The following is a 72,089-nucleotide window of genomic DNA, read 5'->3' as shown; positions in this document are numbered from 1 at the left end:
TCTCTCTGCAGTTCTCTGTAAATGAGTGTGACTCATTTCACGTTTACACTGGCTCGGCATCTTAAAGAACAGATGTGTATGCGTGTTCACGTGAACAGAATGACTCTTTTCTTAAATATTTGGCCTTCATCATCTTTAGGTTGGAGAATTGATGGGAACTGTGGGAATTACCTATGGCATTACAGATAATTAGAGATGTTTTTTTCTGACACACACATATATATATATATATATATATATATTATGTTATATTATATATTTTATGTTTAAGAGTTCATAGTTTTGATTAGAATACATCAAATCTGGTCAGATGGTCACATACGATTTAGTCGCAGAAGTTCAAATATTTCAAAGCATCTGTTATTGTTGTATTGTATTAGTATTATTAAAATAATTTTGATCTCAAAAACATTTTTTTTTTTAAAAATAACGGCATAAATAACCATTTTATACAACCAGTGCACACTTGGCCTTCAATGTAATAAATAAATATTATTTTACTTTGTGATTTAAATAAAATAAAGGTGCGCTGACAGTGATCTCTTTCTGGTGTACAGGAGTTGAACAAATCTTGAGTGTGTGTGTGTGTGTGTGTGTGTGTGTGTGTGTGAGGTTGCTGGCTCAAGCATTTTTGAACTGAAGCTCTCAGGGTAATGACCGTGAGTGTAGAGGCGTCATGTGTAAATGTCATGCGTAAATTAGGAGTGCAATGAAGTGTGTGTGATGAGACCACATACTTAAATGCACGGCTAAGCTCACCTTGACAGTGTGTGAGTGTGTTTGTTGTGTACATTGAGACGTCTATCATGATATAAGTGCGCATGTAACAGATCAAATTTATATTAAATAAAATCAGCATGGGCCATGTTAGAATAGCAACAAAAAAAATGCTGTGATGCAGCGGACAGGTTTTTGAATATATAACGAATAAAATGTATAGCAAAAATCCCCAAATGTGATTTGTAAATAAAATTTTATTTTATTTAATTTAGAATATATAGCAGAAATATACAGAGTACTAGTACATTACAATTTAAAATGACGTGTCCGTCAACCGAACAAACTTTGTAAAGGGTGCTTAAAGCAAATACTATTAATTTTAATGGTCGTGATCTAGTGATCTCATATTTAGTTTTTTTGTGACACAAAGGAATTAAATACACTCTACTCTATGTGAACACAGACGCTTGTAGCTACGCATATTAATTTTCCCACGTCAATAGCTGTTTCCAACACCCTGTTTTTATGTGCATTTTAAAGTATTGCAGTGATGAAAAGGCACATTTTTTAATTCGCAAAAAAGTTTTTACGTTAGCTTGAGGTGGTTTTTGACTTGCGAAAAAGAGTTAATGCGTATAATGGGAGATGGAAACGCATTTGACGTAGCGAACATTAAAACCACATGACTAATTGGCTGTTTCCGCTGATGGTGTTTTATTTACTGTTGGTTACTAGGTTACCAATACCACTGTCATCCGCTCAAACAACTTGATAAAAAACAAATGCGAATTAGGTGCTTTTCTGTGTTTTTGGTGCAGTTCCCGCCTCCTTCCCATAACAACGAATCGTGTTACACTATGTTATAAAATGTGTCAGAGCGCAATTTATGTAATCTCGGTATTGACACGGGGGCACTATAATGGACATTTGTGTAGATAAAGTTTTTGAAAATATTTGTAACTAGCTACCCAAATAATAACAAATCTATCTGGCATGAATTTTTAAGTAACTTTATAGCTGCCTTTCCACTATATCCGACACTCGCATTTTGATTGTCGCATTTCGCCCCCCTAGTGGCAGTCACACCGAACTTGAAATGTATTTTTATATCCACACAAAACAAACCTTAAATATGCCTGAAAGGAAAACTTGGTTAACCTAGGGATTAACAATGTAATTACTTAAATAAAATAATTATTTATTAAATAATTATCCATAAACAACATTTTACAGAAATAGCATTTAAAGAATAACATTTAAGTGAAAAAATACTGTAATTCTCGCCTCACGCTCATAGTTTTGATTAGAATACACCACATCCGGTCGGGCGGACGCATACAGTATAGCCGGAGAAGTACAAATATTTTAACGCATCCAAAGATCTAATCGAATCCTACATTTCCGCATATGCATATGGTCGGAACTCCATGCAGCTCCAATAGTACTCTACATAGAAAATGAGTGACGTACAGTCTGCAGCTTGTCATTTGTCAGAGATATCGCCCCTTCAGTACTGCCAGAGAGGCGCAAGAAGTCACAAGCACGCACCTCAACATACTTGGATGAAGTATGTCAGCTGTAACTGACACAAACTCCAGTAGAAGATTTCTGCACAGGCTAGTGTGCTACAGGTTTAAGGGCTTGCTGTCACACACACACACACACACACACACACACACACACACACACACACACACACACACACACACACTCATGCAGTCTCTAAGTGGCTGCCAGTCTGACGGCAGCTGTGAGGGCCGCCTGGTTGTCAAGGTGTCTGCTGCCACTGTGGCAACCACTACATCACATAAAAAAACAGCCGCGCATGTGTGTGCGCAGCGGCGCAGGGGAACAAGGCAAGGTGAAGCGCCTGTGGCTCGCTCGTCTTTCCTCGTCTAACCTCGCTCTCCCCGGGTTTTTAATATTAGACATTAGAGTCTGAATAGATAATGGGAGTTGACAGCCCACCTCCACTGTCTGTTTGGCTGAACTCCCATCCCCAGCCTTTTAACCTTCTCCCTTCTTGCCTCCATCCTCGTCCAGGAGCTCTGATGTCCTTGAGATTATCCCTCCATCTTTCTCCCCGCTCTCATTTGTCCAAAGCTGCTCCACCGTTGTCACATCCGTGACGGATGACCTTGTGAACGTCTTCCACCGCCTGCCTGCAGCGTGGTCTCAGTGCTTCATCTATTCTCAGTGAAGGAGAGCAGGCCGTGAGCAGAGCAGGTGCGATTCGGGTCCGTCGTTCAGATGTCTCGGCCAGATGACACGTCAGGTGGTGGCATCCTCCTCTTAACGTCAAGACCTCTACAAAGAGGGAAGATTATCTGAGTGACTGAACATTTTTGGGCATTTCTGTGTTATATACCCTTACACTCGTTTTCTCGATGCATCAATAATCGATTTAAAATGCTAAGAATCGGATTAATTGCGATTCGATAGCGATTCAGTGCTTTAAAATATATAAACATTAAATGACTACATGCACGAATTAAATCATTCCCGCCCTCACAGCTCTCCTTCCCAGATAGGCGCTGCACTCTTTACGTCTTTCACTGGATAGCGCTCGTGCTCGGTCCCTATAGCTCTCATCTACACAGTCTTGAGCAGTCCATGTTTGAGCTCTCCTCAGGACAGCCACTGCTGTTCACATGAGCAGATGACAGCTCTCTATCGAGACGGCAATAGTGCTGCGTCAAACTGCTCAAGCCATTGAAAAAGCTGCCAAGTCATTGCGTGGGCACTATGAAATAAAACCACGCTTTCATTGCGTGGTGACGTCACCTTTATTTTCTTTAAGATAAAATACTGAAGTTTTACGGAAATGGGTCATACCATTGACATTACCCGTCCTAAGTAAAACCCCACTTATTCAAGGGTGCGCATTTATTGCATGGAAAGAGCAAACACATAATAGGTGTCTAAAATGCATACGCACAGTTCCGATGAACCATAAATGAGAAATGAAATTAAACTTAATGTGGTTAAACTGAATGTACGATCTTAACTGCTGAAATAACTACAACATTAATAACACTGAAATGAGAGCGCAAGGTTTATCTATCAATCAGATGCACATTGAAGTTGCGTTTGTTACTAGGCCTATAGCAAAAGTAGACCCGGCGCGTTTTCTTTCAGAATCATAAGGAAAATCTTCCGTATAAAGAGAACAAAGAGGGCTTTTCTTACAATTCCATGAGGAAAAGATAGTTTAGGTTTAGTTGGGAAAGTGCATGATATTTTTAGCTAGTCTCTCCATGGAAGCATGTTTAATGTACTTTAATAAGGTTGTGTATACATTAACAACAAAACTTTTAAAGCCTTTTTAAATCTTGGCTTATGTAAATTTCTACAAATGCCAATTTATAGGCTATTAAAATAAAGTTAATCGAATCGAATTATTCGAATCGCATAGAATTTTAATGTGAATCGTCTTGAATCGAATCGTTCTGAATTTGCAAAAAATCGTTCTTGAATCGAATAGAAAACCTATGAATCGTGAATCGAATCGATTCACTGTCTACCCAAAGATTCACAGCCCTAACCTTTACATATGGTAATTTTTGGATATGCATTATAGTAATACCATTTTTTTTTTTGCACATGTGCTATTGTAATCCAGTAGCTCTTTGGAATTCAATTGTACCATGTTACTACCATGTTAATACCAATTTTGTGGAAATGTACCATGGTAAAACCATGTTTTTGGATAATTCCCACATTATTACCATGTGTTCTGGTTTATAAGCATTAAACCATGATATTTTGAGATATACCATGGTTCTGTATGATTACTGTGTATATACCATGGTATTTACAAAATATTATAAATTTACCTCCAATAAAGCACCATGGTATAAAAAAAAACATGCACTTACAAAAAAATAACCACTTTTTGGGACATCTACCATGGTAGTGCTATAGTATTCTTGCAAGTACAGTACTTTTTTGTAATGGATGTAATATGATGTCTTTTGGTAAGGCACTGTGGTAATCCCATGTTGTTTTTTTTTTTTTAAATGTACTGTATAAATACCATGTTTTTTTTGTAAATTCTACTATGGTATTTACATGGTACACAACAATACTCAATAAGGTACTATCATGTTACATTCCAAGTCCTCTGTAGTCATACGATCGCTTTGCATGAACAGGCCCAAATTTAAGTTACTATTATGTCATTTTCATGAAGTCAGTGATGTCATCACGTACCTTGTGACCGATGTGTTTGAATATAATGTTGCGATGACACCCGAGAGCGATTCCTTTAAAATTCCTCAACCCTGAGGCATTTCAAAAACTTACACAGTTATTGGAAGGTCTAATTGTGTTGAAATAGGTGGAGGTCAGAGGTCGCTGACCTTTAGAGACACGTCTGACGTAGGCCGTCGTGTTTCAAAGCACCGGACCATAATGAGTTCTTCCTCCCTGTCAATCAAGAGTGTAACACTAGTACACGGCACGCATCATTACACACACACACACGGGCTGCTTGTGTGTTTCAGCGTGAGCGTGCAGGGGACGTTTTTCACGCAGTTATAAGGAGCGTCTCTCGTGTGCGGAATAATCGAATCGCGCTGTCATACGGAAAGAATTATTCCCCTCGTATCGCCGTGCGGGCAGTAATTGGATACAATTTAACATTTGCAGCTGCTTGCCTGTCTGTTCCCCCTCACACACACACACACACACAGTGTCGTGCGTGGAGCATCGCGCAGGGAAAAGGAGAGGAATAATTTTTCAGCTCTCAGGAAGCACGCTCACCGTGACAAACGGATTAACGCGAGCGCTCCGTGTTTGTGTGTGTGAGTGTGGCAGATAGATAGAGAGCTATATAAATTATTACTTCTATAAATGTTGAAAAATGTCACCAGAATTTAGCTAAATGTGAAAAGCTCATTTTAGGGGACATCCTCAAAAGAAAAAAAATGGTTTTAATTAGATTTTTGTATTAATATAATATATATTTATAATAATATGTATTTTAATAAAGTTAACATTAATCAATATATATATATATATATATATATATATATATATATATATGTATATATATATAAAATTATAAAAAGTAATATTTTATTTTATGGTTTGGATTTGCAATAGTCTTATCAGGGTTTTCATTGTCATAAAAAACAATGTAAACATCAGGTGAATTTGAATTTAAAATACATTTTCGCAAATGTAAATTTCATGAAAAATAAAAAAATGTTGGTACTTTGATATACTATGGTACTTTCATATCCCATAAAAATACTGTGGTGGTAAAATCAGGGTACTTTGAAATATATATTATGGAACATGTCTGAAATACCAGGGTAGTAGCCTATATGGTAGACTAGCAGGGTAATACCATGAGATACAGTATAGATAACATTAGCAGGATGGATTGGCTACATTGAATTTCTTTGATACGTCATAAATTTTAATTTCTTTCTTTGACGTAGTTTGAAATAAATAACATGGTACTATGAATTTGAAACCATTCTGAAACATCGTAGGTCTATATCAAAGTTTAAAAAGTACCACATTATCACCATGAATTAAAGACCATTTTTCATATTTTTGGACATTAGCACTTTTGTGCTACTCAAGTAGATGTGTCACAGGTATCTGTGGTGTACGTGCTGTATTCTCATCTCAGGTTTGAAAACATTTGGTCGCCAAAGGCAGCGGCGAGTTAAAGCGCTGAAGAAAGAAGAGAGAGCGTGAGGGGGAAATTGAAAGCAGCAGCTGGCGGTGGGAGTGAGATCAGCCCGGGCAGGAAGCATTAAATCTGAGTCTTTAGGGGTTCTGCAGTCTGTGTGCCGCTCGCGTATATGCGTGTGAGTGGGACGATAAAGGAGCCTCGTAAACCGGCGCTTTAACGACACGTTGCGCTCGTTAAACCCCACAGCAAACCAGAGCGACAAACTGCAATCAGCTCATGTGCGCGCTCTAGACTAGAATCAAACTAGAACCCGTTCTACAACTCTGTTTTTTTTATATATATTTTTTTTACTTTAAAACCACGATAGTCTGAGCTACTTTGTTTACCCGTTTTTGAACGTACCACAGCATTAACATGTTTTGGGGCTGTGGGTGACCACAGTTTTCCTTACAAACATTGATATATAATGGTATGGTACTCCAGGTTATGGATGCCCCGTTAGCTGCTATTTCTATGGGTCGCTGTAGGGGAGCCATATTTGAACGGTCATTAACAACAACAACAACAAAAAACACTCGCAAATTGACTGCGTCTGCAATCCTAGGTAGCCTATATACGGACGTATGGATATCTATATTTGCAATAGACTTCAGCAGATGAAAGACAAGACGAAGTCGTTAGCTAACTCTACACTTAGTCACCATAGTAAAAATTTTTTAAATAATAATTATTGTGAGTTACGACAGCATCTGAAATGCTGACCTTTCCAAGATGGCGGACGAGTCGACGATTCTTGTGTAGGCCTACATATCTAGCTCCAAGATAGGCTACTCTAAGAATACAACAACAACAAAACAAAAAATACTACGTAGCATACTAATACTTTTTGGTATGCGTTAACACCATGGTATTTATACATTTATTTATTACAATAACTAGAAAAATATCTTTTATTTTTCAAATGTTTTTGAAAGAAGTCTCTTATGCTCATCAAGGCTGCATGTATTTCATAAAAGAAAGCCGTAATATTGTGAAATATTATTGCCATTTAAAATCATTGTTTTATGGTTTTGTTTGTTTAAATGTTGTTTTTTTTGTATTTTCACATGATCCATAAATGTCATGATCCTTCAGAAAAACAGTTGTGCTGCTTAATATTTTTGATACATTTTTTCAAGATTCTCCAATGAATAGAAATTTCAAAGGAACAGCATTTATTTGAAATATAAATAATTCACTGTAAATGTATACTGTAACTTTTGAACAAATGTAATGTGTCCTTTCCATGTGGAATAAAAGTTGTTGTTTTTTTAACTGACCTCAAACATTTGATCAGAAGTGTATGTATAAATACAAATAGACATATTAGACATATTCTTTGACATTCACTATGGTAACTATGATATTCTTTAGCTCACTGTGGAGTACCATAGTATATAAAGTACCATGGGTTTTCTATCTGATACTATAACTGTATCATAGTAAAATCTCTTTTTTTTTTTTTGTAAAAGGTAGACTTTAGAAAAGGTTAGATCTTAGGTCTCATTAGAGGTCAGAAAGACACAAGCGCAGTCAAGTAGAGTCTTATTGTTTATGGGTTTTGAGAAACGTGCAGATTTTTAGAGGCGCAGAAGATGCATGTGTGTGTGTGTGTGTGTGTGTGTGTGTGTGTGTGCAATAACACAGAGAGGCCTCTAATGCCGTCACAGGGGAGTTTCCAGAGGGGCCGGCCCCTCACAAAATTCATGTCAGTGCTCGAATTTACTGCCAAGCACGCGGACCGCCCCTCCTCCTCCTCCTCTTCATCCCCCTGAGCGCTTTTCTTCTTCTCTTTGCTCTCGCCGCTCAAGTAGCCTGTAACGCAAACATGCTGTGGACAAGAGGCGTCAGGGCTTTCGAAACGGTTGGGAAAAGCCCTGGTACCAGTTTTGTGCACACAATGTCAAGGCAATTAACAATTAATGGGCCTCGGTTATGAACCAGGTGTCACTGGATACAGAACACTGGCTGCCCTGTGAAATATTGTGGTGACAGGTTCTAATGACATGCCATTAACAAACACTTTATCAATCTGAACCCATCAGTACTTGATATACATTCAAATATAAATATCTATGAATCAAAGTGTTGTGATATTTCGGACTAGTTGAATAAAACATTAATATTGGCTTCTGATTGGTCAATACTGCATTTCAGTAATGTGAAACTACAATTTACATTGTGTCCGAAATCACATGCATTTTTGCAGACCTTATGGCCATTTTACACTGAACGTGTTGTTGGATTTCATTGCATGGCTTTAAAAAGAAAAAAGAAAAAAACTATGTTAAAAGGGACTAGGCTAACTTCTCTGAACATTGCACCACGTTTTGCTGCTTTTTAAAGCTGCAGTCCGTAGCTTTTCCTCTTTGTCGCCATCTCTCTGTTCGAAATCTGTAACTGCAGTTATTCGCGGAATTATCATCTTTACGTGGGTTGTAAATCGGCATGAAACAGCGCGGAAGAACACAGTGCTTTGAGGCGAGTGGTGCTGTCAGTCACCGCGCTGTGTGGATACTGTCATACAGAATCACAGATTGACTTTTGGAAAGTTTGACCAACATAAGAATTTTCATTAGAAAATGTCTTCTGAACAAGTAAGTAACATCCATTTTTGTTCTGACCAACTAAGGGGGAAAAAGCATTCGACATGATAAGCTTCGTTAGATTTAATCAAGGCGATTTACAGCAACCGTGCAAATTATAGCCTACTTTGTTCTCAAATTGTTCATGTTAACAACATCAGCATTGCGTGACTAATGTTAAATTTAATGTTTTATGGTTACCTGTGTAGCTCAGAATTCAGAATTCGAGAAAGGCACAACAAAGGAAACTCCATAACTGTGTGAATTAAGAAAACGTACTGTTACACGATTGAACTATTGAAATGTCTTACTTGTTCAGCAGAAAAAAGTGTGTACGGGTGTGACGTCATGACGCAAAGACATGCTCGAATTTCCCGCGGAAACCCACCAGTACCACTGGAATTAAAATCATTATTACAAGCTAACCGTTTTGAATCTAGCTATGGCAAGCAGATAGTTTTGACCACTGGCAGTATAAGTTTTTTTTAATATAATTATTTTGGATTATTTTTAACTTAAAAAAGTTACGGACTGGAGCTTTAAGCATTTTGTGCATGAACGCTGCATTTTTGGTTCGTTTGGTCCGCACCCAAAAACCCCAAAAACATTTAGTCCTGGTCCGCTTAGTGTTCACATTCGCATTTTAACACCGAATCTAAAGATGCCGAACCTTAAGGCATAGGGATGTGTTTACAACCTGATTGGTCGGCTTTTAATTAAGTTTTATGTAACAAAGTTCGGGAGGAGCACGTTCAGGTAATCAACCAATCAGCACAAGAGGAAGCCGGTATAAAAATAGCCTTCCCTCACCTCTGTCCCATGATAGTTTCACAGCATCCCTCCACCACCCCATCACCTCACTCTCGGCTGGTTTCTATCCCAGTAAAAGGGGGGAGTACTCTGGGTTCGGGCCAAATTTCGAGCTCGGAGCCCTCTCCTGGACAGCACGCCAAATACGCATAAATTACTACATCCGATTTCATGTACGTGTGAATTCGTGAATTACGTATATTTCACGACGGACCTTACCGAACATCCAAAACAATGCTGTGTGCTGGGCTAAATGTGCTCGTATGTGCGTAGCCTACATGTTTTGTATACCTATATCTACTAGTGTTGTCAAAAGTACCGACTTCGGTAGTCACAGACATATCCGATGAGCGCGTGAACACAATGGCCAATCAGAGGTGTTTACGATTCCGCTCAACAGCGCTCAGAGCGTAACATTTTTTAAATTTTAGCACCGACTTGGTACCGAATTCTGTACTTTTGACAACACTAATATACGTATTTTGACCAACTGAGAAGTTGTGAAGAGCTTATAAAATGTGTAAAGGAGTCAAAACAGTGGCAGGAATCCCTGCATCACACACACAAATGAAGATCTGCTGCGAGGAGACCCAGTTCCGAACTGTGATGGGCAACATCGCGACTATGACTAGAAAAACCAGGTATGCTTGAGCATTCTGTCCTTTTTAGGGTCATCTTGTGAAATCATTTCACATTTTTTTGTTCGTTTACCTGTCTTTGGTCCAGAGTTCGTTTGGAAGCGGACAGAGACCCATCTTTTCAGCGGTCTCGATCCGCTTGTTTGATGTGCACCAGGGTTCAGATGGCAGTGTTCACACTTATTCAAATGAACCGCACTAACAGAGCAATCGCACCAGGGTTCATTTTAATCCAACCAACCATGCCAAGTGTGAACACAATAACTCAAGAATAAAGGTTTTGCCATAGAAGAATCATTTTTGGTTCCTCAAAGAAGCTTTTAGTGTACAGTTCTTTAAAAGAACCATTTTCTTAGTCTGAATAACATTTTAATAATCCAGAGAACCTTTCTTCACTATAAAGAACCTTTTGTGCAATGGAAAGGTTCTATGGATGATAAAGGTTCCTCATAGAACCATCAATAAAGATCCTTTATTTTTAAGAGTGTAGGTATGTCATGTAGAGATATTTTTTATTAACGAAAGACATTTTAATGCGTTACCAATATTTTATCTCTTAATTCAAATCAAATCAGACCAGCACATTTGCTGCACATCTGCACACCTGCATGGTTTGAATACACGCTTGGTAACCATCCCTCATTGAAAAACCTGAACTCCACATTGAGGCACACACACAGCAGGGAGAAACCTTGTGCTGTTGACTCTGCAGCCGCAGAACGGTGTGTTTGCCTGCTGGGGTAGGGGTGGAGTGATGAATGTGTGTGCGCACAGGGCCCCAGTCAGGCTGCACTGCTCGGGCAAGACCAAGAAAAATAGTCTCCTGGGAGCACAGAGTGAGAGAGAGAAACGCAGGAAAGCAGAAAAATGGTCTATGAATCGAGGGAATCTTTCTAACAGCTGGACCTATAACATCGGCCACGTGTTTTGAAGCTCCGGATGACCCACAAACGCCCCGGGTTCTGTGTTTTTGAAGCTTCAAACGATAATGCATCAGGTCCGCCTATAATCCTGCGTAAACCTCTGGAAAAGCACTGGAGGTGGTTGAAACATCTTTCCAGAAATGGCCCTCTAAGGTTGATGATGCGGATAAAGAGTTTGGAACAATGGACCTGGGCCTAAAAAGTTTAAATGTAAAGAAAAAGTGTTATTTCAAATGTCATTCAGGTTTTAAATCCCTCCTTAGAGTAAGGGAACACCCCGCGGAGAGCTAAACACGATGGAGCTTTTTGGAACCCGGAGGCCCTGACAGGTCAGAGTGTCAGCCTGCGTTCAGCATTTAAACAAAGAGAGCTTTTATTCATCCTTTCTCGTGGATAGCAGCCCTGCGGCTGTTGGGTTAAAGCTGGGATTAGGGTGTTGGGGATGATAGTGTTCAGAATGTTTAAAAGCACTGCAATGACTATTAAGCATGATGAACAGTCCAGTGCTCTTAAAAAATAAAAGTTCTTAAATGGTTCTTTGGAGCAATTGAACGTTTTTACTCTAAAGGCTAAAATAACTTCTAGACCACCAGATCAAAGATCGGCCTTGCCCCCGTAATGCCATGAGCAATATCTCCCTGGATCTCAAAACGCACACCGGCAAGTCTGCAAGTTGCATAGTTTCTTTCTAGGGCATTAGTAGGTGGTTTTGGGTGGTTTCTAGAATGTTGCCAAGTGGTTGTTATGATGTTCTGAATGGTTTATGGGGCATTGCTGTGTGGTTCCTAATGTGTTTTGGGTGGTTTCTTTTGATAGGCGTATGAAAAAGTGTTTCTAGGGCATTGTGTCTAGGGTGGTTGTTAGGGTGTTTTGAGTGGTTTCTAGAATGTTGCTAAGTGCTTGTGTCAACCTCCAAATCTCTATGATATTCTGGTCTCTACAGTGTTCATGGAATATCATAGAGATTTGGAGGGTGACACTTTTGACTTGGACCAGTAAGCAAAAGTGTCAACTAGAGCTGCCACTAATGACAAATTTTCGAACGACTAATCTTTCGACTAATTTTTCGATTAGTCGACTTATCTAAACGACTAATTAAAACAAAACAAAACATTATTCGTCATTTCGTTGCGTCCATTTTATTTTGAACTCAACTGAAGGGCCAAAATATAAAATGTCACCTGTTGAAAAACATCATCTATTAACTATCTAAGCATAAGTATCTGCATTTCCATTAGGCTATACCATATTAGTCAGAGTCCTAATCTAATCCTCTATTAACAAACATGTACCGGTATGTATTCATTACTTAAATTAGCTCTTTGTTCTGCCTTAAATTAATACATTAGCAGCGTACTGTACATTTTTATATGTACATTTCTGAAATGCATAACTGATAACATCACTCTAAATTGTAGGCTAAAGGTAAAGCTACTTTGAAATAATATGTATTGTGAAAAGCGCTATAAATTGGAATTGAATTGAAAGAGTCTGGACCAGCCTACTACGCTTAGCTCTGCCTTAAAATGAATCGTGCTGAAAGCAGGCAGGCACGCAGCTATGTAGCTCGCTTGTGGGCATGGCGGGCCCGTGCCGCGGTTCACGTGAATGTGAAAGCAACACGGACTCGGGTGCGCACTTGTTAAGGAAGTAAAGTGACCTGCGCATGCGTTTTAGCTGATTATGATGTATTTAGTTAAACAAAACACATGTAAGGGATGATGGTGTTGATGATTTACCTTGGATACGAGCGAGAGTGAGTCTGCAGTGTATTCGCGCTTAGCGCGTGGAATCAGGGCAGCAAATTTGGAAATCCACACTGTCTCCTCAAAAGAGAATTTTTTTTTATATCAAAGCAGTGAAGGCGGGGGAGGGGGAAGGAAGAGGATAGCAGATTAACCAGCAGGGTGCGCACAGACTGGTGTGTGGAGGTGAATTACAGTGAGCCGTTTGAGACGGGAGACCAAAAATAAATAGGCGGTCAATAGTAAAACGACACGTCGACTAAAAAAATTGCCGTTGACTAATTTGCATGGTCAATGATATTCTGGTCTCTATAGTGTTCATGGAATTTCTTCACCCGTTTTAGAAAGGTAAGAAAAGTAAGTGATACTGCCTTAGCAAACACCACTTTTGTATTTAATATTTAATTTGATTTAATATACGTATATATTCTGAATAGCTTTATGTTGGATGTTGTGCATGGGCTGTTGTTGCAGAGAAGCATGGTTTGAACACAACAACTTTGAGTTCAAAGTTCTTCTTAAACTCTAACGTGACAATACAAGGCGAGCCAGGCCGGAGAGATGAGAGGTTGTTGTGATAGCAAGAGGACGACGGAATATACATCTGCTACCTCTCCCCCTCCTTCTGGCTTGTATTCATCTGAGAGCAGCTGAGATTGCGCCAGTGGCTTCTTCAGGCGGCCCACATGACCGTGTTTATAGACGCGGTCTCAAGGTTGCTGCCCCTGACGCACATTCACACACATACTAATCGTAAACGCGCCTGTGCACACACACACCGCTCGGGGAGCGAGAAAAAAACTACATGGGCAAAAACAGAAACGAGATTTTCTCTCCCTCGTGGGATGAATGTAAGGACGACACAAATCTTTTTAAACCGACGCAGCCCGGAGAGGTCGGGTAACATTCCAGTGGAGTAATTAGATGGCGTGTGCGTGCGCAAGAGCATGAAATTGGAGCGTGTGCTCAGATTTGTCGATAGCCAAATGTGCTTGGACTGTGCGGTTCAAAAAACATTTGACTGGAATCAGTCACCTTTTATAAAGTTTAAAGTTTATTAAACTTTAAAAAAAAATCTACACATTTATAATTTATAGTCTTCCACTTCCTGGAAAATTAGGAAAAAATATTGATGACATCATCCTGCACTACACAGATTTTCATCCAATCAAGCGCTCTCTTGAATGAGAATGTCCGTCCCCAAATTACATATTTATATATAATAAAATAACTCATGCTTCATGGCTGTGATGTAACTTATGTCTACTCTTTATATTCAAAGGAAATAGTCATGAGCCTTTCAATGTGCCCCGCCCAAACTTCCTGTTTCAACAGGAAGTACATCAATACAGGACATAAAACTGTATTGATATCCAAGCATTTTCATGCGTCCTCTATTTAAGAGGTCATATTAACGCAGTGAATGTCTCTATCCACATGTGTAAGATAATTGTTGAGTGATCTATAATGACGTACAGGTGGATCTTGCAGTGTGCGTGTGTTTGTGGCTAGGCCTGATTTATAACTGCTGCTGGAGGCGTCGCAGCGCTCAGAGAGTTTCCTGCAACCTGAGACTCGAATAGCGTGTGTTCTCTTTCTCTCTGCTCCTCTCTCTCTCTCTCTCTTTGGCCGTGTGCCCGCGTCCTTGTTCCAGCTCGCCACTGCTCACGCCTTCAAGCCACGGCTGCTGCCAGCGTCTGACTGCACAGACAGATGGCAAGATCACAGTAACCTACCGGAGAGCGCAACTCCTACACGATCGAAAATTTCATTGACATGCAACTGACCAGCCTGACACAACAACAGATGAACCAATGGCGTGAGTTTAGGCCAGGACTATCATTGTTTATCAGTCAAAATTTGTACAATTCAGCTGTTTTTTTATAATCTAATGGCACAAAAATTACACACTTCATCTTTAAATACACATATCGTTTTGGTTTCGAGTTTGACAAGTGATAGGATTCTTGAATCCTAAAAAAAAAAAGGGTCATAAGAGTCGTTTGTTGGTAAATCGGGAATCACTGGTCGCGCAGTGAGGATAATGCAATAGTAAGGTGCATTGTCCATTTATTGTCTTTCTCTTATCAAACTCAATTGAAACTGAGAGCTAAAACATTTTATTTGCCTTTGCGCTGTGGATAACCGCTGGGAAAAAACGTAGGCGTTCAAGAGCCGTTAACAGAAACGAATGCCATGAAAATCATTCGTTTCCAGTATATTTTCTCCAATTCCGATTCCCAGCCCTTCTCACACTACAAACCACATCCAAAAATGTCAACCGTATCTCATTCTTTGCGTATTCTCTTATCCTCATATGCGTATCCTTTGTGTATTCCCTAAAAATATCGCCATACACACTCACCAGCCCCCACTTGCTGGCACGCACACACACTCGAGGGCAGCAATATCCTAGCAGAGATCGCACTGAGCTATTAGAGCGCGCCGCCGAGGCCCCGAGAGACCGGCGCTCTCTGATTTCCTTTCGCAGCGCAGAATAATGCAATCCTTTCAGCCTGCCTCCCTCGCTCGCTCGCACGCTCCCTCTCTCTCTCTCTCTGAGAGCTGCATGCGGCGCTCTGAAAGGCCCTTCGCAGAATTAATTAGTGTAGAGGTTACCTAATCCGCCAGAGAGCGTTTTTCCTGCCTGCCCTCAAACCAGAAATGTGCGTGTCCACGCCAAACCCCTCTCAGAGATGGGCACAGCATTGACCCTTGGAACACACACACACACACAAAACCTTTCTGACAGCTGCAATAAAGTGGATGCCCAGTCTGCCCCTGGATTTAAACACACCCTTCCCAGCTCTCTGCTTGAGGCTGACAGACATCGTTTACAATGCACTGAATATGCCTACTTCTTTACGGTATAGTACACATATAGTTATATTAATGAGTTGTTGTACGTAGCCTTTATAAAACAACAGGTGAACATACCCAGATGACTTCAGTTGAGATTCTGAAGTGTGCATTCCAGTGGACTCTTGAGTCTTAACTATATCATATGAGCCCATGCATGGGAGATGAGCCATCATGTTCATAAATGGCAGGGAACAGCGGCACGGATGTAGTTTGTCTGGACCATACCAGACCAGTGGTTCTCATCCAGGGGGTCGGGGCCTCAAGATGACTTAAAATTATTTAAAATATGCCAAAGCATTAAAATAGGATAAAACAACTAAAAATCAATCATTATTTTTATGATGGATACAACTTTCTAGTTTTGCCAAGCTCTAAGATATTTAATCAGGTAGAAATTGTGGGATGGATGGATGGGGGGATGGGGGGGTGGGGGGGGTCTTAAAGTCAAAAAGGTTGAGATCCACTGCATAGACTCATCATGCATAGAAGCAATAATAGCAATGGGTAACCAAGTATGGGTGATTTTGGACACCTAAACAACATTTTAATTGAGTTCACAATTTTCCCCAAAAAACGAGTGTTGAAAATGTGACAAATTTGCCGAGCACATAACTGCAATTGAGAATATAATAAGCATGTCAGCTTGAAGCTAGACTTCAGCAAAAGTAAAATGAAAACCAAAAAGTGTAATGTAGCCTACTTCATTTTCATTAGAAATCCACTGGTGTAGGCTACAATTTTACAAAGAATAAAACATTTCTTATATAATTGATGTCTGAATTGTAAATTAATTTTTCTCATGTTTTATGATTAAAACCCGATGGATTACATGCTATGGTTACGTCAAAACGCAAGTACACACTACGTTTCCACAAGAGGCGCTATAACCGGCAACAGTGTAAACTACGGTCAGTTTTCTCTTTCAAGTTTACTAGTATCATGGCAGATTAACATTTTGAAGAATCTTGTTGAGCCATATAAAATAAAGTTAAATAGTCGATATTTGTAATATATCCTATTTTATATTAACTATCTGAGGTTTGTTGTCACCACAAGAACGCACAATTCAAATTCAGACTAAATATATCAAATAAAATATATTAAAAACCTAATACAACTAAATGTATAACATAATTGCTATTAAACTCATAACAATTCAAACACAATATTTGTGAATAAAATAATTTTATATCAGAAAATAAGAAATAAGCAAGTATCTCGTCAGTCGTCGTCAGTGTTCATGAGGTGTGTGAGTGAGGAGGACGCATCTGTCTCTCTCCGCGCGCTCTGATAGTCGAGTTCCGTCAATGTCACAGCTCTGACTAATAGATAAAGAGCGGATTAACCGTCGTAACACGGAACCCGGGGAAGGGGGAGGGTGTAATTACCAAGCCTAATGTAATTTAATTGTTTTTTAATTAGATGGCCACATTTCTTTCCTGCGGTCCAGCTTCCACAGCGCTCGGCCGTATGTGGCTCTGTCCGCAGTCCTCAAACACGTACATTTGACACCTCAGAGAGCTATAGAAATGGCCAATAAGTCACTGACATGTTCAGTCATTTCTATATTTTAGTGTTTATTTACAAGCACAACGTTAAATATATAAAAAAAAGAGTCTATTAGTCCAGCGCCAACCAGTTGTGTTTTTTTTTTTGTGTGATGATGATCCTATATTAGGTTTTATTGTTTTTAATAGACTACGTAAATATTACTGTTTGTCACTATATCCCATTAAAGTACTGCACATTGCATTGGCTTAGTGTGTTAGCCTATCCAGCTCTTAACCACAACAAAAAAAACAGGTCCGGTGTAAACATGTTGACCATGTTATTAATCGCTTCATCAGATTGTGTAAAAAATGACCGTGACCACTTAGAAACGCGGAAAGTAAAAATAAAGTCCTCTGTGTGTAATTACTGGAGTAATTAACACCTCTCAAATTCAACCAGTTGAACAATCACATTCGAAAATAGACCGACCATCCCATTACCATCCTCTGCCTCACAACAACAATTCACCCAAACAAGAAAAAAAAAGAAAGAAAAAAAATTAACTTGTTTTTGGAAAACAAAATATTTTTTTAAATTAGGTTATCTAGCGAGATTTTCCTGACAATGACAGTTCATAGTCACCATTTTGAAGTTGATTTATAACCATATTAGTTTGTGAATATGGCGGAAATTACTGAAACATTTGTCAAAAAAATATGTTGTGGCCCACAGAAGAAACAGCATTTTGGTTTAAGAGCTACAAGGGAGTAAATGACAGCATTATACATTTTGGCTATAGAGGCTGAATGTATATTGATCCAATAAGCAACCCAACATGATTGATTTTTTTTATATATATATTTGTCGATAATTATAACGGATGGTAACGTTTAACGTTACCCCTGACATTTTAGAATAATCTTGATAATCTCGACTCTCAGGTCACCAACACAACACACAATTCAAACCAACGGAACAAATTGCGCACATCATGTAGCCTAGCCTACTATGACCATGATATATAAATGTACACTTAGCCCCATTCCACCTAACATCTACCTACCTCAGCGAAGACGATGCTTCATTAATTTGGATTTCATCTAACAATATTGTCTACTCTTCTATTTTCTTCACCTGCTGTCCAAAAGCACACTTGATGACGTACTGAAAGCTGATTGGCTTGATTTGGTTATACGCGGGAAAAGGACAATTTCATGTAATCGTCTTCAGCCAAGTCCCAAATGGTAGGCCTACACTTCCAATGCCCGTCTTGTTGACTTGCAATGGCCGCCGCTTTTGCGTGTTTGGGAAGTCAACGAGACCATAATTGTAGTTTTAGGTTTCAGAAAGGTGCTCGCAAGATATGCGCATAGACCTATTTTTTTTACAGTCTATGGCGTAGTTATCGTATATGATCGCGAGGGCTTAGGGCTCAAAGTCATTTGAATATCCATTTTGGATTGGTCAGTTTAGTAGGCTACTGAGCAGTGACTTTGTGCCATCATGAAAAAGTAGCCTACATGTAGGCTATATTATTCACAAGCATATGTTGTACTAATCATTTGACTAGTTTGAGCCTCGCTTAATGCCTCCTCTTCTTTTGGAAAACCATTCCTTTAAAAACAAGCAGGAGATTCAAGTCTACAGGGGTTAGTAAAAAAAAGAAAAAGAAAAGAAAGTGTGACAAGTGCATTAAAATTAAGGAACGTTAACCAACCACATAATGTCTGTATTGCCATCAGAACAACAAAAGCCTCCCTCACTCCTGCCTGAGGCCTCTAATTTCCGGCGACTCTTGATTTCCTGTTTTGTCCAGCAGCTCAGGATGTGGCCGTCTCTCTCCCAGTTGTACGGGGCTGATCTGATGGCAGAAACGTTGCTATGGAATGTAGGCCTTAATCCCTGATTATAGTGATAAACATGGAGGTTTAATAATCTGTTTGGGCATGAATTAATCGGAGCAGCCCTATAATCTCATGCTCAATTCAGTCTAACAACATGAAACGGCATTCCCAACCCATTTTTACTTCTGTAATGTGACATTTTTCAGAATAAAACTAAATTAACATTTTAGTTAACATTTAGTTTTATACATGATTTTTGAAATAATGCGCACTAATAAATCAGGCACAATAAGACCAGAAAGTAAATATGGCCGATTTTTGTCATATTAACTAAAAATATAAGAAAACCACAAGATGTACACAATCTTTTATTGCCATTTATTTAAAGGAACTTTTTTTGGTAAAATATAAATACAAATGATAGCGTATGTAATTACAAAGTCCGATCACTTCTCCAAAAAAACAAAAAAACAAAACAACAACACTTGAGAAACAAGTTACTGAAATAGTCAACCCATTATTTACAAGTTCAAGCATGTATCTGCCTAACAAAGCGTCAGATTAGTATTTTACATTTACTTTAATATTTTACATTTACTTTAATATTTTACAAAGAAAAGCCACATTAAAATATCTTAATTTCTACTCATAAATAAGTGACTTAGTCAAAGCAACAGCTTGCGTACAGGGTACGAAACAGCTTTGTAGATTAGAGTTTAACACGGGAGACCAAAAAAATCCCACACTGGTTACTGGTCAACACTATAAAAACGTCTACTCCAGTCAAGAAAAATCGCTGACGAAGTGTGCTAATGAACTCTTGACGAACCGAAGGGGCTTCCGGCCTCTGTAGATCCTCTAACGTTGACATCACGATTAAAACCCCGATCCAAGCAGATTAAGTATTTACAACATCGTAACTCCAATTATAAAATAAAGACCTGACTAAACAAGACAAAAAAGGCAGCGCATATATATATATATATATTTATTTATATTTATATATATATTTATATCTATATATAATACACACAAATAAAATACAGTGACTGTATATATACTTATATTCCTATTTAGAAAACATCTCTTTTAAACGAAAGAGATCCTCGTTGCGAGAATGGCTTCCTATCTCATAGTTAGCCAGAGATAGTAGTCCAAATCTCAGGTCTGTTCTCTTTCGATTTCTGCAGAATGTACACTATGTACAGGTTTGCATCGTCACCAGGAGAATTAGTATGCGAGCAGGGCGTAAGAGATGTCGAGAAGATCCAAAACCTTCTCGTAGCCAAACAGAAAGATCAGCTGCACAGGGACCGAATTTCGCCTTTGGCTACCAGTCCAGAAGTTCCTTGAAATGTCAAGAACCGCATTCAAATATCCTTTTCCTCTGCTTCTAGTTCTCCCTGGCTCTCTAAGGGTCTGTCCGAGAGTCCAGAGCATGTGCAGAGGCTCACGAGCGAAGTCTGGATGCTGGCTCCCAGCGGTTGTCCAGGCATTCGAGCGATGACCCCAGCAGCGCCACCAGTTCGGCACTGATTTCCACCAGATCCAACAGTTCCTTGCTGTCTGGCAAGAATCCCTCGAGCTCTTCGGGACAGGAGAACAGCTGACTCAGAGACGCCTGCTTGTAGAATTCCGCCTCGGCTATCGTCACTACCTCGATGTGTGTGAATGTGGCACGAAACGTTCTGGCAGACATCTTTAGGCGCTTGAGGACGTCCGAGAGCAGCAACCAGTTTCTAGGTCTGAGAAAAGGAATGAGAGAAAGAGATTAATTAGCTAGAAAAAAAGAGCAGGAGCAAGAGCACTACTTCAGAGAAAGGACAAATAGGTTTTTCTTTGATATTTTGGCTTTTTTTTATTTATAGCATACTAAAAATCGATGAAATGATGCACAAAGTAGGCGCAAACTCGCATTGTCAAGGTTTTCACCCTAACATTGTGGCGGCAAGTTTGTGCCACTTTAGAGAATGGAAAAAAATCTGATTTTATTTGTATGTTTTGACCTTTTTTATTGAAAGCATGCTAGGAAGAAGAGATTAAATGATGCGCTAAGTCTGAACTTCCAGCGTCAAGGTTTTAATGCAAGCATCGTGTCGGCTATTTTGGCGCCACTTCAGTGAAAAAAAAAAAAAAAAAAATTATTTTATGTTTTAGCCTTTTTTATTTATAGGATATTACAAACAGATGAAATGGTGTGCAAAGTATGTGCGAACTTGTAATGTCAAGATTTTCACAGTAGCATTACGATATGATATACGACAACGATATGCTTAAAACAGATATCTTTTTCCTTTTAGTTTTCCGTGTACAGAAGACACCATTTTCAAAACGATCCCCATTCGCACGGATCCGCGAAAACGACTAAAGCGCTGTCTTCTGCTGTCAGGCCATTAGATGGCAATGAAACACTATAGACTGAACAAACAATACACATGTGCACGACGTCATCATCTTCAGAGATTCCATTTTTTGTTGTTTACATGGAGACCGTTTTCAAAATCTTGCACTTTGAAACCTGTTTTCAAAATTTTACGTTTTTAGGCGCCCAAAACACCGTTATCGTGTAAACGAACGGCCAATAAACGCATGAAAAGTTTTACGTTTTTTTTTCAGGTATTATTTTATGTTTTAGACTTTATCAAAAGCATACAAAAAAGAAGAGTTTACATAATGTTCAAAGTAGGCGCGAACTTGCAGTGTCCACGTGAGCGCCAAGGCTGAATGTGTCAGAACACATGCACAAAGTTAGAAACACCAAACGGAAGACACAAAAAAGTATGCGCACATACAACTTGTCAAGCACTCGCCCCTGCGCAGACACGCATTCAGATAATTAGACAAAATTACACAAAGATTCTCAAGGCCTTCGCTCGCCTAGAAACACAATGGGCTACACACACACACACAAAGACCATAGGCCGTGCCTGTCAGACGCGCACACACATACACAGCGGGGAAAGCAGTAACAGGCAGCGCTCAATCGATGGCACTTGAGGCGGTCTGTGGCTCTTGCGGAGCGCTGAATGGAGTGGGAGAGGGAAAAGAGAGAGAGGGAGAGAGGGCAAGCGAGAGGGGGGAGGAAATGTGAGGAGAGCAGAAAGCCATTAATACTGCATCAGCCAGCCGCGCCGAGCGAAAGAGCGAGCGAACGAGGGCGAATGAGAATGGGGGAGGGGAAGGCCAGAGACAAGCGCAGACTGAAGATTATACACAACAGTGAGCGCGGCAGCTGAGCCTGGGAGCGAGACAGCGAGCGGGCGAGCGAGGGAGGGGTGATGAGAGAGAGAGCGGAGCGCAGTAACGGCAGAGCGAGAGCCTGTGTGGGAGGTAATTAGCTGTGTCTGTTTAGCAGCGTGTCACTAGACTGTCTCTCTCTCTCTCGTGCGTGCTTTTGCTGTCCTCGCTCTGTTTAAGTGCGACGGGCCTCACGTCTCCACTAACGCTAGACTAACGTCGTCACTGGCTGTCAGTCTCCGCGCTCCGAAGTGGTGCGCTTTTAAGTGAAACACCTGTCATCTAGGTCAAAGCTAACTCAACTATTACGCAACCAATAATCGTCTAGTCACGATCAGATTTTGACGAAACATCTCTATTGATGAATCCCAAGGCAGCAACAGTGTCGGCCCAGCTTAGGCTCACATCTGGTACGCGTTGAATCCACATGTACCAGATGTGGCCCGGATCTGGGTCGACACTATGTTGCTGTCTGGGATGGCTTTGCACATTCAATGATCATCTAATGCAATGTTTCCCAACCTATTCCTGGGATAAGAATCTCTATAACAGAATTCCACATTTCCAATATTTGGCCATTCTCAGGATTCTAACCTGATCAATGATGTACACTTTCCCACTATCTCTTACATTTAAAAGAACTGTTTTTGTGCTAAATAAAAGTAGTTGTGGACAAATATCAGTCAAGACAGAGACAGCTCTTACCCCTGTGAGAGAGACACCTGGATGTTATAGCACGGCAACAGCGGTCGATCGGAGAACTCGAATTCGAAAACTTCTCTCTGTTCGTCCTCATCTTCGCCGGGTCCAGGGGGGTTGGCCAAGATATCGTAACCAGACGAGTCGTCAGCAGCCTCTGTAAGTAAGAGAGACAAGGTGTGAATTATGGAACGACACACTCTTGCGAGTGTTTATGAGAGCTACCAATGGATTACACTCTCATGATATCCCTTAAAAATTCCCTTCCCGCCCTCCCTCCCTCTCCCTGTCGGATTCACGCCGGGACATGCTTTTGTGGCGTCGCTCTCTGAACGCGCTCTCCTATTTGCTCTCTCTTCCATTAAGCGGCACTGCGGGAAGAGCCGCGTGTGTAGCCACTTCACTCATTTGTGCGCGCTAGTGGCACAGCGTACGGCTCGGAGCGAAACAGGCGCCTCTACCTCTTTCTGTTACGCTTTGGGTTTTTCCGAGGCGGCGCAGAGCTCCCAAAAATAGCCGTGCAGCTCCCTTCCACACCTCCCCTTCTCTCCCGGCTTTGTTATTCCAGGAATCCAAGGGAAAATGTGCAGTAGCAGTGGGTTTGTTTTTGGCCAGCTGGAGATGGGCCCGCTCACACACACACACACACAGCGCGATCTGCTGATATATGGCAGCCAGGGGAACTCTCACTACGCAGCTAGAATTCATTTAAAAAAAGAGCAATAAAAAAATGCTGCCATCTATTTTTGCCCCCATGGTGCCGACCCCACCACCCAGCGCATGGGGATTTTTATATAAATTCTTTCAAGCGAACATCAGAGAGGGAGAAGCACACATGGCGGCTGTTTTTTCAATTTTAGATCAATGACTGTCTACAAACATTGATGATTCACACAGAGATTTACCTTCAGGTGTTTACCAGTCTCTGTCTGTCTGTCTGTCTGTCTGCATGATTATTTTCTTTTTTCCATTGTTTCTTGCATCTGTTAGTGTGGGAGTGTGCGAATGTGTGTGTTCGAGTGTGAAAGTGGTACTCACCACACACTGCGCTGCCGTAAAACTCCCAGTACACACCGGGGTCATCGTCCACTCTGCCCTGCAGGTCGGCAAAGTAATCTAGAGTGAGAAAGAGAGAGCGAAATGAGACCATTAGTGATGTAAACAGGAAGCAGCTAATACAGAAATCTTGGCAGATACTGACAGCTGATTTTTTTTCCCCACCGCATAATAGACAAAAACCATTATGGTTTCAGATATGCCAAGTAGTATAGATTTATAATATTAGCAATCTAAAATTCAAGCTAATATTAGCATAAGCGGATGCCAGGGCTTGACATGAACCTTTTTGCTCAGCAGCCATTGTGGCTACTGGTTTTCCAAAGTTACTAGCCACTCAGCATTTTCACTGGCCACAATTTTGATATTGATACCATATGAAAAAACTGCCATATAGCTCATTTTAATATGATAGAGATTAATATTAGGCTGCTGTCACTTTAAGACCTGAAGCACAGATCCATTATACTGTTACACATGTGTTTTTTCTCAACTGTTTATGTTCACTTAAACATACATGAATGTGTTTCATGAATACTCGCCAAGACCGGCATTTTGACATTATTTTGAGTGTATTTGACTATTTAAGCGCAATAAGCAGCGAAAAAGAACTCAATATAGTAGCCTACTGAGAGGCAGCTTTATGAGATACTGCTTCAAATGTAGAATCCATGCTAAACAGCCTACAAATAAAAATATTAAATATATATATATATATATGATTAAAATAAATTGAAATTAATTGAAAAATACAATTGTCAAATGATAAATATTGTTTAAATATTGTAAAACGAAAATAATTAAATAAACCTAAATCAAATATCATTAAATAAACTACACTTACCAAACAACGAAACAAATACCAGTAGATAAAAGTACTACTATTCGGCAGATACGATATGATAACTCCATGTAAATGCTAAACTGACCACATTGACCAAGCAACGATATGACAATTTCCTCCTATAGAATGCAGAGACTTTGAGCGTGCAACCACATAACGTTTGCAGAATGTCAGATTCCACTTGGCACAGCGAAGCACAGCCAGCGGTGACGGGAGCCGCGTTTGCCAGCGCAGCCATTAACAATTCCACCCAGAGAAAGAGCGAGAGAGGGCGGTTGATTAGAAGGCTCCCACAGAGGGAAAACAAATTTGGGGAGGGTCTTTAAATCAGTGCCGCAGACAGCAGAACGGGACAAGCCTGCTGATTTACACACACACACACACACACAATATTCTGCCCTGCGCTTCCAGGCCGAGTTCTTTCCTGCCTCACGAACTCATGCATAATCAAACACACACGCAGCCAGTCAGTGTGAACCTCCGCCATGTGACTGAGCTGCCCTTTAACTGGCAGCCCTGAAGCTAATCCACACACACACACGTACATATTAAGACGGCTTTGGAGGTGAACTTGCGACTGCCGTCAAGAACAAATGGCGGCTGTGTACAAATTGCTTCGCAATGCCCTCTAGTTCAGCTTGAAACTTTCAGACCATTAATCAAGCCATGCCTCAAAAACCCTGACCACTGTCACTGAAAGAGAGAGAGACCGTCACAGTGCAGCTGTGCTCAGGCGAGAGGGGTCAGTGTTAACACAAACACAGGAAAGGCCGTCTCGCTAAATGCCACGTCTCCTGCGATGCCATCTTCACATGCACCCGGAGCACAGCTTGTCTCTTTCCATGTGAACGTCTAACCTTGAGCATTAAAACTTTACCTCCCTGCACAACGGGCAACGAAAAGCGCAATGACAAGGTCAACGCTCCACTAACAATAAAATCTGATGGTATAAACAACTCTTAAAAGAATAGTTATTCTCAACTTTAAAAGTGAAAGTAACATGTTTAGCCTATAGCATTAAATTCGAAACATTTAATATGGAATTTCTACACCAAACAGAAATGCAATTTCTTTGATTGTTCGAGTGGCTTGACATAGGAACAATGTTCCAACCAATGGCAAGCTGGGGGCGGGATTTGTCCGACCAATGGCAGGAGTGATTGCTATAATGACTGTTTTAAAACAAGTTTCAATTCTGTTTGGTTCTGCAAGTAGTGCAGAAATGACACATTGTAGCTTTAAATATAATTTATGCAAGATCAAGTTTTCTAAAACTTTAATTTCTTTAAACCTTTAAAGCCATATCATCACATACCGCACTTTCCCCCAAAAGTCGCAGATACACAAATGAAGTCTCCCATCAAGCTTCCAGGTGTTTTCTTGAAACGAAGAATGTACTTTGATTGGATTAAAAAAGCTCTTAAACTTCCAGCAACCACCAGTGGGAAAAACAACACGTCAAGCCGGTTAAAATCAAGGGGTAAAAATGATGTCAAAAGCTTTTTTTGTTCTAAAACCATAAAAATTATACTCCTTTTTAATCTTAGATGGCTGTATGGATCCAGATTAGGGCCAGATTATGGTTCCAAATATTGTTGCGCGAGACAAGCCCCGTACACCCTTCACAAGACACACAAGACCGAATAAAGACACGCACACGGACAAACACACATAATCTCCTTTCAGGGAAAGCTGATTTGCAGGAGCTAAAGGCTTCTCCTCCGCTCCAGCTGTTGCTTAGTAACCAGATAGCCAAGCGGAGCTGAACCCTCCGCTCCTACAGGAGGGAAATTCTGGGAATAGAGGTGGAAGAGAGGAACAGCGCTCTCTTACCAGACAAAAAACACTCCATTATGTCGCTGTGGGTCATCTTTAGCAAACCGCGGCCCGAGTAGGTGGCTAAAGTCGGATCGGCGCCATATGACAGCAACAGTCGGACCACATCTAGATGATCGTTTTCCACAGCATCATGGAGAGGTCTGTTGGAAGAGAGACCAGATCATTTACTTCACAAACAAACAACAACCACAACAATACATTTATTATGCAATTAATCTAATTTATCCATCGGAATTTGATGGGATCATGAAAAGTAGACTATGACATTACTTATTTTATAAAGTTCACCGCTAACTTTCACAATGCAACAAGATTACCTTAATTTAGGAGAAAGCTAGTGTAATTTTGAATTTAAATATGTATGCATATATGCATGTGTGTGTATATATATATATATATATATATATATATATATGTGTGTGTGTGTGTGTATTATTCAAGATTTTCTTAATCAAATTGTGAATAATTAATTATAAATAAATACATACAAATTATTATTATTTGAAATAATAATAATAAACACAATCCACCTGCTGATGGTTTTACATTCCAAAAATATTTAACCAAACTTCATTTTTCTATTTCACTTTCTTTAGTAAGTGAGATTTTTTTTTTGCTTAAACAGTTCAGTTACTTCACTTGTCCATAATTACCTTAATTTTATCAGCTGGCATTGCCCAATAAAACAGTCATTAAAACCTGTCACTGTCATTCATCTTTCCGTCAGGAATCGGAACGCTAAATGAAATTGGATTTTTAAGTGTATAGCGAAGACAGGGATCTCACACGCCTAATCTGCTCTTCTTGCGGTAATTATCCAAGCTAAGATTCTCGGCCTCTTCTGTTGTTGTAAAGCCATTATTACCAAACATATAATTACTGACATTGAGTGTGCGCGCGTCAGCACATGTGCACATGTGTAATTACCAGCGCCGCAGCGGCACACACATGCTCAGGAAGTCATGGAAACCAGTCCTGCATTGTTTCGGCTCATTTATTTAGGTGACATCACGCATGCGTTTACCTGGTGCCGTCCTGTGCGCTGCAGTTGATGTCAGCCCCGTGCTCCAGTAAGTGCTGTACGATGGAGAGCCAGCCACGGGAACAGGCCTCGTGGAGCGCGCAGTAACCCGCATTATCCCGATGATTCACGTCACACACTTTATTCTCCAGACAGTACAAAACCACCTCCTACAGCGAGAGAGAGAGAGAGACAGAAGACGAGTGGTTACTATGGTGCAGCGAGGAATGAAATTCATTAAACACCATTAAAGAGCGCAGAGAAAGAGAGAGAGACAGGCTGAGAGCAGACAGACAGTTCTTGCCCAAAGCTGATTATTGATGTGTGAGGTATCAGGGGTTTTACAGGCGAATCCTGCCCCAAGCCTGCTGTTCACTTTCTATACGAGACGCCTGAGACGGCACTATGTGTGTGTGTGAGTCTACAAGCAGCAGCAGTGTAGGAGCGACTTGAAAGGTGGGGGAAAACGTGAGCGGTGCTTGCCCGTGCAAAACCGGCTGCCGGGATGTTTGTGTTGGCAACACTTTTTCCATATTTTCACACCTCCAAGATATTTTAGTGCCTAAAAATGTCTGGGACTCACGAGGTTCCTCCGGAGAGGCCTCTGCACACCAACCCAAGCCAAAAGAACCCAACAACATGCTAAGGGTGTTGATATGCAGTTGCTAAGGTGATTTTTGGTTAGAACGTTGCCATGCAGTTCCTGAGCAGTCGTTAGCATGTTACTATGTGGTTGCTAGGGTGTTCTGGGCTGGCACAATTCCTAGAACCTAGAATTCTATGATATGGGATCCAATTTTATCATAAGTTTGGTTGATAAAAGAAGTAGGCCTAATACCATAGCATTACAGAGGTTTCCGCAATTTATATCGGCATTACAGCTGATATCAATATGATCGTCCCATTTGTGCTTCCCGCCATTGGCATATACACTGATTAAAAACATTGTCTGGAAGAGGGCAGAATTACAGAGAGCCCTCGTGGAATTAATTGGAGAGTTCTTCCGCAAGCTCGGATTTAAAGGAACTCCCTCATTCATCACCGCGAGCCTCATGCATGGTGGCAACAAAAACAAGCGCACACACACACACACAGATGGGCTGGAGAGGGGAGGGCTGGTGTCCGCTCGGCGCTCAGACGAATGAGGGCATTAGGATTCAGGAGGCGTAGCGCTCGCACTTCAACTCTGGCAGCTTCTCAGAGAGCGCATTCAACCCCTCCCTCGACAGAGTCGCACAGTGATACGACCTGCCCCACGCTGCTGCCAGCAGCTCTGCCTCGCGCTTCCCGCCGGCTCCGTATCCAGGATACGGCATGCCGCCGGCATGACTGAAAAAAAGCCCAAGCCGTTAGCAGGGGCGCCGAGCCGTTAACGAGCCCAAACGGGAAGCTCTCGCTCCAGCGCGGATGTTCGCTTCCATCAGCCTGGAGAGGTGGACCAAAACACATGGAAGGTAAAACACACACACACACCCCAACCACGCTCAATTACTGAAAGCGAGCCGCGGTTCAGGAGAGAATTTCTCTATTTCCGTTTATGTTTCCATCGCCTCATTCCCTTTCCAGCGAAGTCTCTCTCTCTCTCCCGCCTCAGGGAGTTCCTCAGTGTTTGCAGGCAGGAGAGCTGAGTGTTACATTAAACAGACAATAAAGCTGTGTTACACACAGCCTAGCGAGAAAAAGATTTGTCGTGAGAACTGCGCTTTGCTGTGGCGTTTCCTCCCCCGCTGTCCCCTGCAAAAACGACTCCCAGCTAACAACTGCAATCAATGCATCACTCAAGACACTTAACCCCTTCACAACAGCAATCCCACAAAACAAGACGTCAGGACTGAACCCAAAGTGCAACCATTTCACCACAACCAAGTCAACCCAACCCACATCATAAAAAAATAAAAGAGCAAGAACTACAGCTCGCTTTGGGAGAAAGAGAGACGCTCAGACAGGAAAGAGAAGGGGAAGCTTTGCAAGGCAGACCTGAACTGAAACCAGTCTGGGTCACTGCTAGGCTCTAGTCAAATTCTGATCCTGGCTGATAGAAGTTGGAGACAGTTTATAAAGAGTTTGAAACTCTGAGACAGTTGATAAACTGTTATAGAATTGAGGCAGCTTTGCGTGGATTGTTTTTCAGAGTCTAATGTGTAGCGGCTTCTTAATGATCCTCTGGCTACGCACAGTGCTGACGAATGTTCTAATTTTACACGCAACTCAGGAAAAAACAGCCTTCAGACTGAGCAGGCGTCACGTTGCATTGGAAAGTGAGCGGCTAGGGAGAGAGACAGACAAAAAAAGACGACAAGAAAGGGCAGGATATGCAGAGGGGGGAGATGGAGCGTCTAAACTCCCTCAGCGTGGTTTTAAATGAGAGAGCCATCATGGCTGGAATGGGAGTTGTGATAACAGAGGGGAAAGGGTTGAGGTGGCCTCCACAGAAGAAGTACATCATTAACGGATCAGGAATTTCCCTGACAGCCGGCCAGGACGGCACTGAACGTGCGGACGAGTGTGAATGCGTACGTGCGCGAACATGCGATATCGTCTTGCTCAGCCAGACCTTTGACTAAACAGCAGATTGCAAACCACAGTTTGTTTTTACATGCCGTTTAAGGGTGGGTTTACCTGAGATAGATTCTACCACAATAACAGGGCACACAACTCTCAAAGACAATTCGTCAAATCCAGTGATTAGTTCTTCCAGAAAAGCGATAGCTACTATAAACCCAGCAGGCTGACTGATTTGAAAAATCCCTGTGTGCCCTTAGTCCCGGAAGTTGCATAAAGTCAGCCAATCAGTTTAGCACTCGCCAAATCAAGAAAATGCTTTCCAGTTTTTTGTGAAGTATGCATCAGACAGATTCTGTGCGGTCCGGAGGCGTCTGTGGCCGAGACTGCAAGATATAACTGCTGTCGCTCTGAGAGTTGAAGGTCTGTATCCTGCCATTTGCTCAGGCTTAGCAGACAGTGACAAAACAGGGTGCGACACACACACGCCTCACTGACCCTATGAACACACACACACACACACTTTCTGCTGGTTACTAAACTGCAAACATTCTTCACACGTGAACACTGACACTTTTAAAGGGATAGTTCACCCAAAAATAAAAATTGTGTCATCATTTGCTGACCCTCATTACAAACCAGTATGACTGACTTCTGTGGAACACAAAAGTAGTACATTTCTATTTTTGTCCAGTCAATAAGTGTCTAAAACAACATTGGCTTTCATTGTATGGGGAATTTATTTATTATTTTTTCCTAATTTAAATAAGTAAATAAATGATGAAAGGACTCTTTTTAGGTGAGCTGTCCCTTTAAATCAACTAATTTTAGTGATGAAATAATACCATTACTCAATCAGGAAAACATTCCCTGTTTTTTATTCTAAAATATGCTAACTTAAAATAATCTGAAAGGGAATTTGGATCAGATTAAGTTGCAGAGAATGCATGCCACGGGGTTATTTCAGGTCACAGGCTGTGTTTTGTGGTCAACGTCTAGATCAAAGACCCTTAGCACGCGGGCTTGAACGGACACAGCCTGACCAGCGGACACGCTCACGCAGTCAAACTGTGGAAAACACGCAGGTTTTTCCACTCGCGCTTGGTTGATGCAAGCCAAAATGACTCAATCACACACACGCACAGAGAACCGCTTGAAGGCGCCCAGGAGTTTCATCAAGCCAAGAATGGTTTGTTTTGAAGGTGCGTGCCCATGAGAAAATGGAAACGAGAGCGCGCGCAAAACTACGTGCCTTTTGCATGTTTACTGCTGTTGCGCTGGGACTAAGATGGAGTGCCACGTTTAAGTGTGTGAACTCTCGTTCTCTCGCGCTCTGAGACACACACACACACAAACGAGCAGCTGCCGCGGTCTGTGTTGAAAGGTTCGGCCGAGCAGTCATGTCATATTTCCGAGCTCTGGCAGCGCCGCGGAGCTGCTCGTGGCTTAACACACACACACACACACACACAAACAGAGCGCGCTGGCAGCTCAGTGCTCTGCTCGCGGCTTATCTCTCTCACACACAAACACACACACACACAGCGAGAGAGCGGCTTCCTGTCTGAGGCAGGAGACCAGGAGGGGGAACGGAACGAACGAGGACTAGAAAAACAAGCCGCTGTCGACTGACAGAAAAAAAACACACACGCGGACGGAAGGTCTGTCCCCACCTGCTATGGGCCGACGAGAGAGAGAGAGAGAGAGAGAGAGAGAGAGAGAGAGAGAGAGAGAGAGAGAGAGAGAGAGAGAGAGAGAGAGAGAGAGAGAGAGAGAGAGAGAGAGAGAGAGAGAGAGAGAGAGAGAGAGAGAGAGAGAGAGAGAGAGAGAGAGAGAGAATGAATGAGGAATACGGGGTGGGAAAGATTACATTTTATCTCGCTTCCTCTGACACACACACACCGCACGGATCGGCCACCGTATCTGTGGCGCACGCACAGCCCCGCGAGAACAGCCGCCTTTAACCGATGTCACCAGGCGCATTTATAAAGCCATTAGAGCAGAATTAGACCCCGAGCGCCAGCGGGGAAAATCACAAAGCCCTGAGACTCAGCGGTAACGAGAGCCCACGCTCGACCAGCGTTCGAGAAAATCCACCGCTAGCGGAACACTGTAGCTCTCTGCAATCTGGGGGGAACGTTTAGCTTGTAAAAAATATATAAATATGGATGTTTTTAAAATAGTTGAGCTATTCGTATACAATGTAGCTATTAGTGAAAAAATTGTTTAGATATCGGTTCAACGTTAGTTTAGCTAGTAACAAAGAACAGTTTAGCTATTCGTAATGAAATGCTAGTCGGCATGAGATGGAAGCTGCGATAGCTTTTCCGACTAGAATAAATGTATAGGGAGGGACTTGCTATTGCTGTCATGTGAGTGACAGTTTTTCCCGCCCTCGCGCCGGTAAACACGTCATCAGAGAAGAGATGCGTTTGCAAGAGAGAGGGGAAGTTATTTTAAATAAAGCTTATGAGTGCACATTAACTAAATAATGAACTAAAAAATAATGATGTGCACGAACAAATCATTAACAAATAGCCTACTGCAATATTATTAAAAAATATATATTTAAACTGTCAATTTTAATTTCATGATGTGTGGTGTAATTGTACAGTTTTACTGAAAAATAATTTAGCTATACAAAAACAACGTTTAGCTATTCGTAAACAATAGATATTAGAACACAATTAGTTTATCTATTAGTATAGAAAAGAAAACCATGTGTAAAAATCTAAAATTAGTCTTTAAAATCAACAACAAAATGACAATTCTTCCTTTTCTGTGAGAAACAACAACCTTTTTTTTGGTCAGAATTGCAGTAAAACCTCCCTCTCTTTCCGTGAGCCGCTAATGGCGGGCGTTGGTTTGGGCGACGAGAGATCGGGAGGTGTGCGGAACGGGCGGCTAATGGCTTAAAACAGCGCGTGTTTAGCACCTCCAGTCGAATGATTAATTAACGTGGAGATTACGGAGAGCACTTGTCAGATCGCTGATTGGACCTTAATGGCAAAGAGCCATTCTGCCTGAGAGCAGAATTACCGACAGAGTCTAGCAACCGCAGCAGAATCAGACAGAGAGAGAGAGGGAGAGAGAGAGAGAGGGAGATTGATAGGGCTCTTTCACACATACACACACACACATAACGATAGGTTTCAATCAGCACACAAAGGCCAGTTTTGTCTGAGTCATAAAAGAGGGAGGCAACAACCAAACACAAGTGTAAATAAGCAGCATCGTAACGCAAGCGAGACGTCAGCACTGGCGGAGTGTAATGAAAGAGTGTGTGTGTTGCAGTAAAACTCTTGGCGTGAGAGCTAAAGGGAGGTGAAGAAATGCAAACAAGAGATGTAGGGGGATGGGAACTGCAAACGTATGTGTGCGTGTGAGGATGTGTGTGTCAGTGCGCGGCCACTTCAAGCACAAAAAAATGGAAGGAATGGAACACAACGGAACGTGGCATCCCTAGTTGTGAGAAAACAAACCACAGACACATGTGGATGCGTGTTATAGGCAGAATGAGAGAAAAGATGAAAGCAGCAAATGGGAAAAACAGGAAAAAGACCAAGCGTAAAACTAGCTTGATGATTCCGACACCACACAAGCGTGTTCTATTCTGGAACAGCACCACTGTCTCGGTGTTAAAAATGCTCCGTAAAATGCAATAAGAAACTTTCCCTTTCAGTGGAATTCAAGGCACCGCTGCGGAGCGAGAGAGGAGGGGGGAGGGCTGGGGAAGGAGAGAAATCATGCGCTCGCAGCAGTAATCGCTCATTTCCTGTTCTCCGTGCCAGTCCTTTCAGACGCACTGCCGGAACTAATCCAGCTCCCCATTAATCTGCACAAATTGGACACGGAACGCCGCGCCATTCCAGAACCCGCGGAACCACCATATTCCAGAACTGTGGAATACGACTGAATTCCAGAACAGCAGGGAATCTACTAACGGACGAGACTAATGCATGTTCGGTTGCATTAAAAAAATACTGTTGCAGAGATATAAAACTTTATTATATTTAAAAGGCAAGAAATCTGAATTTTAATAAAAATTAAAAGTCCCTAGTCTTATTACCCACAATTCATCAGTGTACGTTATTTTAAAGAGAACGTTTGTTTTTGTAATCTTCAATCAAAAATGTATTATATTTAATCAAATTAAACCCCCAAGAATGTTTAACTATTTCCAGTAAAAAAAAATTTTAAAAAGCAAAAAAAGTTATTGCAAAAAGTAAAAGCATTTCAAATGCGGTTTCATGTTGTCTTTAAAAGCATTTCAAATGCGGTTTCATGTTGTCTTTAAAAATGCTGCAGTGTTACAAAAAATATCAAACACTACCAACATTTATTAAACTCAAAAAGGCCAAATACAAGATCAGAGACGGCGTGCAAAGGGTTAAGGTTCTCCAGTTCGACAGAGGGAAAGAGCAAGGACAAGCGCGCCTGTGAAAGCACGGGAATGAATGTGAGCGAGAAAGGTTTGAGTGGGAGTGCAAAAGGCGAAAGGAGAACGGGATGAGACAGCGCGTATGGATGTGTGTGGAAGCGAGAGGCTGTGTCGCAAGAAGGGGAAAAAAAAAAACTGTGTGTGCGCACGCCAAGCAATCGCTCTGTGCCTGTCAGGGGCTCTCGCATGTCAGACTCAGTCTCACGCAGAAATAATGAGATGCGAAGAGAGCAGGAGAGGGCAGAGAGAGAGAGAGCGCGAGCGAGAGAGACAGTCGCACACACGCGCAAATACACGCTTACCTCATATCCCAGCCGCGCTGCTCGCTGTAGTAGAGTCTCGCCTGCATTCTTGTTGACGATGAGTCGGCGTGCTTCGGGCGGCATGGGCCTGCTGACTGGCGGCTCCGCTGACACTGGAGGTGCGGGGGCGACCGGAGGTACCGGTGCATCCGGAACGGAGCATGGAGGGGTCGGAGGTGCCGCAGGCTGGTAGGCAGGAGAAGGGGGGCAAGGTTTGACCGGAGAAGTCTCGTAATCGGAAAGAGATGCTGGCCGCTTCTGGGCGGAACGCTTCACCACCTGAAGGGAGGGAATAAAAATGCGTCACTTTAACATTTATGACAGATGGCAACACCATCACAAGGCCTCGGATTTCACACACAGGCGTTGAAAGTCACAGTATGTGGCGCCACAAACAGGGTAAGGTGGACGCTCTGTACAAAGACAGAGGACAAAAGAGTGACAGAGCTACAATCGCTTGGAGCCAAGAGACAGGCGGGATGGAGCGCTAATTAATCACAGCGACAAGTTCATACTCGGCACTGCAGCAGAATCAGCGAGAGACTAAAATTTGAAAATCTTTTAAAAATTTTGCTGTGAAAATTGACAAATGTGAAGTAACTATGGAAGCTTGTTTCCACCACGGAATAAAACAATTGAAAAGATAATTACAATTTCTCACAATTCAGATTTTTTTCTCACAATTGCAAGATATAAACTCGCAATTCTGACTTTTTTTTCTCTCGCAATTCTGACATTTTTCTCGCAAGTCGGACATCTTTTCTCAAAATTCTGAGATATAAACTCGAAATTCTGACTTTATAACTTGCAATTCTGACTTTTTTCTCGCAACTGAGATATAAACTCGCAATTGCGAGCTATAAAGTCCAATTCTGAGGGAAAAGACTTTGTATCTCACAATTCTGTCTTTATAACTCGCAATTCTGAGAATGAAAAGTGAGATGTAAATTCGCAATTGCAAGAAAAAAAGTTGCAATTACCTTTTTTTTTATGCTCTGGCGGAAACAAGCTTCCATAAGTAACTATTCCCACATAGTTGGATGATTTTTTTAGCAGTAGTGGAAAACTTAGCCCAGCGACAGTGCAGGAAACAGTGTTTCCCACCATAAACCAAGAACAAAAGTATGACTGTCAACAAAGGTTCCTCACTCACACATCCCACATGGTCAGCAAGGTTATTTTTGGCCTGCAGTTAAATGTGCCGAGACTATTTACACAACTACAAATTCCCCATAAACATTTTTAACAGAACAACGTGCATCTACTGTGAACATTTCTGTTTTCTCTTGCGAGCTGGAAAGCTGCAGACGCCGATCCGTCAACGATCGTGTTCCCCGGCAGGGAAAGTTAAACAGGAAACAACGGAAGACTTTGGCTCTCTCCCACTCCCTTTATCTCTCCCACCTTCCGTGTGCGAGTTCTCTATCTGTGGAGCGCAGTAGGGCAGCGGATGAGCGCCCTGTATGTGTGTGTGTGTGTAGGCCGCAAGTTCATGCGAGCAGACTGAAGGTCGGGAAAGGGGGGGGGGGTGATCGGGGCGGGAACTCCACCCACCCCAGAGGAGTTCCAGAGCGCAGCAGCTGTCAGAGTAAACACACACACCGCACGCACACACACAGAGCTCTGCCAGGCCTGTAACAGCGCAGGGAAAATGAGCGTCTCAAAATATGACGACTGACATTTACTTGGTCGTCTGAATGAGAACATATAGATTAGACAGACCAAGATTAACTCAACCCCTAATCCGACCCCTAAAAAAAAAAAAACATTTTTAGAATGAAAAAAATATATTATAAATGTATTATATAAATATTATGATACATATTTACATAATAAATATTTATATTATAATTATTATTATTTAGTACTGCCAAATTGATTAATCGCGAATATAAGCAAACCATCAGACATATAAAATAGGAATAATTTTTTTCCAATTGAGGACATACTGATGTCCCCAATGTCATGATTTGGAAATAGTCTCTCACTTCTCAAACTTAGTAAACCCGCACACACTGTATTGTGTAAACACCTACATAATATTTTCATACGAGTGTGTTTGTCTGCTGTAAACGATGTGAACTCAAGGTGTGTGTGTGAGTGTGTGTTTTTGTGTCCGGCTGCGGAACGCTGGCTACAAGTGTGTGCGCTACATCTGCGTGCGAGATCGCAACAGGGAGAACGCAGGCTGTGTTATTTAAAGAATGCACAGCGTGTTCACTGGGGAATCATTTTCCTTGACGGAGAGAGAAAGAGACCAGAATTCCGACCCGGCCTTCACTCCTCCCCTCCCCCTCGGTTGCGTCTCTCCGCTGGGAGTCTGCCTTTCAGCACAAGAGGAGGTCAAAGCAACCGCACTCTAAACACACACGCTATGACCCCCTCCCGCGTCCGTTGTGCCGTCCCAGAGAGCCGCGGTGCTTCCCTAATTGGAATGATTAACATTGTTGTGATTGGAGACACGTTTTTAAATGGTTCCTCGCTGAGCCCGGGAGAACGCTTGGGTTTCGAGCCAAAGCAAAGAGCATGGTTAACCTCGCACACACAGACAAAGAAAGGACATTCTTGTGCGGATAAACAAGCACCTCGACCTGTTATTACATCGACATGTGCAGCAGCTCTTACCTTGTGTTGGTGGGCGGGGCTGAGTTCAGGACACTCCTCATTGGTCGACTGCAACAGCATCCTGCGCTCCTGTTGGCCGAGGTGCTTGGTCTTACACTGCCGCTTGCCCTTTGGCTTTTCAGGGTCGCCGTGCCAGCGCAAACGAGAAGGGAAGGTGCTGTCGGGGTCCGTAGAGGGCGAGGAGGATCCCACTGACTTCCGGTGGTCCTTGATTCGCCGTTTGTCAGAAAGGTGAGAGGGAATAGCGGAGGAGAACTTCCTTATGGAATCGCCACAAAATCCATCAGAGAGAACAGGAATAGCTAGAGAGAAAGAGAGATTAAAACAGTTAATCAATCATGCTAAAATCTGAAGAATTGAACTTTTTTGGGAAAATTCTGCACTGATTGCAATGGAAAATCTACATAATTCTGCAAAATGTTAACATTTGGTAAAATGCATTAAAAAATGGCTAAGAACACTAAAAAAATAAGCTTAAAGAAAAATATACAAAATATTTATTCAAAGGTTGGGGAGATAGACAATATATGTCTATAAACACACACACATGTACATTACAGCGCAAGAGAGTTTAAAGATAAAATACATAACAAAAAAATAATGCAGAATTTTGTGCTCTCAGATTCAATGAAAATATTAGCCAACTTTTCAGCGTAAATTCTGAAATAAATCTCACAACACATACCAAAACGAATGTTACTGCACAAATTTGTACTTTTATAAAATCATCCTCTACTTGCAAATATATAACAGGAAAGAAACAACACAAAAAATTGCAAAAACACAAATCTGAGATTTCATCAAGGGCAAAACACACACAGATCAAACCGACAGAAGCTTCCTTAAGGTCTTGTTAGGTAAATCAGACTGACAGCGGTAGAACGAACGGCAGCAGGCTGACGGCCTTACGAGGGACGGACAAAGCACGAAAAGATTTACAAAAATGTATGTATCCTTTCCTTCGTCTGTTTTCTATTTTGCATCACGTGACCGGAGCCCGCGCAAAAGAGCCACTTTTAAGCGATAACATCAACCGGCAGAGAAGGACAGAAGGGAAAAGAGAAGAAACATGAAAGGAAGAGCAAGATAAGAGAGGGAAATCAAATGAAAAGGGAAGCAACAGCGAACAGAAAAGGAGAAATGACGGACGGACGTAAAAGTGGAAGAATAGAGAGAGAGAGATGCAGCAGCGAGGGAAAGAGACGATGAAAGGGTGAGCACAAGGCCGAGAGAGGGAGAGAAACCGAGCACGCTCCACATCTGTTCCATTATTCATCATATTCCCCGTTCAGTCGCGCGCACACACACCCCGAGAGCCCAACCGCGCAGAGGAAATCTCTCTCACGTATGCAAGCAAGCTACGCCAAAGACAGAAGACCACATAGCCAACAAAAACACACACTATCGACTAGCTAAACACCGATATATCAGGCAGGCAGGCCAATTCATTGGATATTTCGCAACTTAATGATCTGAATTGAACGATAACCCGATTCTTGCCAAGTTCTGACAGCCTTATTAATAGATAGAAGTCATTTTTTCTTAAAATGAGTGTGTGTTTTTTTTATACATTCATATCCAAAATTTACATTTGTTTGTTACATTGTTTCAAATTTTGGCTTAATTTTTTTTTTTTTAGTAAGTGTTTTTAAAATAAGTGTTTTTAGAGTATTTATGTATTTTTACCATTTTTATGAATTGAGTAAATATTGTCTAAAATAAGCATTAGAAATTTTGCATACAAGCATAAAAACAGTCTAAATTATGTCTAACTGAAAAACATAGTTGACCACTATAACCAATATTCACAAACATGCGCAAATTTGCACAAGCAGTACAAAATCGTATCCTCACCGCAAAGTCAGATCCACTTCACATCAACGGTCCCCTTAGAAATGCAATGATTTAGTTTGTTGGAGGCGAAACTGGCGGATCTAATAGATTGGGCCGAGACAAAAGCACCTTAGAGAACCTTCAACACGCAGACCACCAACTGTGCAACTGTTCGTATGTGCGCGTGTGTGCGTATGCGCATGAGAACCCATTCTCATGGGCAAACTTTTCCAGCCTGCGTAATGTGCTCCTCTCCTTCAACAGGCTAATTAAAGTCCTACCCCGAGAACCCTTGAGACCGGATTCACCGCACCTACCCCCCACACACACACACACGCACAGAAGTGTGCGTGCTCTGCAACCTAAGTGAATCGCTCAATTAGCAAAAGGGGAGCAAAGACCTTAATGCCTTTAAAAATCAACAGAACAAAAGCAGCGTGCTAAAAACGCACGCGCACACACACACACCCTGGGGCTTACAGCGGAGGGTTTTGCATCACTGGCATGTGTGTCTTGTCCCTCACACCTCGTCATAGACAACACAAATTAGCTTGCATGTGCGTACGAATTCCCTCGGCTGAAGAGCGAGAGTATGTATGTGTGCGGTGGGAGACGGATTTTGACAGGGACATCTGGGGGATATTAGCCTCCCATTAGCACGCAACTGGGCACACACACACAAACGCAGACACACGCAGACAATAAGGCATTAACTAGCAAACCATCTCTCAGCTTGAGTAAAACCAAGATACACATGTATAGTACATATTACTCACACACGCACAGAGTGAGGGATAGAGTGAGATAAAGAGTCTCGTCTTGCTGCTCTCTAATCCTCCTGACAGAACGCCAGCACAATATCCAGCAGCCAAGATACTGACGGGCAGCCTCACACACACACACGTTGTTATTTGCACAGTTGTGGAAGCTCATGGCTCATTACTCTGCGGCATGCGTTTTTTTGCCGAAGCTTTTATACCAACAAGGACGCAAGCGTCTGAGAGAGTGCGTGTGAGCGTGTGCAAGTGCGGCTTGTCAATCAACAAGAATCATTATTGCTATCCCAAAGCCGCAGACACAGGGCGACGTGCTCCGCTTTCCTCTAATCTGCCTCTCTACTGCCGCGCTCTCGTCTTTCACCTCAGTTCTCCCCTCAGCGCTCCGTATCCTCTCTCTTTCACTCCTTTTCCACCCTTTCTCTGCTTTCTAACAGCTTTTCGCTCCCTCTCTCTTTGTGTCTCATTCATTCACGTTGTTTGCGTCTCCTCGCTCAGTTCTCATCTTCTGGGTCCTTTTCTGACCTGCATAACTAAATGGGACTTAGTCTTTGCTTAGAGCATCATTTACAGAGGTACCATTTGAAAGAAACAGGGTGTAGTATGTAGAACATCGTATGTAGCGTGAAGATTGTAGTATTATGTAGTAAGTAGGGTGTAGTAGTATATACTATGTCAGGTGCAATGTATAGGCCGTAAACTCCGTTGGATGTGAGAAGGATGTAGAGAAGGATGTAGGCTGGGGGTGTCAAACTCCAAACAGCCCTGCAGGGTTTAGCTTCAACCTTAATTAAACACATATGGTCCAGCTAATCAAGTCCTTTAAGCTTATTTGAAAACTACAGTTATGTGTGTTTCGGGCAGGGTTGGAACTAAACTCTGTAGGACTGTAGCCCTCCAGGAATACCCTGGACACCCCTGGTGTAGGGCATATTATTTAGGGTGTAGGGAATAGGGTGTAAAAGGAGTGTAGAGTGTAGTATTTAGGGTGTAGGGTAGTATGTATTTGTAGGAGGGAGGCTGTAGGTAGGGTGTAAGGTATAGTATGTAGACCAGTTTGTGACTAAACAGCTAAACGAGGAAACCGTTTAGTCATGCAAATAAAACAGGATAATAGATGACAAAACTAATTTACACCTCAGTCCCTTTCCATCTTAAGTCCAAGGTCCTGTTGACAGTGTCCTCTATTTTCACCGACAGTCTTCTCTGTTCTACCCAGAATACTCTGCTCTCCGCTTACAACTATGCATTTAAATGACAGAACAGGAAGATGTACCTGTTTCGGATCCAGTGAATTCCAGCTGTTCCTTAGTCCAACCTCTCTCCACTTCTGCTTTCCTCTTCACCCCCTTGTCTTCAAATCCATTTGCTTTGACCTTTCGATCCACAGCAGGGACACCGTGGGCGACTCTCGGGATCTCTGGGGGGCAAGGGTCAAGCTTATCCCTCCTGGCGGTTTGAAGTGGTGGAAGAGAGGATTTGGATGTGGGAGGCAAACCCAGGTTGGGAGCTCCGAATTGCGGCCTGTCATGGTTGAGCTGCCCCTGTCTATCCCACAGTTCCTGAAGATTATGGAGGTGGCGGGGCTTACTGAGCCGAAGACCCGTCAACTCGATACACACTTTTAGATTCTTCACCTCCTGCTCGGAAGGTTGCGGCCACACGTCTGTGGAGATAGATAGGAGGCAATCCGTTAATACCTTGTATTAACATCTGGATAGGATGATCCAATTTTAGGTGGTCAGCTGGGACGAATTGCTGTGTACAACTGGATTTAACATGAATCTCAAATTCAGATAAGGGGTGATTCTGATTTTGAGACTACATATATTAGGTACTAAACTGTGCCCAAATTTGTTCAGAAGATACTAGATATTGCATCCCAAGTCTTGTAAATGCCTAACCTTTTTATTTTTTTTTTTAAAAATTGGACTAGTTTAAAACCCCTTGTTCTGGCACAATAATTATGTGGTTATATGATTCAGGTGCTGTTGCATTTAGGATGCATTAGGCTGTACATTACAAATGCTATGCACCATATACATCTCTAACAACCTAGATTAGTTATTAGTCGGATCACAATGCATCTCCAGAATTGGATAATAATGCATCTCCAGAATGCAATGCACCCTGTTTACAGCTAATTTTAGCACTGTCCACTTGTGTTAATGCATAAGATGTTCATGCAAAGTATAAACAAAGGGTTGCACACTTAAAGCAGGAATCGCTTTCCAATTGTTAATTGAGTTGTTTCCTCCTAGAACACAAACACCCACAAGTTTGATAGCTTTTAAATGAAAGTACGGAGCTGAACAGAGATCCACATGCAAGCACATTAGTTTTGCTGACAAAAACATGCTTTCTGGGACACTTTTAAACGATGCGAGTTTAAACAAAGATTGTTTTGATGTCTGAAAACGCCCTTTAGACTGAGCACAAAGAAAGAGCGGAGCAGAGAACGCCCGGCAGTTGTGTTTATCTGGACCATGTGATGGCAATAAACACAAATCAAGATGAATTGAAAAGGCTAGCGAAAGGATCAAAGCGGGACCGAGCAGAGGAAAGGGGAAGAAGAACAGATGAACCCTGGAGAGAGAGTGAGACGTGTCAGAAAGCGAGACAGGAGGTTGGCGATAAGATGAAAGACAGAGCGGACCATCCACTACTTGGCAAAGAAAGAACGGGATGAAAAGATGGAAAACAGGACAGATATCGTTAAGGACATTGGAGAGACAGACAGCCGAGACGTCTACCTGAAATCAGCCTCACTCTCTTTGCCGCGATGCCATTATCGTCCTCTCCTCTCGTCCGTCTCTCTCCATCTCTTTCTTCTGCGGTGTGTGTGCAATCAGGGTGGCCTTGGCTCTGTTCCAAACCCAATGCACGTTTCCTGCTCGTCGCCGTGCCAACAGACCCCTCCTCCTCTCCTTTCACATCCCTCACTCTCTTCTCCTCCGCTCGCCGGGACTGCGGGATGTCGGCTGGTGGGCCGCACCTCTGGAGCACGGGAACTCTGTTGTTTGCACATGTTGGTGTCACACCTGCATAGCCACAAAAACACAAATGTGTTAGTCACCTGCTTGCAAAGAAAGACCTTTTTCCAAGTTCAAAAGAACCGCGACAGGCCAGTAGAGCACAAGGCCACAGATGGTGAGATATAGAGGAAAAGACTACAGAAAAACAACCCACCCCCCCACCCCCACCCCCACCCTGGACAGTTGCGTGTTTGTGCTAACTACACCACACCCATCCCACATGGGGAGCTAGACGGCAAACAGGGACGCGCTTGCTTGCGCTCTCTGCAAGCTTAAATTAGCCCGAAACATCCGTGCCAAGAGCGCAAGCGGCAACCCAGCTCAAGTCCCCTCTCCCTCCCCCTTCCTCTCTCTCCTCGCACTCTCCTCCCCCCTCTCCCGTTCTGTGTGTGGCAGTGAAAAGCGCTCCTTGAGAATGTCTCCCGGCAGCTAAGAGCAGCAGCGTAGATCAAAGACAGGCGCTAGGGGCTCACGCTCCATACCGCCCGCTCCTCTCTTTCACACACACACACACACACACACACACAAGCACTACCACCGTATATTGAGGCACATGCACGTCCTAAAAAACATGCATACACAAATTATTCAGCTACCCGAAATAAGTCACACAAACCAAATCTATCAAATCTATAAAAAATTATGCAATAGTCCATAATTGTACATCCAAAATGACTTCATTATCACGCTTTCCATGCCGAACAGAGCAACCTTTATACTGGCCTGGGTAAGAATACAGCCCACCCTGCCCCGGGCTCACACAGACACGCACAAAGCATGTGACTAACACCACATGCATCCCATAATTCATGGCAATGTGTGCACCATAGCAACTCTGCACCAAAACAGATCACCATGGTAACATCGTTTGCGTCACCCAGAGAGAGTTAATGTGGCCATTCCCAGAGAGCGAGAGAGAGATGTTGAAGGACAGACTGGGCATAAAAATCAAGAGAGGAACGTAGGACATGAAACATCCAGAAAGGTCACCCAAAGTCAAATAATCAATTTGGTTTCTTAAATCAATTACTTGAACTGTATCAATTGTTGAATAGAATGGTATTCGGCAGATGTGATCAAATTAAAACTCTGATCAAAACTACAGTAGAAGGTTTTTATGTAGCATTTTCACCCTTGGAGCTTCACAGGAACTGCCAATCTGCTGAGCGCACTCTGTTTATGTAATCCAGAGCGCTGTTAATTGTCCGTGTGGCTGACACACATGCAAGTGTTCACGCACACACACACACTCTGACCCACATGCACAGGAAACGCCTCGCCTCTGTGAAAGCCACCAGGGAGAGCGAGGTCACATAGCAGCAAAGTGTTGATTTGGAAATCTGATGGCATTAGGCCATTACCAAAGCTCAAGTGGAAAAAACAAGAGCCAAAACAGCATAGAGAGAGGGACAAAGAGGGAGAGATGTAGAGTCAGAGCATGTGCCTGTTTATTTGTGTGCTTCCTGTTTGAGGGTGGCGGTGGCGGAAGCCATGTTTACCACGTCGTTTCCGCTGGTTTAACGCTGTTGCATGGAGCGCCACAGTGAAGGGACTGTCCCTAGTGACATGGGGAGGAAGTGTACGGGGGTTGAGGGGGGTGAAGAAAGATGGGGAGCGCCTTTAAAACTGGGATGGTTAAGGAAGATTTCGGGAGATAGGACAAAAGGAGAAACGATGAGTGAAATGCATGAAAAAAGCAGCCTGCAAGCAAGACAAAAGTTAGAGACAGGGCATACAACAGACGTTACAAGAAAGACGGAAAGTGATAGCCAGCAAAGAGAAAGAAAAAAGGGAGCGCTAGAGAGGGAGACAGCGCGAGAAGGATTGCGCTTGTGTGTGTGTGTGTGTGTGTGCGCATGTCTTACCGTTGTGCTGCTCGGTGTGATCAGAGAGGGCCGAAAGGGCTGCGGAGGGCCTGGAGCTTGGCTGGCTCAGTTCCCAGTCTCCCGCTCCGCACTGGCTCTCTGCCAGCTCCCTCTCTCTTCCCAGTCCGGGCGCTGCAGACGACACACACCCCTCCTTCTCCTTCAGCTCCAGCTCCGAGAAACGCATCATCGCACGCTACACAGACACACACACAGCACAATCGTGAAACCAGATCCAGTGTTACGAGCACCAGCTGTAAAGCCTGTCTCTCATGTGCTCCAGTACAACAAAAATAGAGGGGGGAAAAAAAACAGAATAAGACTTGCATAAAATAAATCTGTAGTGAGAGTAGAACAGGAGCTAAAGTGCATTAGAGTCAATTCAGAAAATGCATATCAATAACTTATAACAAAAGCTAACTGATACAGGTGAAGTCAGGGGATTCATTTTACTCAAATTTGACCATGCAATTTTCAGGACCCCTAAAATAGGAGGAAAAGGAAGAAAAAAAGTCTAACTTCACAACCGCCTGTGGGCGCAAAACTAAGTGTTACTCATTTCAACTGATTAGTAGTTTAAAAATAAAATGAACTGACCTCCCAAAACGCAGCTGGTTGACTTAAATTACTGTCCTCTTGTGATAATCCTTCCATCTAAGCAATCAGAATGGGGCTCAATATCTTTTTCAATGATTTGAATTGAATATTTACACAAATTTAACACATCTGCAAACAAACATTAACTTACCATTACACAAAAAATATTGGGGAATTCAGGAAATATCTGAGAATGATATGGCTTTAAAAGCTGATGTTTAAATCATACAAACTTTAAAAGGATATGTGGAAATGCATAGAAAACACTGGGCTTATTTAAAAAAAAACTTTCCAAAATTGTGTGGGCTATCTGAAATTAGGGCATTACTTCCATCAGCCTCTCCCTTACTCTCCCTCCACTGCGCGACTATGTGTGTGTGCGCTAATGACTCTGCCAGTCGGCGAGCGCTCTGCTTGCTGCTGCTGGTAAGAACTCTAATCTTCCCCATCAGGAAAGAATGGGCCGGATTTCACTTAAGCTGGGAGGGCTGCCACCACGGACATGGCTATTGGGGGCCTGGGGGTGTGCATGTTTTTGTGTGCGTGTGTAAAGAGAGGAAAGGAGCGCAAGATGGAAGCCTGTAGGAAAGGGTGTGTGATTATGTTTGGGTATGCCCCACACACACACACACACACACAGGCCTCCAGAGCTCACCTGCAGGTTAACAGTTGCCTGCAGCATTATGTGCTAGCAAGGCCATGGCATGCATGCACGCGTACGCGCACACACAAACATTTGGCAGCTGAGCTTCCGCACGACTGGGCAAAGCAGCCACAGACGGCACTTTGTGTTAACCCTTTCGGCCGCTGACTGAACCGCACACTCAAGCGTGTGTGTTCTTGTACAAACACACAAGTTCGCTCACGCTAACTGTAGAACTTCTGCCATTAAAGCCTGTTTGACAGATTCACAGCAAGGGCCCAAAAACTGCTAGAAAGAGAGAGCAGGAGAGGGAGAGTGGGTTACGGAGATCTGTAATTAGCAAGGCGTTCAATATAACCGAGTGTGGAAGTTAGATACAAGTGCTCGTTCAAAGCCGAAACTGAGGTCATTGAGCTATTTTTAAAGTGTATCTGTAAATCTCAGGATGGCTGGGAAACTTTATCTAATTCAATGACAGCTACTGGTCCTTGAAGAGTTGACCAGGGAACAGAAAATGTGAGGTGTTCTCAAATTATAACACTCTTACATGACCTGAATGATTCTCAAACAGAAAATGTGACAATGACAAGTGACATGCTTCATAATTGCACAAACTTCCCTAGTCATTCTAACCAACATACAAAATGACATAACTGACCTGCAATGCTCGCTGTTCCCGGCTCAATTTGCTGGAGTCTGCATACAGCTCAGTGGTGACGCACTTGAAGCGGTCGCCAACATAGCCTGAGGAGTTGGCTATTCTCTTAGCCAAGCTGGATCTCTTGCTTTTAGACAATCCATGTCCATCCTCCTCCTCCTCCTCATGAGATTCTGTGTCTTCTAGTCCATCCTTGCCCAAGTCCACATATTGTTGATGAGCGTGGTGCCGATCAACTTTGAATTCAGCACCATCACCTCGAGCCCTTTCGCCGGAGGTTCTGGCACAGCGTAGTGTCTGCTCTTCCAACATATCAGGTAGTGGGCTATGCTCAGAGGAGCTTTCTTCAGTCTGGCTGTGCACAGGAGAGTCAGACTGCTTCTGTGGACGGGGTGGACTACATACCTCTGTCCGTCGCTCTGAATCAGTTGGCCAAGATACGGCAGGCTGGCTGGAGCGCAAGATCTGCATGAGCTCTGGCTCTTTCCCCTCAGAATTACTGCCACTTTCATTTGCCATCCCTGTCCCACTGCCGACTGGCTTAGCTGGCTCTTTGCATTTGACATCGATGGCACTATATTTCTCTGGCTCTGGACTGCCATCTGTGTCATCTTGGACCAGGTCGATGCAGACAATCTCCTCTTTATTCACTGTGTGAGCCTTGCTCTGAGATTTTGAGCCCAAAATGTCTTGTCTCTCTGACTCCCTCTCAGATTTGTAACTTGGGTCCGTGTCAGTGATGCTCTGGCGCTTATACGGAGTCTCGTCATGGTGCCAAGGCTTGTCCAGGGGTCTGTGCCTCAGTTCCAGACGCTCAGTGACTTTGTGGTCCAGGGTCAGGTGGGGAGACATTAGTGGATGGACCATCTCTTGTGAGTCGTGGTAGGTCAGATATTCTCCATGACTGGGTGGGATGCCATATGGGATGCCAGGCTTGGGTGGCAAACGTGCTGAATACAGACTGTTAGTGCCCAGCATAACTGGATGAGGGTACACTGGCCCTTTTCCTGACAACTGCAAGTGGGAAAGGGAAAGACTCTCAGGTACTGGGTATGAGAGATATCTGCTAGAATATGCTAAGCTGGGAGGAAGGTAAGTTTCACCCTGAGGCATGTAAAGGTGGCTTGGAGCATGTCCATTATCTAAATGTGATTGCTGGGGCTTGAAGCCAATTTCAGGGGATTCATTTTTTTTGTGCGTCTTTGAGGGCTTTGTAGCTGTGGGGTGGCTGCCACCATGATTATTAGTTGGGGTCTTCTCTGGTGGGGTGGGAACTGACTTTGGCCATTCTCCATTAATTTTGGGAGAAGGTGAGACAGATGATGGCCGAGATGCTGTAGTCATGACAATAGGTGCAGAACTTGGGTTTGAGCCATTGTTTTGGTCATCAATTCTGGAACAAGAGGAACTTCTTGACTGTGGCACCACATGTTCAAGATTCTTATTCTTGATGATGCTGGAGCCTTTGTTTTGACTAGCCTCAGAGCTGATTGTCTGGGTAGGACTTGGCACTACCCAGGAAGAAGGTAAAGTGCTAATTATCTCAGGCCTTTCTGGAGTTTTAGAAGAAGTGCTAACAGCTGGAGAAAGAGTTTCTTTTAAAAGCTCCCTGTTTGGGGGAAGTCCATAACGGGCAGTGGGGGAATAGCCAAGCTTGGCTAAGGCCTCTAATTTTTGGGGGTACCCATTGGTAGGTCCTTCGAAGTCAATGATTTTGGCAGACAGGTCTAACGGCTTGTCTGCTGGGTCTTTGGTAATAGGCCCCTGTTGAGGTGGTTTCTCAGAAGAGGTCTTAACAGGTGAGCTGCTGCCCTTTCTTTCATTCCCCATACCTTTGGACTCCATGGTTGCCTCTTTGGCTTTAGACTTCTGGCTAGTAGGCCGAATTGGAGAGCGAAGCTCTTGGGACATGCTGCTAATGTAGATAGGGTGAGCAACCGATGGTGATGATGACGAGGATGAGGAAGGACTCCTATACAGAGGCTTCTGGAACTCCATAGTGCTATCCACAAGAGGTGGAGGAGGGGGAGGGGGGGCTGCAGGTGGCTGAGGGGGGCGTGGTGTGGGGCGGGGTGGTTGCATTACATGGGAAGGACATGAGTCTACTGAGACTATGGAACTGGCGCTGCTGCTAATACCAACGCTGCTACTGCTGCTAACATTACTGCTAGTGCTGCTTGTGTTTTTGCTGGATGGGGTCCGGATGGACTTGCTGTTGCTGGCATTGTTTCCACTGCTGCTGTGTTGCCTATCACTGGGTGACTGATGGTGGGGCTGGGTCTGCTGATGTAATGTCTGCTGCCCAAATGCTGAGGGCTCATGGTGAATCCTTGGACCAATACTTTGTATTGTTTTGTCCTGGTGGTGCATCATAGGTGATAGTGCAGTAGGGGCAACAGTTGCAGTGGGGATCCTGAGAGGAGGAGGAAGGGGTGATGATATAGGTGCAGGGGGATACGGGGGCATGAAAAACAAGCGCTCTGTACCAGCTGCACTGCCTCCTGCACATAGAGACTGGTAGGCCAGATGCTGAGGAAGGTAATGTGGTGGTTGTGAAAGGATTGATGCTTTATACATGTTCAAAGCAGTGTATTTACTAGAGTCTAAGAAAGGGTACATTCCAGCTTCATGGTAAGGACTCATCCAGGGAACCCGCAGATAGCTACCACCATTGAGACTCAGTTCTGGGGGCTTATCTCCTGAAACGACCCGTCTGTCCAACCCTAAAGCGTCTGCTCCAGTCCCAGGCACCATCAGCGACTTCTGAATCCCAGGTGGGGAACTTTTATAAAGTCCAACATAACTGTTTGTGCTCTTTCTGCTGTCGAGAGACACATCTGGTTTGTAGAGCAAGTCGGGGATCCTGTCACCAACATAGCCCTTTTCTGTTGGCAGGGTCCGAATTCCCGGTGGATAAACCATCCCTCCATGAACGCGGAGGCTCTCCCGCATCAAGCTGGTCCGATCGATACCAAGCGCACTGAGAGGGTTCATTCTGCAGGTTGTACTCGCATCCACCTGCGACAAAAGAGCAGAAAGTGGTAAGGGTGGGGGAGAGGGAGAGACAACAAACAAAGAGCAATAAGACTCAAACAACGGACAGACAAGTGAACAAAAGCCCAATCCAGATTAAAAACAGGAACGATCCATCTATCTAGAGACAACATTCACCTTTCACTAAATCAGATGGCAGATTTGTCATGGAAATAAGAGACTACATGTGGTAAGAGCCACAAAAATGAATCACAGCACATTACAGACATCACATGTGGTCATGTTATACAAAATCAGACTTTCTTATTAAAATGTAAGAAAAAAAGCATCTCACTCTAATCATAAACTGATTCATACGCATTAATATCATGTTTTTCCCCACCATTATAAAAAATCTAGGAAATTACAAGGACGTCACAATATATTGCACTTTTCAAGGTCACAACAGGAGAATGCAGAAATCGTTCTTAAATGTCAGCTCCAGTGAGGTTATAGTGTGGGAAAAGCAGCAGCTTTGATGTATGTTTTCTGTGCAGTATGGTAGACAGCACAGATCGGTCTTCCCATCACACCTGAGAGCGACCTGAGAGTTAAAATTATGCCAGTCCTGGCTTGTACATTCTGACAGAAAGCATCTGTCAACAATGGAGAATTATAATGCATAAAAACAGGTGATTATGCACTTTACAAGCATGACAGATTGATATATTTCAATGTGGGAGGGGACAGTTTAACAAAAAAAGTTTGTTTATATAATATGTGTGTGTACACACACACATTATATATATATATATATATATATATATATATATATACATGCATACATACACACACATTTTTCTGTTAGATGCAATTAATCGATTTGACTGCACTAGTTCCAACACATGACTAACTGTAAGGGTTTACATCCATGTGCACGTATTAAATGTATGAAATGGTTACCATGCTTTGAATGAGGACTCTGTCTTCTCTGTTAGTTCTCAACAGATTCTCTCGTCTTCACCATCCCATAAGGATCATTTTCTGTTGGAGGAAAAAAAAAACATATACATCATGCAGCTCAAAAGACTGAAAATTTACCACATTCTATTATTTATTCATATACCGTTTAAGTTCCAGGTAAACACTTGATCACTGAGCAGAGAAATTGGCGAGAGGGAAAATGAGAAAGGACCTCTTCATGGTGAGGCCTTGGCCTGCTTCTCACCTACACATGCCTTTATCTTCTCGACGAACAGTCACTGGGCCACATGCTTTGTTATCTCAGAGCAAGTGCACTGATAAGGAATCCCTCTGCATTCTGTACTTGTTCCGAGCAATGCAAAGCGGGGATTGTCATTACAGTGGAGAAAGGTGCGATCAAAATCAAAATACCCCTCCCCAAATACTGCTGCCCAGCCCCACAGCTTGGCAAGACATTACAGTGGTGCTTTGTTGAGTAGGCGAGCTGCGCCTGTTATTGATGGCTCTACAGACCCCAGATTTCAATAACGCAGACCCAGAGCTTATCTAGAGACATGGCCACAGTTGCTGCTATTGAAAGAGTGAGACAGTTTGCCCTCTGTCATCAATCAAACCAACCTACACACATACACAAACAGATGTGAATGCATCACTTCCATAGCAACCCGAGTCACACAAGCACTTCAATGCTTTTAAACAAAATTAATAAATACAATTACAAAAATCTGTTGCATTTATGCAAAACAGTAAAGGATGCATTTTTATTCACACTAAGCACATGCACCCAACAGTAAACCTCTTGCGTAAACTCATGAAGTTGAATTATTGTTCTATAACTATACCAGCATTAAGCAGCCATTAAACTTAATAAACGTAAATTCTGCCCCCGTTCCGGAGCGTGTGCCTCCCTTCCCCCATCCTCCCCTGCTCTCAAAACCTAATCCGACCCTGCCGTGGGGAGCGCAGCAGAAACCCACTCGCCTTGGCCATTCAGACACGTTCTCTGCGCTCTCATTTTCCGTCCCCTCTGTGACCCGCTCTTTCATTCCGCCAGCGGGGGCGAGGACATTATGCATTTGAGGGGCGCTTCGGTAAGAGGGGTACTCACCCCCCATGGAGGAAAGAAACCTCCGCTCTCAAAGACATCAATCACAAGCCAAGCGCGCCGGGCGCTTTGTCTGCAGGTGAGCCAAAACTGAAGCGAGCTATACATGGGTTGTTTTAACTTTGTTTCTAATCACCTTGGCTTATAAACTAAACACTAAACTACACAAAGGTTTGCTACGTATTTTACGTTGGGTTTTTTTATATCCCCGCCATTATTAAATACTGTCAACGCGCGCGGCGCTGCCTAAAGAAAAAAATGCTGTAATTTTGCAGCGGGTGATGTTCAGCTCACTTCAAAGCTAATAGACCGTGTAGGTAGGTTGATGCATAGCCTATATACATGGCCGTAGCCAGCTATGAGGTCACCGAGGTCCGGACCTCGGTCATTTTTTTTACATTCAAAAATAAAATGTCAAGCTCTCTGAATGATTAATTAGCAGTGTTTAAACCACCTCATATGAGTGTTTGCAATTCATGTTGCTGCGAGAAGCTGGCGCAGTGAACTGAACGGGGCTTGAGAGCGCGTTGTGAACGCGGGTGCAGCCTCCGTGTTGCCAGATCCACCTAATAGAAAGGTGGCAGTAGTCACCTGTTTTTCTGATTTAATGTGACACTTTAGGAAGTTATTAATGTGGAAAGGTTTAGTGATATATTAACCTTATTTCCAAAACACAAGCTTTGAACTTATTTCGGATTATTATTATTATTTTGTTTTGCTTGTTTTTCGTAGCAATATCTGGCAACATTTAACTGTCGGCATTAATACATTTAAAAAAAAAGAAGCTTATAGACAAACTGTAATTGCATAAAGCTACCACATTCGGTAAGACAAACGCAATGACAATCGATTATCTGTAAGAAATGTATAACACTATCAAAAACAATAGCATAAAACAGATCTGTATGTTAGCCTACAGAATGAAATTTGCCAAATAACTTACTGGCCAGCTGGAAGACGGCTCATGCTGTTTAGTTAACCTTTCACAAAGCCATCATAAAAACATTAATTAAAGCAGTGTTTCTCAACTAGCAATCTATTCAGTCAGCATATTTGTGTTTGATCTGTGTGAATTTCGTCCGAATTTGACGAGTGATTAAAAGATGGCTAATTCGTAACAGTTCGTACGACCTCACTCGTACGAATTAGTACGATTTTTGCTAAAACGTACATATTTGACGAGTTGCCCAATTCGTATGAATTCGTACGAATGACCCTGACCCCGCCCCTAAACCTACCCATCACGTGGGTTTAGACAAATGTACAAATTCCTACGAATGAGGTCGTACGAATTCGTACGAATTAGCCATCTTTTAATCACTCGTCAAATTCGGACGAATTGGTCGTGAGATTGCGTTGCACTTGCTAGACCTACTTTTTCTTTGCACAAAACTCTCCAGAAAGTGCCATTTTGGTTTATTTTTCACAAAAAAATCCCGGGGGGGCAAACCCTCGGACCCCCCTAGTGAGAGACTACCCCACACATAATTAAATCCAAATTTAACCCCTGTATATATATATATATATATATATATATATATATATATATATATATATATGCCAAATTCCATTAAAAAAAAGGGTCACAGCTTAATGTCCATTGGGAAATGTGGGTCCAATGGCCAAACCATTATTATAGCAAAATTCTTTACACAACACCCCGGACCTCACTAATTTTCAAACCCTGGTTACGGCCTTGCCTATATATATATATACACACACACACACACGTTGAAAGAGGCAACATTTTTGCATATACACAAATATAAATAAGCCTAGGCCTATATAAAAACAAAAAGAGCGAATTAATTAAATGGAAGAACATTTTTGTTTTTGTCAAGAAAGAAAGAAATATTCCCTTTGTATTTGCCATTTGGTATAATAATCCAAAAGGAGGACCAAAACAACAATAACGCTTAGTAGCCTATATTTATATTTGGAAACTAAACTAATTATTTGGAATGCCTACCCAAAAACGTCTACCCAACAGTGTGGCACAGAGACAAGGCGCGAAAGCCGTTGCTTCAGGTTGGTGTTGACAGTAGAACACGAGATGATGTTATAAAGTGTGCGGAGCATGAAAGAGAGTGTTAAATGTTTATCTCCTGAGGTGTGAGTTTTTGCAGTAAGGGCTCAAGTGTAGAAAATGGAGGGCCGCTGAGATCTCCACCTGAAGCCCCAGAGGTCCCGCCAGCAGATCTCAAACTGTGGCACATCGCCAAGTCTATCGTCCGCAGCGCAGACACTCCATACAACTCTTAAAGTGGCAGTAACATGTTTTATAATATCTGTAAGCAGCAGGTAAAACAAAGCCGAATGAAGGGAGGGGGGGGGGGGGGGGGGACAAACGCTTTTCCAGACAAACGTAAAGTATAGGCCTATACTAAAATGTAGCCTATCACATGCGTCCATAACTTATGAAAAGAAGGTATTCAACATATGTGACTAAGATATTTTCATTAAAGCGCCACATTTCAAAAAGACCTGCTCTGCGGTGGAAGAACTTATCTTTATTGCCTTCAGCCTAAAGCGTCCAATGTCTAACTGAACGTGTCGTAAAGTTGCAGGTGAAATAGCCTGTTACAAACATCAGGCCTACATAAATTATCATAGATTAGGCTATCACATTATAGGCCTATAAGCAAAAGGCCTTTTTACACTTTCGTGGTGATTCGTGGGTATTTATGCGGTGATTACATTATTTTTTCTTTTTAAATGACTAAACCCTTGAACGTTAATGCACTGTTTGTTGCTGTTGACTTTTCGCAGTTGATTGTTGAAAAAAGACTTTCAGAGAAAAAATACTTTTATATAAATATTTCCACCACAGCGTCATTGACATTTAAAAACAAAAATGCTTTATCTTGATCATTTAATAGCCTATTAAGTAACTTAGTGCATATACGACTAGGCCTACATAGAATTCTCCCAAATACACAGAATAATATTTTCACCCATGACATAATGGGGGAAATCATATAGGCCTACAGCTTGACTGAACATTTCGATTTTTCACACAATAAATATCGATTTAATCTCTGATTGATAGGTCAGCCTCATTTGATTTCTCTCATAGTTTAAGACTAAAAATCCAGGTCTAGGATAAAAACTTAAGGCCTATTTAAAACAATAAAAAGTAGGCTATAAAATCATTAGAAAAAAATACTCAAGATAGTATTATTATCATGATCTTCATATCATATCTCGAAAAGAAAATATCAGGCCCTGAGACAGGCTATAAATGCCCGCAAAAACATCAATTTAGTCCAGAAATTGCCTATAAAAAAACCCAGAAATCTATAGCGCACCTTTCAGTTAAACATTATGCGGGCAGGGCGCGGATATTTAAGACAACATGTACAAAAGTGATTATTTGCCTGCAGACATTCAGCTGCGAGAAGCGATACGAATTGCTGCGAGCCCCACGCGCTGGCAGCGCACACATTCCGCGTGCGGCCCCCGCAGCCATTCTTTCTCTCTAGCTCTCTTTCTTTCTCTCTCACCTCCCCGTCTGCCTCGTGCGCTCCGCGCTGCTTTGAAATGGTGGGTTGCGTGCGTGCTCTCTAGAGACTACACAGCGCTTGTTCTCTCTAACCCTCTCTCTCTGTCTTTTCCCCTCTTGCTTGCGCATACAAATCGATACGAATTGGGTTTGAGACTTTAAGCGCAAGGGTCGCGGGAAGAACCGGTGCTTATTCGGAACCGGTTCCTTTGCCGACAGAACACGACCATAAAATACTTTCACAGTGTTTTTTTTTCACAAATATTTAGCGGTACAGAAACTTCGCTACTGAATTTACAGCGCGAAAAATGTAGTGCACGTGTAGTAGCCTACGATTCACGATTGACTGACTCTTGAGTCTTTTACCTGTGCTCCGATTTCCGCACGAATTACTAGTGAGTCGGTTCTTTTTAGTGAATCAAAAACACTTATTCAGTCGGATTGGTTGCTAAATAATTCGGAGTAAGTTTGTTCCACTCGAACCAAGAACTGTTAGGTTTGCTCGTTAGACTTAAATTGTAGGCCTGTTGACTGGTTGTTCATATGACAACATGTAAGAACTGTAATTCTTTTCACCCCAAATATTTCAAAACTCCCAAAAGGAACGTCCGTGAAGAGTTAAAGGAGGCAGAACTGGTCAATTCCTTACACTGTCAGAAATAGGGGTACAGTAGCAGTCCATTTCTGTCCCCCAAGGTACAATCTACACTAACGTACCCCATAGGGCTTATTATTGGACCTCAAGATACACAGGGGTACAAATATGTACCCTATGCCAAGGGTACAAAAGCTGTACCCTTGAGGGTACAGCCCCAGTGACAAGCCATTGTACCCCTAAAGGTACAATTATGTACTTTATTTTCTGAGAGTGTACGATTCCCGAGACACAACCTCCTGCACAAGATAATGAGCAAACTGGGTATTATATTAGCCTAGCTCATCTTACTCATTAATAAATAAAACCTAAAATTACAGTGGCATTTTCAAACCATATCTTTATAGCCTAGTCTATTTTTCTGGAATACAGTAGGCTATTTAATCAAGAATTTCAGCTTTTAATGTGTGAGAAATAAGAAACACAGAGCAAAGAAAAAGAAAACAATGTATTCAAGGGTAGGCGTCGCTCCGGGAGCGGGGCTCCTGCTGCGGCACAAAAGCTGCCGAAGCGAAGAGAAGAGCTCTCCTGTTTCAGCGCGGGCTGTCCCGCGGGACCGCTCGGACCGAGAAGAAACTTCAATCAAACCGTGACGTCTCCAGCGGGAGCCAAACTCCGAAATCCGATCCGAGTGCATCCCTCCACCCTCACACGAACTAAGCGCTGGGAATAAAACACAAACGGGTTGCCAAGACAAAAGCAAACTTTGGCAATACGATTTAGTAAAGAAAGCAACTCTATGAGGATGTCTGCTCACTGATACTCAAGAGTTAAATAGCCAATTTAAGATATAGCCCGATTGTTTTGCAAATTGTTTTCCATAACATGTGGAGGAATGATTCGTTGTGACAGATGTGCAAAGAGGATGCTCCAGGTTTATTTCTGAAGCACAAACTAAAAATCTAACAAGCAGAAGCAGAATGATATGCTACATAAGTTGTTATAAAATAAGATATTATAAACCGCCGAAATAGATAAAACTTATAAGCCCTTGTCCCAAAGTAGCCTATTTTAACATTTCTGGTTAGGCTACATGTTTCTATATATAGGCCAAGGTAATAAACTTTGAGGTCCAGGAACAAACCAAAGTTTGAAACACACATTTAAACAGACTAAAATATTCCGTGTTAAACGAAATAACCAGCAAAAAAAAGTTAAATGTTAACCGCTGGCCTCTAATGTAATATCATACGATATCCCCGTAACCTCTAATGCAGCCAAACTCTGTCATGTGGATCGTTTTGGTGGTCTGATTTCTGTCAGATTCATGGCCAACATTAATCACTTCAAACACTCCCTGAACTGTGGCACCGGTTTAACTCAGGCCATGACTTGTTGGCCTGAATTCCACCCGCGGGTATGTATAGAGCATTACAATACGGGGCAGACATGTCACACTTTCTCTCTTGCAAATCTGACGCTGACATATATGCTGGTGTGTCTACAGCAGACAGGCTCCGTGGGTGAGGAGTGAGGAGAGTATGCAGGCGTGAGCTCACACCGAGCTGACAAACCCGGAGAGCTGAGGGTTTCAGCCGGGCGAGCCGGGAGGACTGGACCAAATAAATGGGGGGAAACAACGAACCGATATACGTGCCAGTTCGTATACAAACACTGTACATTGTTTATTAATGTCATTTACAAAAACAAATAAAATGTGAATGCGCATGTAGCCTAAAAAAAGGTGTGGGCCAATTGAGACAAAAAACAGAAGCACACACGTTTCGATTAGGTTGCATTGGACAGAACTAATAACGAGCAGATTGTTGGGTTTTATATCACATTAAATGTCATCAGTTCCACTCTATAAAGTTTGCAATGTGTGATTTGGGACAAAGTAAAAAGTCTTTTTCAATTGACCGTGTCAAGACACGAATAAATGTTTCAATTGAAAGCAAAAAGTAGCCTATATTATGATTCCATATGACGATTCAATAGAAACAAACAACTTTCCACTGCCTACTTCAGAAAAATATCTAGGCCTGTAAGCCAAAAAGAACTCAAAAAGTAACAGTCCATATTGATTTGAAGAACTTGACATCAAGCACTCTATTATTCTCCAAAGAAGCAATGGGACAACTCAAAAATATACAGCCAAGTGGTTCTTATTAGAAATTCGTAACAAGAGATGTTGAGGAACAACATTAGGAGTTCAGCAATACGTGTCACAGTGAAATGCACTTTTATGATTGAGTCACGCTAAAAGGATGCCAAAAAAAAACAAAAAACTGTGGTAGCCGTTTAGGCAAGCCTATGAAAATATGGATGGATCCAGGGCTTACTTTCCACCAGGATTCATACGAATACGTTCTGACATGTTTGATTAATAACGTCCACAGCGCTTTAATTATGCAGAATAGCACGTCGCAACCATTTAGAAACAAGACTTCTGTGAAAAATTAACTCACGGGTTTGACAAAATATATATATATATAACAGGCCAGGAAAGAGGCCTAAGTTTGCCTCAGCAAGAGTAACAACAATAGCCAGCAATATAAAATCTTCGCTTTAGCGAAACCATGTTTGTCTATTTTGTGTAAACTCCACACAAATAGTACTAATTAGTAATTTAATAGCTTTTAAACTGCACTCATTAAGTCAACCTGGATATGGTGTTAGGTGTCTTATTCATTGCACAGTGATAATGGTTCATTGATCAGCCCTTGTGGGATTTAAACCTATAACTTTCGGATACCATCACTCTTTAACAACTGGCCAACAGCGGGTTTTCCTACAAAGAAAGCCTCAGGGCGCGACAATATAGCACTGTTGTTAGAGAATCACACGACAGCGTGACATAGTGGATGAAATATTCCAAGTTCCAATATTCCAAGAAAAATATCCTGCATGGATCTTAAACCGTTCAAATGTCTGCGCCTGTCGAGGACAAATAGATTAATAAAAATTCAAACGTCTATGACTGATTATACACAGAACTGTCAATGTCTTCACGACATTTCATCCCGTCCCGGACACAACCAGACAGCAAATAACTTTGAGCGCAAGAAGGTCGCGAAGTGTCTCATCAACATTCGTTTCTAACAAAAGACGGACGTATAGTGTCTCCACAAAGCGATTTTACTGAAAAACATTTCGCTTCAATGTCTGGAACAAGACTCCATAATAAATCTTTAATTCGTTTTATATAATTTCATAGGCTTCTTCTGTCCACAATGTGTCATTTCGGTCCCCTCACAAAGCTCAATGAAAAAAAAGAGACAAAAGTGAAGGTGACTTCCAAACGTAGACTACTTGTCTTGTTTGGAGGCCATATCAACTTCTCGTTTTCCACAGAATTGCAAGGAACCCCAAGGAACAATTTCTTAAAACTTTCATAAGGTTGGTAACCGTCATTTAAAAGGGCGAGGCTCGTGAAATCAATAGCGCTCGCGGTGTGTATCCCGATCGGAAAAAAAGTCCACGCGCCATCGCGAGCGCGCACTAGCAAGATTTCTGGCGTCTCATTACTCAATACGAAAAAATGAATACACGTGAATTTCACAGAAACCAACAGTTCCACAAAATCTACGATTTGTTTTCGCTTTGAATAGATGCACATGAAAAAAAGGTCAGCTACTAAAAAGGAAAGTCCCGTAACGTGGGAAATGGTTTGTTAGCTAGTGAAGATAGTCCTTGGACTAACAGAGCATCACATTGTTTAGATTTAATTAAAATTAAGAGCAATTTCTTCACAAACACCAACAAGAAATGTCAACAACATGATCGCGACACTATGCATGCAGTCAGCACAGAGACAATGTTTTGAAAACTTGTCAACAAGAACAAGTTTCAAGCAGAAATGTAAAATATGTCAAAACAGAAGATTATATGGGGATTCGTGATTTTAAATAGTTCTAGTATCAAGAACGAACCCTCTTTAGCGTTTCCAAAGGTCTGCACGAAACGGAACGGAACGGATCGTAGGCTATACGCATTTGCCTACTGGACAATGTAACGGAACAAACATACGCAGATAAGGCATGGAAAACATAATAAAGCTTAAAATGTTCTTACCTGAATGAATTGATGCCTGTTGTTCATTGAGTCAAACGGAACGTATGGGGTTTCCTCTTTAAATGCAAGTTTTCACGATTTTAGTTTTTTAAGATATGCAAAGATTCCCGTTAAAACAAAGAGGATCAGATGTTCTTATTAGAAGCTGCATTACTCTGTAGCCTCTATAACTTAGGTCAATCTAGTAACCCTGGTTTTGATTTAGTTTTCAAAGGAAGTCCTTGTGAAGTTCAAAGTATCTCCGGACTTGCCGAATATGAATATCCACTCCTGGAAAAACTGTTAACACGTATAGGGGATCCATATACATCCATGCAGGAGCAGTCGAACGTAATTCCTTTGATTTAGAAGAGGATGATCGCTTCGACACGAACCGCGTGAACGCACAGGTGGCGAAAAAATCCCCGGGGCTCCGGCTGAACTGAACTCAGTCTGCTATATGACGCCTCGCAGCGCCATGTTGGGCTCGCGAGACAACGAGCGATCGAAAGCCACGCCGAGAGAACGGCAGCAATGTGTTTGCTCTTGTGTGCACGGACCGGTCCTCACACGCACATTTACTGAGCACTGGCCAACAAAACTGCCACACGAATTCCCCTCTCTCTTTAATATAACGGACCGTTCGCGGAAAATGTCCCGTCTCTCTTTGTCCCGGTTCCGATACGCGATATCCCTGGCGCGCTGAACGCTCGCGCAACTGCTGCTTGTGTATGCGTGTCTCTCGGTAAGCGCGTGCAGCGGGGAATGAAAGCTGAGCGCAAGACGCCTGTCTCTCTCTCGCTCGCTCTCTCTCTCGCTCGCTCTCTTACCCAGAAGGCCAGTCGGGGGAACAACCGCAATTACCATAAACCCAGTAGGCTGCGCTCCCTCTGTACGACTCGATGCGCCCGTGTAGAATACAGCGAGAGGGGGTGTTTCGCACAGCGCACGGGCTCCGTAAACAAAATTAATCGGCAGTGCCGCTGAGAGGCTTTTGGAAAACCACAAAACGGTATTTTTGGCTTATATTATATAGAGAGAAGGAGGTGGTAGGTTGATGTATGGGGTGTTTTAAATCGTATAGTGGCTAATGGCTATATAGATATGAATGTAACTTTTTTTAAAGCAGAAAATTTGTATTTTCATTGAAATAGATTAAACACATCAATCATTAAAATCCCACGTTTTAAACACTTGATTCCGTTAATCCATATAGCCCAATTTTCCCGCATATATTATCTCATACATATATAATAAATTAAAATGGTTGCAGTTTTGTTCAACAAGCCTATTTGTGGTTGACCTTTTGTTGTTCAAAAGTAACAAATAAATAAATAAAATAAAGATCACTGAACTTATTGGGCCCCAGAAATATAAAGCTAATGCCACATTTCATGTCAAGACATACAAATAAATGGGTAGGCCTATACTTTCTTAAAATATGTTTGATGAAAGTTCTCACAAGAAAACGTTCAACATGGTTTAAATGTCCTTTAAAATTAGATTTTTGTTTTTAGATCAAAACAATATAGGCATATTATCTCAAAAATACATACTAAATTAAAATGGTTGCAGTTTTGTTCAACAAGAAGAATATTTGTGGTTGACCTTTTATTGTACAAAAATAAAATAAATAAAAAAGATCACTGACCTTGTTGGACCCCAGAAATATAAAGCTAAAGCCAAACGTCAAGACATACCTAGGCTACAATGTCTTGGTTTAAATGCCCTTTAAAATTAGATTTTTCAAGATGTCAAATTCTCAAGATGTTTTAAGTGCTAATGACGTTTTTGTAAACCTGGGAAAAATAGGCCTAATTGCTCTGAAGGTTTAAATAATATGAGCTATTTATCTTACAGCAGGCCTACACATTGAACAACACGATCGTCTATTGCAATGATAGGCTACACATGCAGTAACATGTAGTCCAAAACAAATTTCCTTTCGAGGACAATACTAGGCTACTAAGTTCCCACAACTAAACTTAAATTTTCGGACATGTTTAATTTTTAGAACATTCATTTGTTAGCTATTGTGACGTGTATTTCATTTAAATAATAATTAGTTCAAATCTAATATTGGTAAATATAATATGAGTGATGTGTCGTCTGTGCGCGAGAGGCCGAGAAGAAGAGCAGGATAATCGCGCGAGCTGCGTGTGTAACAGGATTGCTCGGGGCTTTGACGGAGGATGCATTGGCCACAGCCTGACGGGCAAACCCTTCCCCCACACACAGGCATCATCCCCGGGGGAGGCGACCTGGAGGTCACAGCGCTGGGGAACGTGCTTAAAGAGCTCGGGAAGCTCAGTCCTACATTCACAGGCGAACGGTTCGCGAATAGTGTATTGTAAACCCAGTATAAGGGTTGCAAGTGTCCCAAAACCCTCTGAGATTTTTAATTTATTTATGTCTCTTTTGTGATGGAGAGATCAAGAGAGATGATCCAAAAAACTATAGTCTAATGCCACATAAAAACAAAACAAAAATTATATAGCCTAATTCTGGCTGCTTTGGTCAAACTACTTTGGTATCTTTGTCAAATAAAATTAATAAAAGTCTAATATAGGCTACTGTGGTATTTCTATTTATTTTTTTGGATATATTTTTGAGTATGCTTTAGAAAAACCTACAAAATAAAATAAGTTTGCAATCTTATTGATTTGAAACTCTTAGGCAAGTTGTCTGAGATATTGCATTGTGAAAAAGCATTTTCTCGTTCCATTTATACGCCAAAAATAGTTTTCGCGTGCATATGATACGCACTTTATGACGTGCAATAAGCACGCACTCACGCACTCCACACCCCTAATTCCTACATAAGGGGTTTACAGTGCGTATCATATGCACGCAAAAACTATTTTTGGGGTATAAATGGGACGTGAAATAAAATGCGTGCCATCGATACGCACTTTCATGAGATTGTGTTGAAAAATCTGTCGTGTTAACCAGTAGCAAATTAGGCCCAAATTCAAACAAAACAGACACTAGGCCTATCTGAAGACTATAAAATGTAACTACAATTCTGAAGAGATTGTAAAAGAAAAGGATACTGTTATCTACTGATAAGAAACATTGAGACATTGCAACTTTCAGGGCACATATAGCTGAAATATGCGAGGGTATGAATGTATGTTATAGCTACATGTGTTCATCCTGACATTCATATTTGAACAACGGCCATTATCCCAACACTCCCGAATCTTCTCAAATAAATCCCGAAATAAACAGGCCATTAGCCCTGATTTAACACGGCGAAGGCCTTATAGGATATTAGAATTCTTCAGCTGACACAAACGCTCCCCATTCATTAGAATGTAAATAAATAAGAAGCGAGTGTGGTGGGCTTTTGTATTGTTGTTTAATCTGATCTCGTCAAGGCCGCCCCTACCTTCCCCCCATACAGCCTTCATTTATACATGCATGGGGTCTCTCTCCCCCTCCGTCCCACCCTCTCCAGCTCTCCATTGTGTTCACTGCCCGAGGCGCTGTGCTTCGCGTTTACTCGCAGAATAAAGAGACCGAGTAAGGGGAAGAGACGAGTGTGTGTGTGTGTGTGTGTGAGTGAGTGAGTGTGAGTGGCCATCAGCTCCGGTGTTAATGTCCGCTCATTGAGACACTGTCACTTGCAGGCGTGATCTGTCATTCAAAGCCATCAGACTGAGAACGAGCCGAGTCTATCTATCTATCTATCTATCTATCTATCTATCTATCTATCTATCTATCTATCTATCTATCTATCTATCTATCTATCTATCTATCTATCTATCTATCTATCTATCTATCCATCCATCCATCCATCCATCCATCCATCCATCCATCCATCCATCCATTCTATCTATCTATCTATCCATATCCGTCCGTCCGTCCATCCATCCATCACGATGGTATATCCATCCGTCCGTATACATATATATTAAAAAATGTATACAAAAATACAAATATGACTAGAAAAAAGATTTATCATGAAGTGTTGGCATACATAGCTTGGTACAAAGTCTTATTAATATACTAAATGAATGAATGAATAAATAAATAAAAGTCTGCTAATAATGATAATTGCAATAATAACTAGAATGTACATTTCCAGAAGAAAATGTGAAGTGGTGCTTGCAGTGGCAAAACTCGCCGCTCGGTTGCTAGCGTGCGGTTAGCTAGTTTTCACCAAGATGCTAGCATGATTAGCATGTTGCTAGCATCATGCTAGCATGATTAGCATGTTGTTAGCATTATGCTAGCATTATCAGCATGTTGCTAGCATGATTAGCATGTTGCTAGCATGATGTTAGCATGATTAGCATTTTGCCAGCATGATGCTAGCACGATTAGCATGTTGCTAGCATGATTAGCATGTTGCTAACATGATGCTAGCAAGATTAGCATGTTGCTAGCATGTTGCTAGCATGATGCTAGCATGATTAGCATGTTGCTAGCATGATGCTAGCATGATTAGCATGTTGCTAGCATATTGCTAGCATGTTTAGCATGTTGCTAGCATGATGCTAGCATGATTAGCATGTTGCTAGCATGATGCTAGCATGTTGCTAGCATGTTGCTAGCATGATGCTAGCATGATTAGCATGTTGTTAGCATCATGCTACCAACACGCTAGCATGATTAGCATGTTGCTAGCATTATGCTAGCATGGTTGCTAAGGTGTTACTAGGTGGTTGCTAGGGTATTATGGGTGGTTGCTAGGGCGTTGTTAGGCGGTTGCTAAGGTGTTCTGGGTGGTTGCTAGGGTGTTGCTAGGGTGTTGCTAGGCGGTTGCTAGGGGGTTCTGGGTGGTTGCTAAGGTGTTTTGGGTGGTTGCTAGGCGGTTGCTAGGGTGTTCTGGGTGGTTGTTAGGGGGTTGCTAGGGGGTTGCTAGGGTGTTGCTAGGTGGTTGCTAGGGTATTCTGGGTGGTTGCTAGGGTGTTGCTAGGCGGTTGCTAGGGTGTTCTTGGTGGTTGCTAGGGTGTTGCTAGGCGGTTGCTAGGGTGTTCTGAGTGGTTGCTAGGGTGTTGCTAGGTGGTTGCTAGGGTGTTCTGGGTGGTTGCTAGGGTGTTGCTAGGTGGTTGCTAGGGTGTTCTGGGCGGTTGCTAGGGGGTTGCTAGGTGGTTGCTAGGGTGTTTTGGGTGGTTGCTAGGGTGTTGCTAGGTGGTTGCTAGGGTGTTCTGGGTGGTTGCTAGGGTGTTGCTAGGCGGTTGCTAGGGTGTTCTGGGTGGTTGCTAGGGGGTTGCTAGGTGGTTGCTAGGGTGTTTTGGGTGGTTGCTAGGGTGTTGCTAGGGTGTTCTGGGTGGTTGCTAGGGTGTTGCTAGGTGGTTGCTAGGGTGTTCTGGGTGGTTGCTAGGGTGTTGCTAGGTGGTTGCTAGGGTGTTCTGAGTGGTTGCTAGGGTGTTGCTAGGCGGTTGCTAGGGTGTTCTGGGTGGTTGCTAGGCGGTTGCTAGGGTATTCTGGGTGGTTGCTATGGTGTTGCTAGGCGGTTGCTAGGGTGTTTTGGGTGGTTGCTAGGGTGTTTTAGGTGGTTGCTATGGTATTCTGGATGGTTGCTATGGTGTTACTAGGTGGTTGGTAGTGTTCACATTTGGTTACTATAGAGTTTTTATAATGTTCATGGCATGATTTAGCACTTAGCTAATCAATATTAGCATGTAGCTATTCACAGCTAGCATGTTTAGCATGTAGCAAGTCCTGTTTGCTAGCATGAGTCAAAAGAGCCAACCCCCATCTCTATACGATGTTCTGATGCAGAGATATTGGTCTTGCAAAACGGTTGCTAGGGTACTCTGTTTGGTTGCTAGGGAGTGGCTTGGCAGCTGCCAATCATGAAGCTCCAAAGTCAATGTGAATGTATAAACCAACCCCCATCTCTATACGATGTTTTGATGCAGAGATATAGGTCTTGCTAAATGGTTGCTAGGGTACCTTGTTTGGTTGCTAGGGAGTGGCTTGGCAGCTGCCAATCATGAAACTCCAAAGGCTGCTTGTCAGTATGAATGATATAAACCAACTCCCGTGCCTCTGTGACATTCAGAATGGACGATATTCCTCTTTGGATTTTGGTTGCTAAGGTGCTCGACAATGGTTGCTAGGGCGTGGCCAGTAAGTGTTGAGGTGATTCAGGATTGGCTGTTTGCTGCCCCGAGTCAAACGAGCCCACCCTCATGTTTCTATGACTCTTATATTCTGAGATATCCCTTTGATCTGTTTCAATGGAAGTCTATGGAACTTGTTGCTAAGGAGCTCTAAATGGTTGCTAGGGCGTGGCTAGATAGCTTCACAATGATCCTGAGAGACTGATTGGCCGTCTGAGTAAAATGAGCCCGCCCCTTTGTCTCTACGACACTGTGATCCAGAGTTATGTTCAATATAAAAGCGGTTTCTATGGTGTAGGACGGCCCATTTCATGGGCCGTCCTACACCATAGTAAGTCAATGGGGCAACTTTGGGCAGCTCCTGCCCCACAGGGGTGCAACTTTTACCCCATTGTGTGGTATATTCTTACAGAGCCTGTCAGCCTCTTCAAATGTGGTAAATTACACGTTTCTGCGACATCCTCGTTCCGAGCTACGACTCGTCAAAGTTTGACGCAATGTTAAGTCTATGGGATTTTTCGGCCGGTTTTTCGCCCCTGGGGCGAACATCGTACCCCCGATCCCTTATAAAAGTCATAGCACACCATTCCCGAACAGGCCGCACGTTTTGACACCTCATTCATGGGTCTGTGACAAAAACTGCGGGAGGAGTAGCGCGTCAAAAAGTGGCCAGAAGAATAATAAGAATAAGAATAATAAGTATGCACAATAACACTAGTGTTGCTTTGCCATAGGCAAGCACCACTAACTAGAATGTACATTTCCAGAAGAAAATGTGAAGTGGTGCTTGCAGTGGCAAAACTCGCCGCTCGGTTGCTAGGCTGTTGTACATGATTGCATACGAGCCAACAACCATGTCTGTACGATATTGTGGAGCTGAGATATGGCTTATTCATGTGTTCAGGTGGTTACTAGGGTACTCTATATGGTTGCTAGGGTGTGCTTATACAGTTTATGAGATGATATTTAAAGACTAGTTGACAGTCTGAGTCAAAAAAGCCAAACTCCATGTTTCTACTATTTTCTGGAGCTGAAATATGGCTTGGAAATGTAGTTTTATGGTTGCTAGGGTGCCCTAAGTGGTTGCTAGGGTGCGAATATGAAGTTATTATGTCACTACTTATTGGCTGCTTGATAGGCCGAGTCAAAAGAGCCCAATCCCAAGTCTCTATGACCTTCTGGTCAAAAGATATGATCTCACAAATTTTGTGCCAATGTTAAGTCTATGGGACTTTTTTCGTCCAATTTATCGCCCGCCGGACGATCATCGTACAACCGATCGCTTAGAAAAGACATAGCACACCTCTCCTCAATGAACCGGTCGATTTGACACCTCACTCATGGGTCTACGACAAAAGGTGCGGGAGGAGTAGCGTGCCGAAGTTTTGTCTAGGTGAATAGTAATCACAACACTAGAATGTACATTTCCATAAGAAAATGTGAAGTGGTGCTTGCAGTGGCAAAACTCGCCGCTCGGTTGCTAGCGTGCGGTTAGCTAGTTTTTACCAAGATGCTAGCATGATTAGCATGTTGCTAGCATCATGCTAGAATGATTAACATGTTGTTAGCATTATGCTAGCGTGATTAGCATGTTGCTAGCATGATTAGCATGTTGCTAGCATGATGTTAGCATGATTAGCATTTTGCTAGCATGTTGATAGCATGATGCTAGCATGATTAGCATGTTGCTAGCATGATGCTAGCATGATTAGCATGTTGCTAGCATGATGCTAGCATGATTAGCATGTTGCTAGCATGATTAGCATGTTGCTAGCATCATGCTAGCATGATTAGCATGTTGTTAGCATCATGCTAGCATCATGCTAGCATGATTAGCATGTTGTTAGCATCATGCTACCAACATGCTAGCATGATTAGCATGTTGTTAGCAAGATGCTAGCAAAAATAAGCATGTTGCAAACATGTTTTAGGTAGATGCTAGCATGATTAGCATATTGCTAGCATCATGCTAGAATGATTAGCATGTTGCTAGCATGATGCTAGCATGGTTGCTAAGGTGTTACTAGGGGGTTGCTAGGGTATTATGGGTGGTTGCTAGGGCGTTGCTAGGCGGTTGCTAGGGTGTTCTGGGTGGTTGCTAGGGTGTTGCTAGGCGGTTGCTAGGGTGTTCTGAGTGGTTGCTAGGGTGTTGCTAGGTGGTTGCTAGGGTATTCTGGGTGGTTGCTAGGGTGTTGCTAGGCGGTTGCTAGGGTGTTCTGGGTGGTTGCTAGGGTGTTGCTAGGCGGTTGCTAGGGTGTTCTGAGTGGTTGCTAGGGTGTTGCTAGGGTGTTGCTAGGCGGTTGTTAGGGTGTTCTGGGTGGTTGCTAAGGTGTTTTGGGTGGTTGCTAGGCGGTTGCTAGGGTGTTCTGGGTGGTTGCTAGGGTGTTGCTAGGGGGTTGCTAGGGGGTTGCTAGGGTTTTTTGGGTGGTTGCTAGGGTGTTGCTAGGCGGTTGCTAGGGTGTTCTGAGTGGTTGCTAGGGTGTTGCTAGGTGGTTGCTAGGGTGTTCTGGGTGGTTGCTAGGGTGTTGCTAGGCGGTTGCTAGGGTGTTCTGAGTGGTTGCTAGGTGGTTGCTAGGGTATTCTGGGTGGTTGCTAGGGTGTTGCTAGGCGGTTGCTAGGGTATTCTGGGTGGTTGCTATGGTGTTACTAGGCAGTTGCTAGGGTGTTTTAGGTGGTTGCTATGGTATTCTGGATGGTTGCTATGGTGTTACTAGGTGGTTGGTAGTGTTTACATTTGGTTACTATAGAGTTTTTATAATGTTCATGGCATGATTTAGCACTTAGCTAATCAATATTAGCATGTAGCTATTCACAGCTAGCATGTTTAGCATGTAGCAAGTCCTGTTTGCTAGCATGAGTCAAAAGAGCCAACCCCCATCTCTATACGATGTTCTGATGCAGAGATATTGGTCTTGCAAAACGGTTGCTAGGGTACTCTGTTTGGTTGCTAGGGAGTGGCTTGGCAGCTGCCAATCATGAAGCTCCAAAGTCAATGTGAATGTATAAACCAACCCCCATCTCTATACGATGTTCTGATGCAGAGATATAGGTCTTGCAAAATGGTTGCTAGGGTACTCTGTTTGGTTGCTAGGGAGTGGCTTGGCAGCTGTCAATCATGAAACTCCAAAGGCTGCTTGTCAGTATGAATGATATAAACCAACTCCCATGCCTCTGTGACATTCAGAATGGACGATATTTCTTTTTGGATTTTGGTTGCTAAGGTGCTCGACAATGGTTGCTAGGGCGTGGCTAGCAAGTGTTGAGGTGATTCATGATTGGCTGTTTGCTGGCCCGAGTCAAACGAGACCACCCTCATGTTTCTATGACAATTCAGTCCAGAGATATCCCTTCGATCTCTTTCAATGGAAGTCTATGGGAGTTGTTGCTAAGGTGCTCTAAATGGTTGCTAGGGCGTGGCTTAATAGCTTCACAATGATCCTGAGAGACTGATTGGTTGTCTGAGTAAAATGAGCCCGCCCTCTTGTCTCTATGACACTGTGATCCAGAGTTATGTTCAATACAAAAGCGGTTTCTATGGTGTAGGACGGCCCATTTCATGGGCCGTCCTACACCATAGTAAGTCAATGGGGCAACTTTGGGCCCCTCCTGCCCCACAGGGGTGCAACTTTTACCCCATTGTGTGGTATGTTCTTACAGAGCCTGTCAGCCTCTTCAAATGTGGCAAATTTCACGTTTCTGCGACATCCTCGTTCCGAGCTACGGCTCGTCAAAGTTTTTCGCAATGTTAAGTCTATGGGATTTTTTTGGGCCGTTTTTCGCCCCTGGGGCGACCATCGTACCCCCGATCCCTTATAAAAGTCATAGCACACCATTCCCGAACAGGCCGCACGTTTTGACACCTCATTCATGGGTCTGTGACAAAAACTGCGGGAGGAGTAGCGCGTCAAAAAGTGGCCAGAAGAATAATAATAAGAAGAAGAAGAAGAAGAAGAATAATAAGTATGTGAGATAACAATAGTGTTGCTTTGCCATAGGCAAGCACCACTAACTAGAATGTACATTTCCAGAAGAAAATGTGAAGTGGTGCTTGCAGTGGCAAAACTCGCCGCTCGGTTGCTAGCGTGCGGTTAGCTAGTTTTTACCAAGATGCTAGCATGATTAGCATATTACTAGCATTTTTTTAGCTAGATGCTAGCATGATTAGCATATTACTAGCATTTTTTTAGCTAGATGCTAGCATGATTAGCATGTTGCTAACATGTTTTTAGCTAGATGCTAGCATGATTAGCATGTTGCTAGCATCAACGTAGCATGATTAGCATGTTGCTAGCATGATTAGCATGTTGCTAGCATGATGATAGCATGATTAGCAAGTTACTAGCATCATGCTAGCATAATTAGCATGTTGCTAACATCATGTTAGCATGATTAGCATGTTGCTAGCATCATGCTAGCATGATTAGCATGTTGCTAGCATGTTGCTAGCATGATTAGCATGTTGCTAGCATCATGCTAGCATGATTAGCATGTTGCTAGCATCATGCTAGCATGATTAGCATGTTGCTAACATCATGCTAGCATGATTAGCATGTTGCTAGCATCATGCTAGCATGATTAGCATGTTGCTAGCATCGTGCTAGCATGATTAGCATGTTGCTAGCATGTTTTTAGCTAGATGCTAGCATGATTAGCTTTTTTAGGCAGTTGCTAGGGTAATCTGGGTGGTTGCTATGGTGTTACTAGGTGGTTGGTAGTTGTCAAAGATGGTTGCTATTGAGTTTGTAGCATTTTATTGGCATGATTTAGCACTTAGCTAATCAATATTAGCATGTAGCTATTCACTGCTAGCATGTGTAGCATGTAGCAAGTCCTGTTTGCTAGCATGAGTCAAAAGAGCCAACCCCCATCTCTATACGGTGTTCTGATGCAGAGATATTGGTCTTGCAAAATGGTTGCTAGGGTACTATGTTTGGTTGCTAGGGAGTGGCTTGGCAGCTGCCAATCATGAAGCTCCAAAGTCAATGTGAATGTATAAACCAACCCCCATCTCTATACGATGTTTTGATGCAGAGATATAGGTCTTGCAAAACGGTTGCTAGGGTACTCTGTTTGGTTGCTAGGGAGCGGCTTGGCAGATGCCAATGATGAAACTCCAAATGCTTCTTGTCACTATGAAAGATATAAACCAACTCCCATGCCTCTGTGACATTCAGAATGGACGATATTCCTCTTTGGATTTTGGTTGCTAAGGTGCTCGACAATGGTTGCTAGGGCGTGGCTAGGAAGTGTTGAGGTGATTCAGGATTGGCTGTTTGCTGCCCCGAGTCAAACGAGACCACCCTCATGTTTCTATGACAATTCAGTCCAGAGATATCCCTTCGATCTCTTTCAATGGAAGTCTATGGGAGTTGTTGCTAAGGTGCTCTAAATGGTTGCTAGGGCGTGGCTTAATAGCTTCACAATGATCCTGAGAGACTGATTGGTCGTCTGAGTAAAATGAGCCCGCCCCCTTGTCTCTATGACACTGTGATCCAGAGTTATGTTGAATAGAAAATCGCT

General features: G+C 42.6%; 1 protein-coding gene across 2 annotated transcripts; it reads right to left on the bottom strand.

Annotated features, from left to right (window-relative positions):
- Positions 1-19,888: 19,888 nt before the first annotated feature.
- On the bottom strand, positions 19,889-61,314 carry bcor (BCL6 corepressor). 2 transcript variants are annotated; one of them, XM_056271886.1, is made up of 14 exons: positions 60,514-61,314; positions 51,217-51,297; positions 47,281-50,298; positions 45,980-46,036; positions 45,383-45,578; positions 43,236-43,523; positions 41,759-42,148; positions 37,874-38,175; positions 35,249-35,527; positions 28,007-28,173; positions 26,977-27,122; positions 24,282-24,359; positions 23,250-23,400; positions 19,889-21,052 (listed from the first exon to the last, which is right to left on the bottom strand). In XM_056271886.1, exons 2-14 carry the CDS (start codon positions 51,217-51,219, stop codon positions 20,758-20,760), a joined length of 5,370 nt encoding a protein of 1,789 aa, XP_056127861.1. In that variant the 5' UTR covers positions 51,220-51,297; positions 60,514-61,314; the 3' UTR covers positions 19,889-20,757. The 2 variants fall into 2 exon arrangements, with proteins under 2 accessions (XP_056127861.1, XP_056127863.1); XM_056271888.1 differs by lacking the exon at positions 45,980-46,036.
- Positions 61,315-72,089: the final 10,775 nt, after the last annotated feature.

The sequence above is a fragment of the Rhinichthys klamathensis genome, unplaced genomic scaffold, assembly GCF_029890125.1.
Source record: "Rhinichthys klamathensis goyatoka isolate OS25496 unplaced genomic scaffold, OSU_Roscu_1.1 h1tg000327l_1, whole genome shotgun sequence".
Taxonomy (NCBI): Eukaryota; Metazoa; Chordata; class Actinopteri; order Cypriniformes; family Leuciscidae; genus Rhinichthys; species Rhinichthys klamathensis.
The sequence above is the reverse complement of the archived record's forward strand: the minus strand, read 5'-3'. Positions and strand labels throughout refer to the sequence as shown.

Coding starts and splice junctions, on each gene's coding strand:
- bcor (XM_056271886.1), bottom strand. Junction 42,149..43,235: donor GAGAGTGAGGCTGATTTCAG/GTAGACGTCTCG, acceptor CTATCTCCACAG/ACGTGTGGCCGCAACCTTCC. Junction 23,401..24,281: donor TTACGGCAGCGCAGTGTGTG/GTGAGTACCACT, acceptor TCTTACTTACAG/AGGCTGCTGACGACTCGTCT.